Here is a 72,089-nt window from a genome sequence, read left to right as displayed (position 1 = left end):
TTAATTTTAATCCCACATTCTAGAAACGCTAGAGCAATCCCACAATCTTTGTTATATAATAACTTTCATTATTTATATTTCTAACATCAAGTCTCTTGGGTTTTGTGAAAAAATTTGAAGCATTTTGCGAAGGAGTTGCATTGTCATTGATAACACATTCAGTGGGAGTTTTTGGATTAAATTTATTTTTTTAATTGTTTAACTAATATATATATATATATATATATATATATATATATAGGAAGATTGCATCAAAGAAGGTCTCTATGAATGTTTCTAGAACAATGACAACAATTACATCATTTAAAGTTGCAGTTGGACGCTCTATGAATACTGTTGAAAATAACTGAACTAATAAACATCGTAAAAATCAAGCAACTGGCCCGTCAAATACATTCAATATTATTTATGAATGGAAGAATTCACGAGAAATCAATAAAGCAAATTTTACATGGCATGTTAAAGATATTGAAAGCGATGATAGTACACATATCTATCTATATTGTGGTATGATTAACTTTGGTGAACCATATGAGGTAATGGGCGAAGTATGAGACATATGTTTGGTTTTGAATGCAGACATTGTTTATGTTTTGCAAAATTGTACAAGACACGTAAAAATGTTAAATATCGTCTCTCAATGGTCAAATATAACACATATGAAGACCCTACACATTTGTGTGAAGAAATCGCAGCCAACATTTCAAATAACATTGTAAATATGCCTATTTATATTTATGTGTTATGCATTATTGTAAGGATCATTAAATTTTTTATAAATTATTGATCATTGAAATATTGTATTTTGTTTGAGAAGATTTTGCTGAGAGTCTTCAACCATGTTGGAGGATATTTATTATCTAGAGCCAAATGTTATGAAGGTGATCAATAGTTTCTATACAGAAACAAAAGAAGAAAGGATAATGAAGCAAAGAGCAATAACTCATGGCACTTCAATAGTACATTCAAGGGATCACCATAGAATCCCTAAGGTAAGTCAATCTAGTAAACCTAAATATGTTTCTTTTGAAGATGTGGAAACTGAAGCTAAAACTTAAAAATATGTTACCATTAGTGAGGAGGAGATTAAAATTGTTGTTCAAAACGAAAAATAAATAAAACACCAAAAAAAATGGCAATGAATGTCTTTCTTTCAGTTGATGATGAGGAGATTGCTTATCTAGAAGAAGATATGCCAACTGGTAAGAAGAAGAAATCAAAATTCGGTCAATTTGTAAAAATCATGGGCAACAGTGAAGATCAAAGTGAAATATCTAAAGGCAGCAGAGAAATCATAACACCAAGTGCTGATTTAGAGGATGGAATTATTAAAACAAAACAACATTTCATTCGAGATCACTTGATGAAGAATAAATTAATTAATGGTGGTAAAACATTTCAGTGTAATTTCATCCAATTCTGTAGGTCAAATGAAGGACAATCTCAATATCAAATTAGAAATGCACATTACCTTCCATAATTTGAAAACATTGTTTAGGTACAATCCATATGCACATGTGGTGGATTATGTGGTTTTTGTTGATCCAAATCAAGTTCCCAACAAAGAGGAATTTTATAGGACACGGTGTTTCGAATAAAAATATTATGTAATTGGGGGGAACCATTCCGCAGAGGCCAAAAGAAAATTAATCGAGGAATATCCCAATAACTCTTTTTGAAATAATGAAATGCATCATTTATGTTGATTTAACATAAACATAAGCAAAGTTATTGGCAGGGGATCGTAATGCAGATAATGAGTATAGAATGTCTATGACTTTCATCCAAAGAGTCAGATTTATTCATAATGAATTTGTAGAAAATTGTGGTGGGGATAAGACAAAAGTCAGTATAAGCTTTCCGAATGAATGTTGTATGGAAATAGGTTATTAAATTGAAAATAAAATCAATTCAAAAGGTGTAAAAAAAAATCAAATGTATTCAGAGGCATGGATAACATTTTCCAATTGACATTTAGAACTATGGAGATATGGGAATTGATTGATGAGATTTTCGACATGTAGCAGAATATTGCCATAAAAAAATCATAAGGTTAAAAATTTTAAACCCATAATATGTACCAATAGTAAGACAAGTCTTCAAATGAAGCAAATTCCAAATTAGTATGACTATCACACCTTAAAGAACATTGCGAGTGAAGGATGAAAAACTAGTCAAATCAATACTATGTCATGTGAAGTTAGGGGAATTGGCATTGCACAAAATGTGCTCAGAATTTCAAAAGTAAGTTTGTTGAATTATTTTTACATTTTCTTGGATTATAATTTTTTTTAAATATAACATATTCTTCTTGTTATTATTTTTTATACACATCATTATATTAACATTTTTTACTTTATTTATTCAGTCATAAGATTTATATGAAAATATAAGAACATATGGTTAAAATGTTGAATGAAGAGAGTTGAGATGATGTTGTACGCAACTACCGAGAATCAAGTTCTATAACAACACTTAAATATTTTTATCTAACATTCAAAAAAGTATATTGATTTTTACATTCATTATATATATATATATATATATATATATATATATTATTTTATTAGATGTCGAAGAAGGATGCAAATGGAGTACCAAATACTTTCAAAAACTTTATTAAAAAAATTAAACTCGGAAGGTTGAGAAAGCAACGTCCTACGAATGTTGAACTTGATCCTACTCTTACTCATTTCATTTGGAATGGTCTCGACACTATCCAATATCAAATAATACAAGGTGATTGTGAAGACATTGTAAAACTCATACCTAAAAGGGATTATGCCCTAGTTATTGCAGACATTCCTCATGGTTTCAGTTTCCCAAATATTGGATATGATAGTGAGTCTTATAGTTATCAAGCTTTTAATAAAATGGTTATGAACTTTCAAGAAGTCGCAACATCACCACTTTGGAGATTTGTGATATTTCATTTAGATACACTTTATTAACAAGCTTCAAGGGAAAAGAAAACTCAAGGATGCAGCATACATGGTAAGACATTGAAATTATATGTTTGATTAATGTTTTAAAAAATATTTATGTACAAGATAATTGAAATTTACTATGTTATGTTACAGGCAAAAGTCAAATTTATTTCTTCCGGAGATCAGCGAATTATAAATGATTGTGAGTTCATCCATGTTCAATGTTGGGCAATAGATGATATCTATAAACTTGTTCTTTTGAATCGAGTAGATGGGAAGATTCATAACCAAGTACTGGTTTATGATGTTGTCGTAAGAAAGCTAACATGTGAGCATAAAGAAGCAAAAGGGGAGATAATTAACATTTATCAAAAACCCAAGTATTGATTAACTATCTTATAGATTTATGTTCAAATGAAGGAGATTGGGTTTTGGATTATTTTCATATTCAGGTAAGTTTTTATGTGTTTATACTAATTTACTTATTTCTTTTGTGCTTAATTATTAGGTACAACACAACATGTTGCCTACAAAAAGGAAGAAATTGCATTGACATTGAAAAGACCCACTACAATGCAATTTTATTCAACAAAGAGTTAATGCTCTTCAATTTTTCCAAGATGCAATGCAAGAAGTTGATTTGAGTAAAGGAGATTTTAATGAATCATGTGTGGCAAAAAAGGAAAAAGAACTTCAACCACGGTTATATGGAATGATTGGAAAATGACACTTTGGGAAATACGCAAACATGAAAGATCCATTAGAAGAGGAAAATGATGAAATTGAAGCAAAAAATATTGTGGAAGAAGAAAATAATGAAGCTCTAAAAGATGGTGAACATGGATTATATGATATTGTTGACGAACTTTAAGTCATGCTTGCAAATCAAGCTCAATTTTGAGAATTATTCATTAGTTTTACTTGTAATGTTTTGACTTTGAGATTTTATGAGAAGAATGAGTATTTGATTATTGTTGTCATATGTTTAATATTTATATTACCTAATTTTCACTTTGATTTTTATATTAATTTTTAACATAAAATCCATAAATAAATTTTAAAAAAATGGATATATTTTTAAGTTTTTTTTTAGAATTTTCCCATAAAAATCATTTATTTGACATGTCATTTTTAACAAAAATTCTCAAAATGTGTATTTTTTCATTATATTTATATTGAAAATGTGTATTTTTTTGTCAAATGTTTAAAATTATTGTTATTTTAGTGACAATTATTTGATGTGCATTGAAATATTAATTAACATTACATAAACATACAGAAAATACTAACTTTAAAATATTGACCCTTTTTTTAACTATATGAAAAAATGAGGATTTCATTACAAAAAAATTGAAAAGAAAAATAAAAAAACATGAATACATAAATACACTTAAAAACAAATATCTTAGGGAAGAAGAAGACGTTAGAAAATTTGAAGCTTCAAAAATAAACCATTTAAAAAAAAAGTGTTGATGTTGCATCAACACTTTTTAAAATCAACATGAAAATCACTCATATTTAAAAAAATTGTTCATACTTGATACATAAGCAGACCCAAACCATTTATTTGGGATTTCTACAAGAGAGGAAGCTTGAAATATAGAAGCCAACCTATCGGATGCACAGTTATTCATTCTTACAATGGTTAAAGGCTATTTTGTTGATATTGCTCAATTCCTTAGTTCTAGAGTTGCTCCAACGAAGTATAGTGTCACGGAGAAGCAGATGGTTGTCAAGTATGTGGATTATCAATTGGTTGTGGGTTACCTCTACAAGTTAGGGGTTGACAGAATCTTATGAAAGTGTGTCTTACAACATGAGTGTACTATGATCTAGACATACGCGCATGAGGGTGTTGTCGGAGGGCACTATGTGGGTCGGGCTATTGCACAAAATATTTTGCGAGCTAACTTATCGTGGCCAACGTTGCAGGTTGATACTAAGGAATTTTGCAGGAGTTGTGATGTTTGCTAGAGAGTCGGGAAGCCTTCAAGAAGAGATGGGATTCCTTTGGCCCCACATATTACACTCCAACCTTTCCATAAGTGGGCAGTGTATTTCGTGGGTCCTCTTAACCCACCAGCTAAGAAGTCTAGTATGCCTTACATCATTACTGCTACAAACTATTTGACTAAGCAGTAGAGTGAAATATTGTTGTATAGTTTATGTTTGAGCATGTTGTCACTCGATTTGGTTGTCCTAAATTTTGATGGGTAACCAAGGAATGCATTTTCTCAACATGGCTATTTAAACCTTAACACAAGAATTTGAAATTTATCACCAGAAGAGTATGCACTCTCACCCTGAGGCCAATGGTACAATGGAAGTCTTCAATAAAATTTTGGAAAATGCACTTACCAAAGTATGCAATGCAAACAAAGATGATTGGGATCGTCGGATTCCAATGGTACTTTGGGCATATCAAACAACTTGCAAGCACTTAACAGAACATACACCTCTTAGGTTGGTATATGGACAAGAAGCGGTGATGTCAATGGAGTTTCTAGTACCTAGTTTTCACACAATTTCCTTTACACAAATCACAGAATTAGGTGATTCGGAATGCAAGCTTGAAGAGTTGATGCAATTGGAAGAGGTTCGATTGCTCGTCAAATTTCATCAAAATGTGGAGAAGGCCTAGGACAAAGCTTGGTATGATCGATGCATTAAGAAGAAAACATTCCAACTAGGGGACCTAGTGTTGATGCATGATAGTAAGTTCCTGAAGCACCCTAGAAACCTTCAGATGCATTGGTTAGGCCCCTATAAAAAAAAGAACTTTGACCAATGTAGGTGTAGTGCAGCTTAAGGCGTTGAATGGTGAATCGTGGGAAGGCTATGAAAATAAGAGTCACTAAAACTATATAGGGACACTCAACCTTTCACACGTCAATAAATGGAATTATTTTCAATAGTCCACTTGTACATAAATTGGAAATAGCGGTGTTAATTTTTTGTTGTGTTGCACAATAGGTCACTTTGCTTATTGTTGTTGAATTTTGTTGTAGAATGTATACATATTGAGCAAGGACTTTTTGTTACACAAGATGGATAGGTATGGTGTAGAAATATCACAACAAGAAGCGGTGTATAGTCTTAAAGGCATGCGCCATGCGAGATGCCACATGTTGAAACTCAAAACACTTAGGTATGTGATAGTAAAGTGCAATGATTGGGCTTGGTGACAGTTCCATTATGGTCGTTGACAATGTACAACGAGTGATCTTGAACATTGTATCACTAGGATGGCCATGTACGTGTGCCCGTAGAAAACACATCAGCATTTCCGCCCTTTGAATAGTGAAGTGACAGTTTGCACCCACTGCATCCTCCCCTGGTGCCATAATGTTTTGCGATAAATCGATTTTGAGATCTAACAATTTGCATCATGTTTTTGTGAGGTGAATTATCTATAACCATGTTATCGCAGCATGTTGCATCAATGTGAAATGTTTATATAAGGTGAAGGAATGGAGTTATTCATTCATTATGATAATGAGGATGAAGCAGAGTGTTAGTAAGAGGAGAGACAAAGTTGTGGGGCGATGTAATGTTAAGCATCGCTAGCATTTTAGGTAGAGTAAAGCTAAGTTATTGTATAAGGAGGTATGTAGAGCTAGGTTAAGTCAAACAAGTTATCACGACGTTGCCTATGGTGTAATCTGCAAAAAGAAAATGAATGGTAGTGTCAGAGTGGTCGCTTGAGAAGGGACCACTACATCCAAAAGGAATCGGCTTTGCATGCGTTGTGGGGTGGCATGCATAGTTTTGCATAGAAAGAGGGGCCTTAGTCCCAGTATATATTCCTACCATTGACAGTAGCAACAATAGTCAACAACCGGAGATGCAACGAGGAAGAGATCAATTCACTGAGGAAAGGGGCTCCACAAAACAATGGAAATAATAGAAAGGATGAGTGGCTCAAGACGACCCACGAGTGTGTGTTGAGGGTCTATTGGAGGAAAGTTTTGGAACAATTTTGGTTGTGTGTGCAAGCAGAGGAGGTAAAAAGAACGTACACATCCTGTTGATGTAGCAGAGTGCGTAATGACCAGTATGTAGTAAACTACACAGTCGGCAATGGCATGGAAGCCAAGGAACAACTAGGCAAGTTGTCTAATTTGAAGTTTAATTGCACTCATTTTGGGCTAGTTCAGTTTTAGTAAACAATAGTTTAATTACCCACATATATTATTTTTACCAAAGTATAAGCCATGGTAATTTTTCGCATGTAATTTTGTACAAGCCAACAAAGCTGACAGGATTGGGGGGTTTCGTTCCACTCTATCTGGTTATGTTTCTATTCTATTATTTTGTCTCCAAGTTGGTCAATTAGTTAGCTAATAAGCAACTTGATTGGTTGGTGACTGGTATTGGTCGAAATTTGTAGCTCTATAACGTTGAATTAGGCTAATGAATTGAGAGGAACCCTATAGCAAGAACGGATGTAATATATTTGGCTAGTTTTGTATGTTTGTGTTCTACGGTTGCACGCTGATTTCTTTTGTGTTGTGCTTATTTGTGGTAATATGGTTTGAATGAATAAGATATTTTGCTCAGGGTGATTGGTGAACCTATTTTATTTTTAATTTTTGTTGTTGATAATGGCTCATATATGCTACTAGTAATTGTGAATGGTGTTTATATGTAAACTTGGGTTGAACTTTGTAGGAGGATGGCCATAATAGATTCCCATTCCCCTTCAAGCTGCAAAACCCTAGTTCTCGCAACCCCCCTTAGGTGATAAGGAACAACTAGGCAAGTTGTCTAATTTGAAGTTTAATTGCACTCATTTTGGGCTAGTTCAGTTTTAGTAAACAATAGTTTAATTACCCACATATATTATTTTTACCAAAGTATAAGCCATGGTAATTTTTCGCATGTAATTTTGTACAAGCCAACAAAGCTGACAGGATTGGGGGGTTTCGTTCCACTCTATCTGGTTATGTTTCTATTCTATTATTTTGTCTCCAAGTTGGTCAATTAGTTAGCTAATAAGCAACTTGATTGGTTGGTGACTGGTATTGGTCGAAATTTGTAGCTCTATAACGTTGAATTAGGCTAATGAATTGAGAGGAACCCTATAGCAAGAACGGATGTAATATATTTGGCTAGTTTTGTATGTTTGTGTTCTACGGTTGCACGCTGATTTCTTTTGTGTTGTGCTTATTTGTGGTAATATGGTTTGAATGAATAAGATATTTTGCTCAGGGTGATTGGTGAACCTATTTTATTTTTAATTTTTGTTGTTGATAATGGCTCATATATGCTACTAGTAATTGTGAATGGTGTTTATATGTAAACTTGGGTTGAACTTTGTAGGAGGATGGCCATAATAGATTCCCATTCCCCTTCAAGCTGCAAAACCCTAGTTCTCGCAACCCCCCTTAGGTGCCTCAAGTGAGATCTCCCTTCTTCCACAAGCATTATCGCAAGGGCCAATACCTAGCAAGGATATTGTTTGTCGTGATGCATGCAACCTGAATCCAAAATGAAATAATGCCATCAAATGTGATAGGTTTTCCCACTATATATATATATATATAGGTTTATTTTGGAATTGTATATTTAAAATTACTTTAATTATCAATTTATTAGGTGGATGATAGGAATTTAATCTCCATGATATATTTTAAAATATTTTTATTAATAATCACAAAGCTGGTTCATATTTATTTTTAAAAAATATGTTCTTTTTACACTTTAAACTATGAGTATAGAGGTAAGATGGCTTCTCCACTGCATATAGCTAGTACATCTCTTTGGAAGAGCAAGCAGATGTGGCTGTAACGTTCCACTGTTGGGACTAGCAGGTTTACATGGATGTATTGTATGATAGTGACATACACTTATTTATATAATAAGAGCCAACACATTTTTATGCATATGTTATTGTAGTTGGACTGCTCCAGTTGCTTTAATGATATATGCTGCTTAAATTATGTACTTGTGTATGAACTGATTCATATGCAATTATATGAATCTTGTTGTTAATGTGTTGCATATGTTGTTAATGTTGTCACCATCCGTTTCGATTGCTCTGTCGGACATCAAACAGATCTTTCACTTGAACCTTGCCATAACAACTGTCACACTCATCTCGAACAGATCCCCAGGTGCACTGCTGCCCAATGGACCAGTCTATTGGCACTCCATTATGGAGAACGACGAAATCCAGAGGAAAATTTAGGAGTTGCTGCAGAAAGGTCACATCCGACTGAGTTCATCGCCCTATGGGAACCTGATCATGTTGGTACAGAAGAAGAATGGGACTTGGAGACTCTGTATTGACTATCGGGCACTCAACAAGATCACTGTCTGAAATAGGTACCTGATCCCATGGATTGATGACCTTAAGGACCAAATGAAGGGGGGAAAATATTTCAGCAAGATCGAATTGAAGTCAGGATATTACCAGGTACCAATCGAACCCTCCGATGTGTGGAAGAATGCCTTCAAAGCCAAGGATGGCCTTTTCAAATGGTTGGTTATGCCTTTCGGGTTGACGAATGTTCTTGTAACTTTCATGAGGCTGATGGATGACATCTTGCGGCCATTCACCAACTCATTTGTAGTAGTATACTTGGATGAAAACTTGATCTTCAGCTAGGGTTGGGAAGAGCACCTCCACCACATCCGACAGGTTCCCCAAACGCTATGGCAACACAAGCTATGTGCTAATTTGGAGAAATGCACTTTTGGCATGACCCAAGTTCAGTATCTAGGATACATTATTGATGAAACAGGGGTGCATGTGGATCCAGCTAAGATCCAAGTCATTTGGGATTGACTAGTTCCAACCACTCTGACAAAGCTCCGCAGCTTTCTGGGTCTTGCCAATTTTTACCGCAGGTTCATGTTGGGATTATCTCATATCACTTGGCCCTTGAGTCAAGTCACCAAGAGAGGAGTGAAAGCAAAATTCTTTTGGTCTGAATCTCAACAAAAGGCATTCACAGAGTTGAAACATCGCCTCTTCTTTGTACTAGTGCTCACATTACCAGACTTGCAACAACCATTTGAGATCGAGGCATATGCCTCTAAGTATGCTATTAGGCCAGTCCTTACTCAACATGGGCATCCAGTGGCATATCGTAGTGAGAAATTTTCAGACACAGTTTGAAAGTATCCCACTTATGATAAAGGGATGTATTCCATTTTGCAGGCCTACCGACAATGGAAGCATTACATTTTGGGGAAGGAAACGGTCATGCACACAGACCACTGGACCCTGGAGTTCATGCAGATGCAAGAGAAGTTGCAAAATGATCACCATTAGAAGTGGTCCACATACCTGCAATAGTTCCATTTGAATATCAAGTATAAGAAGGGAAACACCAATAATGTTGTAGATTGCCTCATTCGACTACCGATCATGGCATTAACCACCGCGCTCAACTCTTGTGGGCATGAGACTTCTGATTGGCCACTTCTCTACAAAAGCGACCCGGAATTTGGCCACACATACCAGACGCTCTTGGAGGGTTAACATGTTCTAGATTTTCACCTCCAGGATGCCTTGTTATGCCACCTGGGTCACCTTTGTGTTCCGTCAAGCGAGCGTGCCAAGATGATTTGAGAAGATCACTACAGTCAGACTGCTATGCATTTCGGGGTTGAGAAAACAGTGGGAGTACTGCAGAAGTATTTCTATTGGCCGAATCTTTCATAGGATGTCGAGAAGTACATCAGATCCTGCACTGCCTGCGCCATTGCCAAACCGACCATCAAGAAGCAAGGCCTCTATATTCCGCTTCCTACCCCTAGTCGACCTTGGGAATCCATCTCCATGGATTACATGTCGGGCCTTCCCTCTACTAAGCATGGAAACGACTGCGTTTTTGTGGTTGTCGATAGAAAAGATGAAAAATAATAACTATAAAGGGAAGGGAAAAAAATATTTAAACTAACACAACACGAGTTAAAGAGAGAAAACAAACGTTAATAATTATTTAGAAGAATAATTATTGTTAATAATTATTTAGAAGAATAATTATTATAAACGGAAGAGAGAAAAAATAATGATCAAACCAATAGTTAAAAGAGAAAGAAACACATTAATAATTATTTAGAATTGTAAATGGAAAAAGGAAAAATAATATTTACACTAATATAACACAAGTTAAAGATAAAAAAATACAATATAAAATTTATATCACGGTGAGGTTAACATAAAATTGAGAACTAAGGTTTAATATGACACTAGAGGCTAAATAAATAGATAAAGGAACATAAATACACAAAGTTAGAAAAAAAAAAAGAAAAAGGGAAAAAGAACATAAATACTCAAAATTAAAAATGTGTGATTATTGATCGAACCAACTATAGCCCATGGACTAGTTTATTTGATCGAACCAGCTAAGCTAGTGGATCCAGTCGACCGTGTTAGGAATAGCATAACCCCATTTTTCGCCTTAATTGGTCAAGAACCACTAGCGCAGGCAGAAGAAGAGAATAAAAAGATAAAGACAAATTTTAATGGATAAAACCATCACAATGTACGCTATCATTCCATTTTGTGCTATCAAAGTAAGTTTATACATGTATTTACTATTAAAGTAAAATGTTTTTAAATTTTTTAAACACCAATTGAATTATGAAACATTGACGCTATATCTTTTATTGTGAATAAAACAAATGAGATGTTCAATATTTATGACAAAAAAATTCGGTAAAATCACATGGGAGAAAATCATTACGCAATTTGAACCAACTAGTGTGGTTCATCTTCAATATTATTAAGATACTTTGCAATCATAAAGTTTCTAAAACAATTGTCGAAAGCATAATCGTTTGCCTAAAACAACTAAAATTTGCCACAAAAACTCTAAATGTGAAAACACACCTTAAGAAACACTTTTTAGCAAGTTTGGATAGAGCAACCAATTTGACCAAATCTAAAATTGCCCCAAAAAAACTAAAAGATTTAAAAAACACCTACACAATGGAACGGCTAAGCACATTTGGCTAACACAGCGAGTTTGACCCATATAAAATTTGTAAGAAGAATGGAAAATTTAATCAAGAACTTGATAATAACTGAATTTGATGAACACGTTAACAATGTAACATATTGAATGTGATCAAACACATTAACAATGTGACAAATTGAATTTGATAAATCCATTTGACAATGGAACAAGTTCATCTTACCTTTAACGCCTTTAAATAGTCCTAAAAAGCATAAAAGCACAACATCCACTTTCAATATAATTGGACCAAGGAAAGTCTCTTTATTTAGTAATCTTTTGTTAAGAAAGGGTAAACATGAAAGTGAAACACCATATTGCAACTCTTGTATATCATCTTGGTAATTGGCACATGTCTGTCGAAAGCTTTCTTAAAGATCAGAAAAGACATAATAAAAAATGAATGTCCATCAGTTCATAAAAAGGAATTGATTTTGAGTTTGATGGAAATGTTTCATGTCCGCATGAAAATTAACCAAAAATTGCTCAGAACTAACTAGACACCAGGATCCTCAAATGATCAATATCTCTTGGGCCAATCACCTATCATTATACTCACCAAATCTGTGTTCCTAACCCGAGTGTCGGCATTCAACAGTTAGCACAAAGATTATGTTATAGATAACACAAAGAATGTGTACACATCTCTCTCAGTTCCACCAGTTTTTGACATTTGAGCATAATCAAAACATAGAACTTGCTGAATTACCGCATATCCAACCATATGAATTGAAGAAAAATAACTTGGGAATTGTCGACACTGCATCCTTCACTGTTTCAACAAAGGGGAAACAGGTGCAGGTGGAAGTGGCAGTCAATACAGAACTTCACAGCGAAGATGATCAATTTAATCTATTAGAAAAAGAATCAGATATTTTAATGACTAAAATTCAGTTATGACATTTGAGCATAATCAAAACATAGAACTTGCTGAATTATCCAACCATATGAATTGGAGAAAAACAACTTGGGAATTGTCGACACTGCATCCTTCACTGTTTCAACAAAGGGGAAACAGGTGCAAGTTCCACCTGCACCACATGCCTGTTTACCAAGCATCCAAATAAATTAAAAAACAAAAAGCTCAGTGACCATATCAGGAAACGAAAGTTTCATAATATCCTTCTGTGGAAACCCTCATGGCGGCCAAACCCATTTCTGAGGATTTCTACAACCTTCAACTTTGAGTAAGCAGTGATGCTTTGTAATAAGCTCTTCGCCAACATTGGAAGCACTAAATAATATAAATACAAGCACCTAGGAGCAAGTCAATATATGAATTGCTGCAAGAAGCAAGCTTTAAAAAGCTTGTACAAACATCGCACCAGTAGTTCAAGCCAAATATCTGAACATATTAGGATTATCTTTGTCCCTCTCCAAGTATTCCCTTGTAATTAGATCTTCAATTCCCTTCTTGATTGCCTTGAAATCAGGCTGATCAACACAAGTTTGTTTCAATTAGTCAATCAGTAGGAAAATTTATTTTGGAAATAGAGTTATTCATTTAACTCACTTGATGCTATGCTAACTAAACGTATCATCCTATGCAGGACGTACCTTGAACATCCGTTCCAGTTGCTCAACGCACTCCGTCACTAACTGCTGGTGAGATAAAACTTTTCGGCTCTTCATGATTCTTACAATTGATGCATCAATAGCATAACGCCGAGCTTTATCTACATCCTCAATAACTTTTTTCTTCTCATCCACTGGTGGAAAAGGAATCTGCAAGCAAATAGAAAAGGAAAACAAATGTGTGAACCTTGATCAGAATCATTTGTTTTTATTTTTAAATCAGAAAACTGATGCCAATATTTTTATTGCAGTAGAACTCAAACCTTTATTCTCCTCATTTTGTCGGTGAATTTTGCGTTGAATTCAAAATAATCTGTTTGCGCCACAGTTTTTGTGTTTGGTTTTTTATTGAGGATTTTGTATTTTGCGCATGCAAGGGAGTGCAGCAATCTGACAATATCTTCATCGGTTAAATTCAACTGAGACTTGATTTCAGAGTAACTTAGCCTCTCTGACGCATTGAACAGCAAAAGTGCAGATGCCTGAAGGATCATTGCGATGCAGTAAGTTTCAATAGTATCATAACAAAAGGTTGGTGCATTCATAGATGACAAAGTGAAAAGCAACAACAAAATAAAACATTTGAGCTATCAAGTATTATATCTGATCATTCTATAAACCACTTATTTTTATTGCACATTTATCACTAATAAAGCATAAAATCCAAAAGTCAGTACAACCAACAAAGCAAAATTACAAGACCTGGTCAGTTGTCACAATAAGTTCCATTGGCTTAGGATCAAACTTCCCAATAATATTACAGGTTCCCAAAGAATATATCCATGTAAGCTTCCGATGTTTAGTTTTTGTTTGATAAAACTCTTTGAACACCTCAACACATTTAACCTGCATTGCAGTGGTAAAATTCAATAAAAAAATAAAAGCCATTTTACCTACTAAAATACTCTTGTGGCTGCTCAGTAAGTTGCAATAATATGCAGTATATGAAAAACTACATACCATCTCAGCAGGTAGATTAAGATCAAATGACTTGTAACTTGGCCAAAATCCAGTTGTCAAAACTGTCACAGTCAAATCTATTCCGGGATGCGCAAGTGGGTTCTCATTAAGATATTCCTCAAAATTATTTTGATTCTCCCTTCCTAAAGTTAAATCAGTAACCTGAACAGACCGATACAGAATAGACATGAAAACATAAAAATAAAAGCTCCAACTTTTATATGCACAGAACTTAGAAAATGGGAACAGATGAAAATGGGAAGTTTGACTTGGAAAACTAAAATAAAGTAGAAGAGTACAATGAAAGAAACTACAAGTTTATAATATTTCTGAGATAGACTACAGTAAAATAAGCTTGCCTAATACCAGTTACAATTACAATTTTTTTCAAATGGAAGTGAACTACTAGCATACCATTCTCTCCATTTTAGAAGTAAACTGGTATCCACACTGTCGCTTCAATTTTGTCAATATGTTTGTTTCATCATCATTTGCACTTTTAGCAAATAGAAGTCTCTGTGCAAGCTTTTTCCTGCAATATTGAACACGGCCAAGGTGAGTAGCCCAACATATAACAAAGCTCAAAGCTCAAACGTCTTTCAAAATATTATCACATCTATACTTTAAAAAACAATCTACAACATGGAACATGAAATAATTGACAAGATGCTTCCTATTATCACTAAATGGAAATGATGCACTTCTCCGGCCTGGAAATATTACAATGCACTGTAGCCAGCTTACAATACTAAGGAAGATCCCTGTAATTAATTTTTAATTAAAAAATAATATTTTTAAGATTTCAATAATTATTTTTTAATTAAAAAATAATATCTTTAAGATTTCAAACCATTAGAGACAAAATACGCAAAGCTTGCTCATATATACCATGTAAGAGTGAGTATATCAAAATGGCACCAAGTGCAGTAAATATCATCAACAAGATACATAATCAATGTAGTTTAAATGGCCTCTAGAGTTCAAAAGCAATGTTACAACTAAAGCTATTGGACAACTGGCCTACTACAAATCATTGATCAACATGATCATTCATCAAACTTATCACCACTACTACACATGGGATGGTCACCAAGAGCTACATAAACATATCTGGCTCAGAACAGAGTTGCGGGGGAGCGCTCCCCACCCCCCACTCCCGCTCCCAATCCTCTCTCCGGGCAAGAGCGGCTCGAGAGCGAGTCAGGAGCACGCACCCGACAAAAAAAATTCCGCTCCCTGCCAAAATCGGGAGCGTCACTCCCGGAGCAAAAATTACAGCTCGGGAGCGATCGGGAGCATCGCTTTAGGAGCGAAAATTACAGCTTGGGAGCGATCAGGGAGCAATCGCTCCCGAGCTTTAAATTTTCGTTCCCGGAGCACACAATGGGGCAAAAAAAAATTCATTATCACTTGAAAGAGAGCAAGAGCAAAGGAGCGAGGAGAAGAGAGGAGCAAGCGCCAAGGAGCAAGCCTGCAAAGAGGTAAGTAACTTAGTAATTTATTTAGTTTAATTTAGTTAGGTAGTAATTTAGTTAATTTAATTTAGTTTATTAACTATATTTAGTGAAAAATCATAAATATAAATTAAATTAATTTGTAGATTCAAAAGCCTACAAATATCAAACATCATGGACCTGTCTATATTTCTTGGCATTTTCCTCTTCTTGGTCCCTTTTATGGTTATTATGGTGCTTTAGAGTAGGAAACAGAGGGGCCAAAATGAAGAGGAGGATGAAGAAGCTGGAGAAAGTGGATTTGATGAAAACCCCGGTGAGGAGGAGCTAGAGGAGGGTGAACATGACTCAAAAAACTAAACAAGACCAAACCCCATTATGGAAATATGTTAACAGGCCTAAAGCAAGGAGAGGGGGTGGAACCACTAAATTTCATTGCCCCCATTGCAACAATGATTACACAGGTTCATACACCCGTGCCAAAAAACACCTCTGCGGGAAAAGGCCATGGGATGAAGACAAACAAATAGGAATCAAAACTTGTCCACTGGTGTTAGCAGCGGATAAAGCCAAATACATAAGGGAAGAGGAGGAAGGCCAATACAAATCAAAAAAATCAAGGGGTTTCTTTGAACCAAGCTCACAATCACAAGCACAAAGAACTCCTTCAGCATCCTCCCTAGGCAATGGATATGGAGGCACAGGGTCATCAGCTTTAAGGCATAGAACCATATCAGATTTCCTTGATGAGGGGTGTAGGAATGATGTGGATTCAAATGTTTACAGGTTTCTCTATGCATGTGGGATACCATTCAATGTTCTTCGCTCACCTTATTGGCACGAAATGGTTTCTGCCATAAATGAGGCCCCTAAAGGATACAAGAGCCCTGGGTATGACAAGGCAAGAACCATTGGACTTGATCATGAAAAAGCAAAAATATCACATTCTTTGAATAGAATGACAAGTTCTTGGACTAACCATGGGGTGTCCATTGTATCTGATGGATGGACAAATGTAAAAGGCAAGCCATTGATAAGTGTTCTTGCTGTGTCTGTTAGTGGTGCCATCTTTCTAACCGCACATGATTACTCAGACAAGTTCAAGACCGCTATCAACGTTGCAGAAGCATTACTTGAAACAATTGACCGTATTGGGCCATACAATGTCATCCAAGTCATCACTGATAATGCTCCTAATTGTAAGGCAGCGGGAGAAATTATTGAGGATAAATACCCCAACATATTTTGGTCTGGATGTTTGGTTCACACTTTGAACCTTCTGATGCATGATGTTGTCAAGAACAAAAATGCACAATACAAATGGATTGGTGATTTGTACAAGAAAGGCAAACAAATGATAAAATTTATTACAAATCATAGCAATACCCATGGCCTTTTCCGCAATCACTCGAGATTGGAGTTGTTGAAGATTTCGAAGACTAGATTTGGTAGTTATTACCTCACTTCAAGCACCTTTTGAAGGTAAGAGAGTCATTGGCTAGCATGGTATCAAGTCCACATACAGCTACATACATACATAATGTGAAAAGAAACAGACTCAATGAAAACCGAGCAGAAAGCTTGGTTTATGTGCACTACAACTTGAGGTTGTTGAGTCATTACTGTGATCGAGCTTATGAGGATCCCACATATAAAATTTGGGACAATCACCCAAAGGATGACAATTTGGAGGATGGCATTGTACATCTTGAAGAACTGGAAGAGGAACTTATAAGGGATGAAGATGAAGCAGCTGCAGCAACCATGCCACCTCCACCTCCACCATCCAGTAGCAGTGCTCGAGTTCCGAGTCTTGTTCCTTTGCTATCGCCACCTCCATCTACACCCTCACGTGGAGGGCATGCCTTCTAGTTCTGGTCATCGGTTTGTGGGGGAGACTCCTAGAAGACCACCACGACCTGCTTATACTCCTGGAGACTCTCGTGGCAAGGGCCACATGTAGATTTACAGTTTACACGTCTTTTCTAGTTTCTATTAGTTTTCATAACTGTTGAGTTTTGAGTCCTTGACTCTTGACTCTTGACTCTTTCATATCATAATGATATTTTTTGTAAACAATATATGATTGTGAGTCTGTGACAATGAAAATTTGAAGTTTGAAGTTGTTTCATTTCATTTCATTATTCATGTTTCATTTTATAGCATTTCATTTCATGTTAACAGTTAGAAGTTACGAGTTAGAAATATCTAAGATATTACTTCTTGTAATGGTTAAACTTAGCTTACAAGTACAACTTTGGTGATCTATGATGATAAATGTTATATATTGAATTTTCAATTTTGAAAGCTTGAAGTTGAAACTTTAAGATTGAATTTGATGAATCATGATTCACGAGACTCAATATGTTGCAGTTGTAACATGTATTTTACTAACTTGTGGACATGGTTGATGAAGATTATAGCTTCTAGATGACTGATGTGATATGGTTCAATGATCAATCTATGTTTTTTATATCTAATTCACCATTCTACATGTTTTTGTTGACATATATGTATCAAAAAATAAAAAATATAAAAAATATATATATTTTTAAAAAAATCGCTCCGGGATTCGCTCCCAAACCGGGAGCTTCTGAAAATGTCGCTCCCGCTCCCGTTTTCGCTCCCGCTCCCTGCTTTCGCTCCCGCTCCCAAGTAACATTGGCTCAGAATCTAAGGACTCCTCAAACTCCTTTGCAGCCCCAGTAGCAGTAGCAGCAACCACCTTAAAAAACCCTGGTTTCCTTAGAAACCACCTAAAAAAACTCCCCACATGTTCCCTTCCTCATCACATGCACGTTTTGATTAACCCGTTCCCAAACCGGATTTATGTGCCGGTTTATTACCTTGACTTTGCTAACCACACCGGTTACTGGTTCAGACTGGCCGAGTTTTAAAACTATGAGTAAGACAGTAAAAAGCAAGTATGGCGGTATTAACTATTGATGCCTGTTCACCTTGATCATTTTTTGAATTGCTTGCAGAGAGATATTGTTTGGCATGGTAATTTACTACCACAGTTCAAGTACTTGAAGGTTCCAACTATGACTTTCCAGTAGAGTTGTTTGTGCTAAGGGCACTGAATCGAGCCTTGAGCTGAACTAACGTATAACTGTAATACCTTACCATAAAAGCCCTAAATAACGTGATGAATTAATCTTCAAGCATTTGAAACATGTTTTATTGTTATTGTTTCTATGTGTACTATTAGCTGCATGCAGTTTAAAACAATAAGAAAACAGATTTCATAGTAGAAAGCAACATGGAAACTTAGAATTAAAAGAAATTTTCGTAAGCTTGTAGCAAATCGAAGAAATTTTACCTGTAAAATTCTGCAAAGAAATCTTCATCACTAACATATGGAAGAAGCTTGACTACCTGTAGCAGTATTTAACCATCAGATCACTAACTCAAATCAAATTGCCACCTGCAAAGTCTGCAACATCCAAATCAAAGTAATGCACACCTCTTCGAGGGTATATTCATCATTTAATTTTTCACTACCACCCTTTTTCAAGTTGTTGTCAAAAAATGTAACCAATAATTCTGCAATCCTTTTTCCTGTAACTTCCTTGTTACAAAATACCCCAAATGCTTCCTTCAGTGCCTGCAAATAGAGTTAACATCCATAGGGAGTGTTTCCCGATGAATTGCATTGCATCAATAAATAAGCTTACAAGAATTAATTTGACAAGCATAACCATAATAAACAATATTTCCTCCAACCTACCTTGTGGAAAAGGGAATGGTCCATAAAACACTCATTGACATATTGCAAGCGCTTGCAACACAATTTAAGAACTTCACCCAGAAACTCCTGAAAAAAAAACATGTTAATGAAACAAATTGCAAGCTCAGGATCTAGCATCTCCACAAAGGCTAATGTCTTTGTGCAATGTTCAGCATATCATGTTTGGTCATCATCTGCCAAATTATAACAATATGCCAAGTAACCCCCAATCAGACATAAAGGTCATAAATTTAGCTTCATCATGTGAGTGTTCAAATGGAAAGAGATTAAGCCTAAAAAGTAGAAGGAATCGCAGATAAATAAAGTTACAAATAAGATTGTACCCTTTCTTCTGCACCAACCTTATTTTCTGCCTGAAGAACAACTCAAAGTAATACAGATATCAGACAAGCTCCTAGATTACCTTTTCATTGTTTGCTGCATCTTGCGCGTGCTTGACTAATGATGTAACCTCATCAGTAACGTACTGCAATGACAAAGCAGTTTGAATGGGGGGGTCAAAAAAAAACCTTTTACCTACAGAAATTCACTGCAAGCTGTGAAAGTAGCTCACTTAGGATATTTTCAATCAATATGCACCAATTGGTGTCAACCTGTTTGAAAACTTGAGCCAAAGGTTCCAAGCCTTTACGTATCCTACAAAACAACCTATACATCCTTGAAAGATCATCTACCTGTACAAAAAGTTAAATCAGGAAATCAGCTTTTTGACTAAGGAATTATTTTGAAAAAACAGGTTCAGAATCCCCAACAACAGAGCAATAATCAAATGAAAATGCCATGGCACCTTTTCATCTCTTAGCAAGGCATGGCACCCTGGAAGCTCCTTCTCTAGAAGTTGACTCTCGTACTTGGAAAGTAGCTCATTTTCTACTTTCTGCAACAAAAGCCAGCAACAGAAAAAACAAATATCTCAGCTGTTCTTTAAATTGTGTGTATGATGAGTTAATCATGATGGTTGAAGTAGTGGACTTTATGTACTTCACCGAGTAAAAGAAACAACGAAAATAATTATTTCAGCAATAAGCTAAATGCAAGAACTTTGGATAATGGAAAGAAATTATTTTTAACACACTCACTTCCAACAACTTTTGTTCACTGCTTGAATGTAAATAATAGGAAGCTCTTTCTTTTACTCGTTTCAGACACTCTTCAGCCTGTAGTTAAAAAGGAGATATACATTAGCTTCTTGAAAGACCCAATATCCATTCGATACCAACACTCTGACACATGTCTACAGCACTAGCACCTATTTCTCCACTGACCTTAATCATATAATCCGTACAAGAATCCTCTAGAATCCATGATGCAGCTTTTCGAGAATAGTAAGAAGCAATGCCATCCAACATCGCTGACTGAAAGTCATTCTCATAAGCATCCATGTTACCCATCCCAATCTCCACGAAGATTCCCAGAACCTTTTTCAGCAAACCTCGATCAATTTGCTCTCCTTCAGGTTCCCTATCAACCTGCCACATAACAAGCACAATCGGTCATATAACATAAGCAATAAAAAAAAAGCAATAGGTCAAATAACTAAAGAAAGTTTTCGACATTTCAAGGCAATACAAAACGTACCAGAGTAATCACAGCATCCCTTACATTATTCTTAATTTCATGGTAAACCTGCAAAACAAGTGAAAAGGTTGATTTTAAAAATAGTTTATCGCCTTTATATTTGCTAAGAGCCAGGATATCCACCCTAATTCCAAGATATCGTCATCTGAAGCTTATTATAATCATTGGAAGAAGAGAAAAATCATAGGAAGAGAGAGAAGGTATAAACAGAGAGAACTCTACACAAAGTATCATCTGATGTTTACCAGATCACGGAAGCACATGACACTAACGTCCTTTAGTGCAGGAAGAGAATGTCTTGGAGTGAAGTAACAATCCAAGTAAGTAAAGAAACGTGCAAGTAACCGATCCATTATTTTGTAATTTCTCCATTGCTTTACAAGTTCTCTCAGCAAAAGCTCATCATGTTTCTCCCACAATGCAGGTAGAACCTGCGGAAAACAACTAATACATTTCAATCATGGACCAAAAGGCACTGGAATATTACCCGTCTTGATTGTTTCAATAAATAGAAAGCTCATAAAGCTTTTCCAACCAAAACGGTTAACGGTTGGGAAAGGGATAGGGAGCTAAAAGTGCAATTTTAAAAAGATTCTAGAAGCTGAGTGTTTTGAAAAAGTGATATATATATATATATATGTGAGGTAAGAGATATGAAAATATATGTGGGGCTAAAAGATATGAAAATATATAGATTTATTTAAGCATTAGTATTAGATGAGTGATGATTATTAAATATCAATTATTTAGTATAGACATAAATCAATGATTTAGTAGTTATCACATTTTTATTAAATAATTAATTATTAATTAAGAGAAAGCAAATATTGTAGGGGCAAATCTTTTTTTGAATATAAAATTTGAAAAAAAAAATTATACCTCAAAAAATTTAGTCTTTTTCAATGTTTAATGGATCCAAAATTAAAATAGTTCTATGTTGGTTATATATATATATATGATCCAAGTCAAAATGTTTACATAACATTACAAGTTACAATATCTCTTCCATTCTTCCATACTAGGTTAAAGAGTATATATGGGCCCAAAAATAAAATTGAAAAGATAGAATTATTTAAAATAAAAATAAAATTAAAAAATCATAACTAATGCTTATAAATATTGTTACCATAGTTAAGATAAATTTGAGGTCACAGAGTCAATTCACCATTGGTAGTTTTAACAACCCATGGTTTTGCCAATAGTATTCTTATGTAATATAGCATATTTAAAAACGTGAAGACTCATTTGTAATTTTCTTTTGATATATATATATTGCTTCTTGTCTCAAACACAATTTTATTTCAGTGATCATTCATATATACTAAATCAGTGTGGATCCATTTTAACTTCAAATCTATCAAGCATAAAACTGGAAATTTATGTACAAGCACATACATACCAGTAAAATAGTTAAAATACTAAGATAAACTAATAGTAAAATAATCAAAATACTAGACGAGTTGTAAGAAAGTTAAAAATTTAAGTTTATCTCAATGACCACACTTAAAACAATTTTGAAGGCATAAATATTAAAGTTGTCTTCTTCAATAGAACATTATCAAATTCAAGGGAGTAATCTTCCTTCTCTTAGTTACGTATGTATAGTAGAGTATTCCTATTAAGGTTCTTTAAGACCAATTTGGTCTGTTAGACACATGTTAAGCCCGTTTTTTAAGCCTTTTTTTATCACAGAGGGAAGCCAACACCCAAAGGTTAAACTCCTTCCCTCACACACATGCATGGCATCAAAGTCATCATTATAGTTTATCTTTGTCAACCTATGAGGAAGTTTTAAGCCTTTTTTTAAGCCTTTTTTTATCACAGAGGGAAGCCAACACCCAAAGGTTAAACTCCTTCCCTCACACACATGCATGGCATCAAAGTCATCATTATAGTTTATCTTTGTCAACCTATGAGGAAGTTTGGTTTTAACTGTTATGTCATATGGTTTGGGTTCAAGTTCGAGTTTGGTAATAATGAAATTCGATTCAAATTCGAATTTGGTGATGAAGTTTGAATAAAGTTTGACAAATATGTCCATATACATATTCCAAATTCTCAAAATATATATTAATTATAAATATAAATAATATATATAATTTTTTTAATGTCAAATATTATAATAATTTTTTTTGTTAAAGTAATGCGAGTCTTAAGATGACTAGCACACTTAACCTATGGTTTGAATAACGGCAATCCAGGGGCATCTAAGCCGTTAAAATCATCCAGTAATCACATCCAATCTGGGCCACACCAACCCTTAGCGTAGCTGGATTTTTGCCCACAAGGTTTTAAACAGATGACCTTTCCAACACGAAATACGTTAACAAAACACCCTAGAAACATCTATTCTAAGTCTCATAGACATCATATATTATAATATTATGAATTATATTAATTCATAATATATATAATATATGATATTGGATCATTTGGTGGAGGAGCTCCGGGCAATGGCGGAGACCCTAACTGAATTGTGGGTGGAATACCATGGCATTTTTGAACCCTGACACCTGATAGTTGATGGCCCTTAGCCCTCAAGGCTCACTGGAACGGCATCGTCATTACCTCCCTCCTTCGCAGTTTACCCGGGTGCACAACTGCTGAGACTCATGTTCCCCCAACAGTCGTTACTCCTTTTACTGTCGATTCCGAGGATATGGACGGGGTAGACATACCGGCAGACCCTCGTCCCCACGAGGTCAATAGGCCTCTCCATCACACCATGTCAAGTCTGGGACCTTTCGCTGCTTCTCAGCGACCTCTGTCATCCTCTACCTCCGCACTGCGCCGACCATCAATATTTGTGCCCCATCCCTCGACTATGCACATCAATGATGTTCCTGGGCTGGACTACCCCCCCTCTATCCCCTGCAACCCTGAACTTGTTGGGCTCTTGTTTGCAAACCTCTCCCTCCTTTGACGCACCTCTCCCCCAGCTACCTCAAGTCTCCGCCCCGCCTGGTTACACGCCCACCTTTGGTACTCCTCTACCTGCAACCAACCCTATACAAACCCTCATCTCCCTGGAGTCCCTTCGAACCCTAGTGGCTCTAACCCTAACCCTAGCACGCCCATCCATTCGGGATGCTTCAGCTCCCCGATCCCTACCCCTAAATCCACCCCATCCACCCCACAGGCAGTTAACCAAGGCATTTGTGGACTTCTCAAAGACTATCTGACAATTGGACGTACAAATAAGCTCAAAAAACGCCGGTGTCTTAGGGCTGGAGACAGAGATATAAATCTTGCTCTGGATGAAGATCTCTCGATGGGAGAAGTGGATGAGACTGCCAAGAAGGTCTTGGTTGGCCGTGTCCGTGGGTAGAACTACACTGTTGAGCAGCTTTAGCTCTATACGGAGGAAATCTGGAGTTCCTTACTAAAAGACCTACCCATCATCCATGTTCGGGTGAGGGGATGGTTTGCCCTATGATTCCACTGGGAGGAATAAACAGATTGGATCCTATCTAGGTTCTAGCACATAGAATTGGCGCCTATGCTATTGAAGCGATGGGATCCACTATTCGATCCTGAGAGGGAACAACTAGGGGCAGGACCAATCTGGGTTTGGATGTCGGACCTTCCACTGCAATATTGGACCCCTATCATCTTCAAGCAAATTGGGAATGCACTAGGCACCTATCTGGATCATGATCAATCTCTTGAATCGACAGGGATCATGTCCATGGCTCGAATTTTGGTACACCTGGACATTAGGGCAAGGCTGGAGGAGAAGATCACTCTGCACTGGCGCCATTTCACGTACAAGCAAAACCTTGACTATGAAGGTGTGCCATTCTGGTGCAGACACTACCACAAGGTCGAACATCTCTACAGATATTGTCCTCTGCTCATGCCTTCAAATCCATCAGCTACTAAGGGTTCGATGCAAAGACAATCTAAAGAACTGATGGTGGACGTGCTACCCTCAGATCTGGATCACCAAAACGAAGATGCTGGGAACACTGTCCAGACTTCCAGTGCCTCCCAAATGCCGCCTCCATCTCCTCCTAAGACTAGATCTCGGTCTGTGGCGGAAGTCGCTCCCTCATCGGGTACTGACTTTCCCCCCTGCTCCTCTACTCTACATTTTAATCATTTTTCTATCTCTATGGATTCATCTGCCCCCTCCTCATGTTTAATTATTGCTCCGATTACATGTACGATTGATCATCTGCTACCAATTTTCTCCATACCCCATCAATTATATCTGGTTGGACGGGTCTCCACTGCCATCTGCACCCACTCCCTTGGGTTCTCATGCCTACAATCTCCACCCCCGAAGGCAAACCATTCTAGATATGTTGGGCCTGGGTATCACAACCTACCTTTCTAACCATAAGCCTACTAGGGGGCGACCATCCAAATTAGCCAAAGCCATTAAAATTGCAGGGGATGATGTTGCCCAGGATCAACAAAACACCATTGATTGGGTGCTTAGAGCAGCAGATACCCTTCCCAAGGTTCCCCGATGAAATGGCTCTCCTTCAATTGCAGGGGCCTGGCCAGCCCCCCTAAAAAATTGGCCCTCAAGAGACTATTGAGTAGTGATCCCTGCGATATTATTTTCCTTCAGGAGACCTTGGGGTCTTCTGATCTGATCGTTAAAACCCTCCTAGGCATCATGCCTGGGTGGCACTTTCAAGCCCTAGATGCGGTAGGGCGGTCTGGGGGACTTGCCCTTGGGATCAACCCTCGAACCATCAAGGTGATTTCCTATTGGGGAGGTCATAGTTTTCGTGGCATGGATCTCTTTTCAGCTACATTGAGCAAACGGATTCGTATAATAAACATACACGCCCCCTATCAAAATAGACTGGATTTCTGGCAGCGATTTCTGAATAACCCGATGATCACTCCCTCAACCATATTGGGGGGTGACCTTAAGTTTTCCATTGGACACGAAGAATCATGGGGTCATCACTTGCAAATTGATCCACTCTTGAATCAGCTGAGCTCTCTGTTGGATCAGCATGGCCTCATTGACGTGCCTATGAATAAGAAAATGCCCACTTGGCATAATAGAAGGACTGGTGAGGCTGCCGTGGGAGTGTTGAAAATAGCAACAAGAAATGCTTAAAATAGCACTGCTATAAATAGCATTTCGGGATACCGTCCTATTTTACTTAGTCCCTGAACTAAAATAGAGAAGTAAATTTCGAATTTGATCTTAGCAGCTGTTTGAAAAATAATTAATTAATTCATCTTGAGTTAATTAGTTGGAGAAAATCAAACATGAAGTGTATGTGAAGACATGCAACAGTTTCTCCATTGATTGAGGATTTTATCCCTTAGTTAAGGAGATGAGGACGAGTTGTGCTTTGAGTTGTAATTAGTTAGCTCAATTATCTAAGTTAAGTCCAGTTAGATTAGTTCAAATAGTTTGTTGAACTAATTGTGAGTTTAGTTAATTAATGCATGCATGCATGTAACTGTTGCACTTCAAATAACTGAATATTCTCCAATAATTAACTCATGCATGTCAGTTCAGTCAGAGACCCAGTTGAGATCAGGTGATGGGGTAGTGTACTATCAGTTGCAGGAATATTCCTTGGTGGATATCTCTTGCATGCACAAGGAATTCATTCCTTAGAAATTGCGCAGTTACTTCTTCAGTTTAGTGAGTGTGAATGAGGCCAATTCACACAGGTGGCATCACTGGACCCCAATGAAAATTGCGCAAGAAAATAGGAGGCTTGGAGCACTGGAGGAAGACATATGTTATGTCTATTCAGTCTGTGAGTTGTATTTTTCTATTGTAGAGAGAGCAGGATAGCTTGTGAGCTGATTCTTTTTGTAATCTGAACATATTTTCACTTGTATGATATTACAGAGATCGGGGTTTTAGGCTGAGGCTTTTCCCAAAGGATTCTTCTGTGTTCATGTGTGATTGCTTTCTCATTCTCAGTTATATGTGTTCTTATTGATCTTGCTCATACTTGATTAAGCTTCCGCAAAGTTTGTTGTAGAAGTAGATCTTGTATTTTGCTTTAGTATATTACATAATCTGTTGGTGGGAAATTTTACATGGTATCATAGCAAAGGTGCTCAAAGGAGAGAACTGTATACAAGAAGGGAGAAGTTCGATGTTTGAGGTTCCTGAATATAGAAATCGAGTTCTTATCACATCTCATTTTCACCAATGGTGTTCAACAGAGTATGCCTTTGATGGCAGCTCAAATTATATAGCCTAGAAGGATCGCATGGAAGCAGTATTAGAGGATAATGGTCTAAAGGACTTCACTGATCAAAAAATCCCCAAGCCCACAGCGACTAATGCTACTGAATTGGTGGAATGGAAGAAATGTGTAGCTAGAGCAGGGAGAATTCTTCTTGAGGGAGTTTGAGACCACATAGTCTCGAGTCTCCATGGGAAGGAGACAGCGTTTTCGATGTGCAAAACATTGAAAGATCTATATCAAAACAGCAGCGAGCGCTGAAAGACAAGCTTCGGAAAATCAAGTGTGAAAAGGGCGACACGATCTCTACATATCTAACAAGCTCACCACCTGCAGCGATAAGCTTGGAAGTGTAGGGATTATGACAACCGATGATAGCATGGTGAGGCTTGCACTCCTCGGTCTTCCTAAGAGTTGCCATAGCTACCAAGACTCGGTTAATGGAAGAAAAAAAACTGCCAGATTGGGGTCGGATCTGATGCAGTAGGAGATAAGAAGCACTAGAGATCGATCCTCATCGAAGCAAGATGATGAGGAAAATCTAGCCTTAGCGAGTAAGGAGAGGAAGGGGAAAGGGAAGGCGTCCCAATCCAAATCCAAACCTTCCCATGGTGGGAAGAAGTTTGACAAATCAAAAGTGCAATGCTTTCATTGTCATCAAGTGGGCCATTATGCTACAAATTGTCCACAAAAGATATCCAAGAAGGGATCCTTGAAGGGATCTGATGGTGAGGCACTGACCTCACAATTTTAGTTGGATTTCTCTCTTATCACATGCATGGTTTCATCCATGGTGGGATGTGTTTGGTACCTAGACAGTGGAGCTTCATTCCACATGTCAGGTGACAAGAATCTTTTCAGTACCTTGGAGGAGAAGGATCTCCAGATGCGGATCGACATGGGCGATGATGGAAAGTACCATGTTTCAGGGGAAGGAATGGTTGTGTTTCAAAGGGAGCATGGATCTCCTCTCACCTTGATTGATGTAAAGTATGTACCAGGTCTAAAGAAGAATCTTGTGTCCATTGCAATGCTAGAAGGTAAATGCTATGATGTAGTCTTTAGTAAAGGAAAACTATTTTTGAGGCATATCGGCACTGGACAGACCAATCTCTACAAGCTGGAGGTAGACGACTGTGCTGCAATGAGTTCCAAAGCTGAGATGGTGCAGAGCCAAGATGTTGGCGAGCTATGGCATAGAATATTGGGGCACTTGCACCCTGGAGCCCTGAAGATCATGCAGCAGATTTCTACCGGACTTCCCAAGGGACAACTGGAGCAAACGGATACATGCAAAGGTTGTACCTTGGGTAAGTATGCGAAAACTTCCTTTCTGGATCGAGACAATAGAGCTAGAGCAATCCTAGAGTGAGTTCACTCAAATGTTTGTGGACCATTCTCTACAGCCTCCACTGCTAAACAAAGGTAATATGTTATTTTTATTGATGATTTTTCTCGTAGATGTTGGATCTACTTTATGCAAAAGAAGGATCTGACTTTCTTGAGGTCTTGTGAGTTTAAAGCCTTTGCAGAGAAAGAATCTGGAAAGAAAATAAAAGCCTTGCGTAGCGACAATGGTGGAGAGTATGTCTCCCAGCAGTTTAAGGACTTCTGGGCAGCAGAAGGAATTAAACGGGAGTTGACAACACCCCATAACCACAGCAGAATGGGGTTGTCGAAAGGAAGAACAGATCGATTGTGGGAGCAGCTCGAGCGATGTTGCATGACCAAAGCCTACCACTGCATTTGTGGGCTGAGACATCCAATACAGCAGTATACATGCAGAACAGAAGCTCGCACTGTATACTTGGAATGAAGACACCTATGGATGCCTTTTTGGGAAGCGACCAGATATGAGTCACTTCCGAATCTTTGAATCATCGGTTTACTGCCATGTGACCAAAGATGCTCGGAAGAAGCTAGATCCAATAGCTAAGTTGGGAATACTTGTGGGGTACGCGGATACACCCCACAACTATCAGGTGTACCTGCCTACCAGTCAGAGAACAGAGGTACGCAGGGATCTAAAGTTCGACGAGCAGAAAGCCATGCGAGTATCACTTGAGAGGGAGCTCAAGTTGCATGCAGATGAGGAACTTTCAATTCCTAAGGAGGAGGAGCCTCAGATTGATGCGGAGCAGCCGCATGCAGAGGATCCGAGAGTGGAGACATTCATTCATGTTGAGTCTTCCAAAGATGAGCGGAAATGCTCAAGGGAAGCTGACAAGTTGATGCTGGATGTGCAGGAGAATGTGGGACAGCCATCTTCTCAGCGCAGACAGAGGAGGTCGCTCGAGCGGTACACTGGTTACATAGCCCTGGTTGGGGAGTGTGTAGATTCCGAGCCTTCTTCATTCGAAGAGGCAGTGCAACAACCAGTGTGGGTTGATGCAATGGTGGAGTACGACTCCATCGTGCAGAACTGTGTTTGGGATGTTGTCCCAAGACCTCAGGACAATTCAATGGTAAGTTCCAGATGGCTTTACAAAGTAAAGCAAGCAGTTGATGGCAGCGTTGAGAAACATAAGGCAAGGTTTGTTGCCCGTGGTTTCTCACAGGCCGAGGGGATCGACTACAATGAGACCTTTGCTCCTGTAGCAAGGTATTCATCTATCATATCGATGTTGGCACTATTAGCTCAGATGGGTTGGAAGATCCATCATATGGACACGAAGACAACATTCCACAATGGGATGATTGAGGAGGAGGTGTACATTGAGCAGCCAGAAGGTTTCAAGACCTTCAATCATAAGTCGCATGTGTGTCGACTCAAGAGAGCTCTGTATGGGCTAAAGCAAGCACCCTGTGCTTGGGACACCAAGATTGGCAGCTATTTCACCGGGTTGGGCTTCACCAAGAGTGAAGCAGATGCGAACCTTTACCACATCATGGTAGAAGGAAGCCATTGATCATTGTTTGTTATGTCAATGATTTGATTTTGACATGTGATGATCTGATCCAGTCTTGCAAGGAGGACCTTGCAAGAGAGTTCGAAATGAAAGACATGGGTCTTATGCACTACTTTCTAGGCATGGAAGTGTGGCAAAGAGATAGAGAAGTTTGTGTGTCTCAAGACAAGTATGCCAATGAGATCCTCAAGCAGTTCCATATGGAGAAGTGCAAACCCATGCAGACTCCTCTAGCTGGGAAATGGAGGAAGGAGGATGCTACTTCAGGTGAGGTTGTAGCTGCTACTATTTATCGGAAGTTGGTGAGTTCACTTCTGTATCTGGTGAACACACGACCCGACTTATGCTTTGCGGTGAACCAGCTGAGTCAAGCTATGGTTCAGCCTACCAAGCTATTTTGGAAGGCAGCGAAGCATGTGCTGAGATACCTCAGAAGCACATCTCAGTATGGTTTGTGGTACAGACAAACTGAGGGAGTGAAGCTTCAAGGCTTCACAGATGCAGATTGGGCAGGGAGTCCATCAGACCAAAAGAGCACTTCTGGAGGAATCTTCAACCTTGCTTCAGCTGCAGTTTCCTGGTACAGCAGGAAACAAAGATCGGTTGCACATAGCTCAACAGAGGCTGAATACATGGCTGCTAGTCAGGCTGAGGCCATTTGGATGTGGAAGATTCTAGTGAGATTGTTTGGTCAGAAGATGGATCCTACAGTGATCTACTGCGATAATCAGAGTTGTATCAAACTCTCTGAGAATCGAGTTTTTCATGACAGGTCCAAGCAGAAAGATATCTAGTATCACCATCTTTGAGACTGTGTGGTCAAGAGGATCATGTTGTTGTTGTATGTTTCGACCGAGGAATAGGATGCAGATATTTTGACGAAGGCATTGTCAAAATGCAAGTATGAGTTCCATAGAGACAAGATTGGGGTTACTGATAATCCTTTTCTTGTTGAGAGGGAGTGTTGAAAATAGCAACAATAAATGCTAAAAATAGCACTGCTATAAATAACATTTCAAGATACCTTCCTATTTTAGTTAGTCCGTGAACTAAAATAGAGAAGTAAAATTCGAATTTGATCTTAGCAACTGTTTGAAAAATAATTAATTAATTCATCTTGAGTTAATTAGTTGGAGAAAATCAAACATGAAGTCTATGTGAAGACATGCAACAGTTTCTCCATTGATTGAGGTATTTATCCCTTAGTTAAGGAGATGAGGATAAGTTGTACTTTGAGTTGTAATTAGTTAGCTCAGTTATCTAACTTAAGTCCAGTTAGATTAGTTCAACTAGTTTGTTGAACTAATTGTGAGTTCAGTTAGTTAATGTATGCATGCATGTAACTGCTGCACTTCAAATAACTGAATATTCTCTCATAAATAACTCGTGCATGTCAATTCAGTCAGAGACCCAGTTGAGATCAGGTGATGGGGCAGTGTACTATCAGTTGCAAGAATATTCCTTGGTGGATATCTCTTGCATGCAGAAAGTATTCATTCCTTAGAGATTGCACAGTTACTTCTTCAGTTTAGTGAGTGTGAATGAGGCCAATTCACACAGGTGGCATCACTGGACCCCAAAGAAAACTGCGCAAGGAAATAGGAGGCTTGGAGGGCTGGAGGAAGACATATGTTGTGTCTATTCAGCCTGTGAGATGTATTGTTCTATTCGTGTCAGGTTCAATGTTTCCAGTCCGTTTGTTCTTCACCCAGATGTTCTTTGTCGGCTGCGTCCTAGTCTGAAAGTCCTTTTGGCACTTCGCCTTTCCACTGAAAGATCTCTGACAGCTCGCTATCTCCCTAAATAATCTTTAGGAATAGTTGCGATAACAAATTTGAAGCCTCTACTAATTTTAGCGGAGGATTATCTCTAACTCAAAGTTCTTTACGAATTGCGGAGTGCAAAGCGAAAATAACATACGAGAGCCAAGAGAAGATTGCGAGGGTTGTGAAATTGATCCCAATCTCGCTCCCTTGAGAACTCAGCGATTTTCTTCCGTGAACTTCCAAAGACTAATAAACAGGCATCCGTGGTGCAATGGTAGTGCGTCTGACTCCAGATCAGAAGGTTGAGAGTTCGATTCACGTCAGGTTCAATGTTTCCAGTTCATTTATTCTTCGCCCAAATGTTCTTTGTCGGCTGCGTCCCAGTCCGGAAGTCCTTTTGGCACTTCGCCTTTCCACTGAAAGATCTCTAACAGCTCGCCTACCTCCCCTACCTGCGACAAAGGAACAAGGTAGGCAACATAACACTTAAAGATTTGCAGAAGAAAATGGTTGAGTTCTCAAGGGAGCGAGATTGGGATCAATTTCACAACCCCTGCAACCTTCTCTTGGCTCTCGTATGTTATTTTCGCTTTGCACCCCGCAATTCGTAAAGAATTTTGAGTTAGAGATAATCCTCCGCTAAAATTAGCAAAGGCTTCAAATTTGTTATCGCAACTATTCCTAAATATTATTTAGGGAGCTAGGCGAGCTGTCAGAGATCTTTCAGCGGAAAGGCGAAGTGTCAAAAGGACTTTCAGGCTGGGACACAGCCGACAAAGAAAATCTGGGTGAAGAATAAACGAACTGGCAACATTGAACCCAACGTGAATCAAACAGGCAACCTTCTAATCTGGAGTCAGACGCGCTACCATTGCGCCATGGATCCCTGTTTATTAGTCTTTGGAAATTCACGGAATCGCACTGGGCGGAGCTCGCGGCGAAGCTTGCGGAGGGTGGCGGAGTTGGGGAGGAGGAATTACCGGCGGCCGGAGCTGGAGGTTTTTCCGAGCAGCGACGGAAACCGGGCAATTCCTCCGCCTAGGTAGACTACTCCAATATAATAACATCTAAATGAAATTTTAAATTAAATATATATAATAATTAGCTATAAAATATATTTATTAATGTTTATTGAGTGTAGAACATAGTTTTAAAAAACGGCCATTTCAATACCGAAACGGCAGAGTTGATCCGAGTTGGAGGCTTCTGGATTGACTCGGCCTATGAAACGGCTCGGTTGGCCGAGTCATGGCTCACTCGGCCAACTCGGCCGTTTCCGTATTGACTCGGCCGAGTCATAACAGCGACCCGTAACCACATAAAAAACAACGATTTCTTATTTTTTTAATGATTTTTTTGGGCAAAAGCTGATTGGTTTGGACTCCAAGCTGTTGTGTGAATAAGTTAAATGTCATTTGGGGTCCATTTCCCCCTCCCAAACCCTATTTAACACACTCAAGTGCTCTCATTCTCTCACAGCAATCTTGTGCATTTGAGTGAGAGTCTTCTTTGAGAGTTAGTGAGCAGTTCTTGAGCTTGTTTTTGGAGCAGCAGTGATGAGGCTTGGAGGAGCATTGTAGCTAGAGTGAGGAGCTTCTTGGGCGGCCATTTGGAGCAGCGTTGAGGAGTTGATTCTTGGAGCAAGCTTGAGGAGGCAGTTTGTGCCTGGAGGTATTTTTTTTCACCTCTATAAATCTGTTTTTGCTTAGTAAATTTTAGGTGCATATTTAGAAAGCTTAGAGAGTGTTTTTTATCCAAGAAATGAACATTGAATCAATGTTTTTTTTTCATTTTCAGATTGTTTGCTTTCATTTCCTAGTCAAGAAATGGCACCTAGAGCAAGAGATCCTGCTTGGGCATATGTTGAAATGGTTGATAGTCAAATGCAATGCAAATTTTGCCATAGGAAAATTAAGGAAGGTCCTGGGGGCATTAATAGACTGAAACAACACTTGGCAGGGATTAGAGGCCAAATTACCCCATGTACCTCACCAGAAATTGGGGAGATTAGGAAGAATTTGTTGGTCAGCTTTGAGAAATTTAAAGAAGATAAGGCTAGGCAAAAAGACATACAGGCTGAAATTGGGAGGAAGAGGGAGATACAAAAAATGATGGCTACCAACCCCCATTATGATTTTGAGGGTTCTTCCTCTATCCCTCAAACTGATACATCCAACCCTTTCCGATATGTTCCTCCCTCTTTTGTTTCTGTTCAAGATAAGGGAAAGGGTAGAATGACAAAGGGTGATGTGACTATCAAAAGTTATTTCACTCCCTCCTCGCCATCAGATGCACATGGTCCTGAAGTTAGTAAAAATCAAATGCAGCCCACTTTAGATGACCACTGGAAGAAAGAATTGAGGGAGATTGCTTGTGAGTACATAGCTAGATGGTGGTATGATGATGATATCCCCTTTAATGTTGCTCGTTCACAATATTATGAGCCTATGTTTGATGCCATACATGCTGCTGGAAAAGGCTTCAAAGGCCCTACTATGCATGAGCTAAGGGGGTATCGTTTGCAAAGAGAAATTGAATCCATTAATGAGTATTTGAAAGAGTTCAAGGACTCATGGGCAAAAACAGGATGTACCATCATGTCAGATGGATGGACTGATCAAAGAAACCGTACCATCATAAACTTTCTTGTCTTCTACCCACGGGGAACCATGTTTTTAAAATCAGTTGATGCATTTGATAAGGTAAAAGATGGGCAATTGTTGTTTCAGCTATTAGATCAGGTTGTTGAGGAGGTGGGGGTGGCTAATGTTGTTCAAGTCATCACAGATAATGCCTCTAACTATGTTCTTGCTGGTAAAATGTTAGAGGAAAAACACAAGACCATCTTTTGGACCCCATGTGTTGCACATTGCATAGACCTCATGCTTGAGGATATTGGAGAAATAGACTAGGTCAAAAACACTATAGATCATGCCAAAAGCATCACAAAATTTATCTACAATCATACATTGATTTTGCGCCTCATGAGGAAACACACTGGGGGCAAGGATATTATTAGGCCTGCCATCACTAGATTTGCTACACATTTTTTGACATTGCAATCTATGCTTTCCCAACATAGAAACTTGCAAAAGATGTTTTCTAGTGATGAATGGAATCAAAGCAATTGGTCTAAGAAACCGAAAGGCAAAGAACTGAAAAGGAAAGTCTATGCAGAAACTTTTTGGAGAAAGGCCACAGACATTGTGAAGCTTGCTGAGCCACTAGTTAAGGTGTTGCGGTTGGTGGATGGGGAAAGGTTGGCTATGGGCTTCATTTATGAGGCTATGGATCAAGCAAAGGAGCAAATAAAGACGATATAAAAGGATAGAGTGGCAAAATATGGGCCCATTTGGGCAATCATTGATGAAAGATGGAACAATCAACTCCATCGCCTTATACATGCAGCTGGGTATTTTTTGAACCCATGATATCATTATAAAGCTAAGGAGTCGGAGCTTTGAGGGGGGAGGTCAGAGATGGACTGATTGATTTCATTGATCACATGATCCCATTGGAGTCTGATTAGCTGGAGATACACCAACAGGCCAATACCTTCAACAATGCATATGGTACCTTTGGGAAGAACCTAGCAAAGATTGCAAGAGAAGCATATGAGCCAGGTAAACAAAAATTTCAATTTTCAAATTCTTAATAGTTTTACTTTTTTTTTAAGTTTGTTAAATCATTTATAATTTGAAAGTTAGATATAATTTGTAATTTTGTTGAGCTAACTCATTACACTCCTATGTTTTTTGCAGCACAATGGTGGGAGGCCTTTGGTGGCCATTGTCCTGAATTGCAAAGGTTTGCAATTCGTATTTTGAGTCAAACTTGCAGTGCATCTGGGTGTGAGCGCAATTGGTCTGTCTTTGAGAGGATTCACACAAAGAAGAGAAACCGTTTGGATCAAAAACGGTTAAATGATCTTGTTTATGTCCAATACAACCTCCGGCTCAGACAAAACCATTTGCTGAACAAAAGACCTGATTCAGATCCCATTGTGTTGGAAGACATTGATCCAACATCAGATTGGGTAGTGGAGAGTTGTCCAGCAGAGTTTGATCCTGATGAGGATCTTGATTTAGATTTAGATATTCAGACATCAATTGAACTTGAACAAGTTGTTCTGGTTCAGTTGAATGCAGATCCCAATCCACCAGCCTCAGTCTCACAGCCAGCAAGGACTCCAGTTGTAGGTGCTTCCTCTGCTCAGCCACGACAGAAGCGCATCCACATATCTACTCTATCTCAGCTTGCATCTGCTGCACAGCCTGCTAGTGGTACCACTTCTATAGTTGCAGTTGGAGATGATGATGATGACGAGGAGCCATGGGGCCCCCTGTCTGACTCTGATGATGATGATCCAGAGATTGATCGACATGATCTTGGCTCCTCGGGCAGTAGCTACTAGTACTACCCTGTAGTACTAGTATTGGAGTTTGGTCACCATCACAGTTTACTTTTGTTGTAGAGGCCATTTCTAGCCTCTTTGGTTATGTGTATTTTGTTTTGAGCCTTTGATCATGTATGACAGTTGACTATGTATTGCCATTGGGTACCATTTTGATATAATGGTTGGTTCATGAGCCTACTTTGATCATATGTTGTCTTCCATCTATATATTATAATGTTGTGTGTTTGGAAACATGAATGAAAATCTTTAAAATTATGTTTAAAATCTTTAAAATTATGTTTTTTTATAAAAAAAAAAAAAAAAATATATATATATATATATATATATATATATATATATGTAATGTATTTTTTACAATGACCGAGTCATTGAAATCGAGTCGGCCGAGGCATTACTGTTTCGGAGTCGGAGTCGGAGTCGATCCTCAACCGAGTCGGTGTCGGAGTTTTAAAACTATGGTGTAGAATAGACCGTGACAAGTATTTTGTTAATGTACTATATGTTGAAAAGATCAGTTGTGGACAAAAGTTACGTTATACAAAAGTTAAAATCATAAAATATAAAATATATGTAATAAACATAAGTTAATTATATATTACTAACAAGTTAGTAATATATGGAGCAAATTTATAAATTGCTCACTAATTTTGAAAATCAACAATGTTTAAATATTGTCAACCATCGTTATTCATGGTCAACCATCGTCCAATGTCACAATGTGACAAAAATTGTCTCAATATGAGAATCAACTAAAATTGTGGTCAACCATCGTGTCTCAATATGAAAATTAGTCATGTTGAATCATGGTAAACCGCGGTTAACCATCGTCAATCACCGCATTGTGACAACTATTGTCTTAATATAAAAATCAATCATGGTCAATATGAAAATCAACCATGGTCAATCATGGTGACAACTGAGTCATTAATTAATGGTGTCAACTTTAATTAACTATTCAAACACTTGTAAATAGTATGTACTTTTTGAATTCTTAATTTTTAATCAACGAATGAATTGAATTAATTTACAATGAGCAGTGAAGTTCAATAAATAATAACACTATATTTACAGAAACAGCAAGTTTCTAACAAGAAACTGCTAATTACAGTCACAGATGAGCATTAAACACTAAAATAGCATTACTCTAATACCCTCCCTTAATGCTCAATCTATTTACAACACCTATAGACCCTCTGAATTTTACAAACTTATCAGGACCAAGAGGCTTGGTGAAGATGTTTGTTGGTTGCTCCATTGTGGGAACATACAGCGACTGAATGGATCTGTCTTCAACAAGCTGTCGAATGTAGTGACAATGGGTTTCCACATGCTTTGTTCGTTCATGGAAGACTGGATTCTTGGCGAGTTTGAGCACTCACTGATTATCACAGAACAAGGGAGTAGGACCTACCTGGGAAACATGCATATCCGCAAGCATACGTCGAAGCCAAACTGCCTCAAAAGATGCCTTAACTGCTCTCCAATACTCTATTTCTGTCGAGGAGAGAGCCACTACCTGCTGCTTCTTACTAGTCCATGTGACAGCGCCGGATCCCAGACTAAACACATACCCAAATGTAGATTTACAGTCATCAACCCCTAAACAGTAATGCAAAAGTCCCAAATCTGTCATATCAAAAGTGTTTCACAAATTCTGTTTGATTCCATGGATCAAATGTGTTGAACTGCCAGTAATGATAAGATAATCCACATAGACAACCACAAACAAAATATCATCACCAGTATGTTTGATACAGGTTTGCATCAAATGGACTCCGCTGAAAGCCATGATCTGTTAGGTACTTGTCAATTTTCATGTACCAAGCCCGAGGGGCTTGTTTCAGACCATAGAGTGCTTTGACTAATCTACAGACTTTCTGTTCTTGATCGGCAACCTTTAACCCTAGATGCAGCGTCATGTAGACTTCTTACTGCAAGTCACCATTCAAAAAAGCACTCTTTACGTCCATTCGATGGACTTTCCAATTGAACTGAGCTACTAAGGCAAGGACAAGCCGTATGGTACTCATCTTGGTTGAAGGAGCAAAGGTCTCCTCATAGTCTATGCCTTCCTTCTGTGAGAACCCTCGAGCAACAAGGCAGGCCTTATACTTGTCTAGGGTTCAGTCAACTTTGTATTTCACTTTATACACCCACTTGCAGCTAATGGGATTTTTCCCTGTAGAAAGATCAGAAAGGTTCCAAGTGTGATTCTTCTGAAGACTCTGGAATTCAGCTTCCATAGCATGTTCCCACTCAGGTGTACCCTTAGCCTCTGAATAGGTTTGAGGCTCAAAAATACTATGTAAGTTAGCCATAAGAACAAAATTTATTGTAGCCTGTTGTTTGCTCTTATTTCTGGAAGTTCTACCTTCAATGAGCTCATTATCCCGGAGATCACCAATAGTTTTAACCCAACATTTAGGCCGGAGAGTAGAGGAACTAATATCAGGAGGTGGTGGAGGAGGCTCAAGAACAATAGGAGTAGCAAGAGGAGGGTTATTTTCCAAAGGAAGCTCAAGTACTGCATCATCAAATACTGATGTTGCCTCATCCCTCCCATCAAGTGGACCTAACAGAAGAAGAACATTGTGAGGTTGATCCTCAAAACACTTCTCAAGAGGAGGAGACTGAAAGAACCCTCTGCCTCCATCAAATACTATGTCCTGACTGAAGCTAAGACGACCAGTGTCTATATCGATCAGCCTCTAGGCCTTGTGGTGATCATTATACCCTGTCATCATGAGTTTCTGGCTTTTGGAATCCAACTTAGAGCACTTAGCAACTGGAATCCAAACATATGCAACCGATCCAAACACTTTGAGGTGATTGATCTTAGGCTTACGGCCAAACCAAACCTCTTCTGGAGTCTTCCCCTCAACAGCCTGAGTAGGTGATCAGTTAAGAAGATAGACAGCAATAAACACTGCTTCAGCCCAAAATTCCTGTGTTGTAACATGGAACAAGCCATTTCAACAATCGTACAGCTGCGACGTTCGACAACACTGTTCTGCTGAAAAGTGTAGAGTGTAGTTAACTGTCGTTTGATGCCGTGGGTATCAAAGAAGTTGGAGAAAGTAGAAGAACAAATCCCCCCCTGTTATCTGTCCCAAGAGTTATGATATTACAACCAGACTCTTTTTCAACTAAGAACTTAAACTTCTGAAAGATACTAAATACATCAAATTTATGTTTTAGAAAGTACACCCACATCTTTCTACTAAAATCATCTAAAATAAGCAAAAAATATTTGCAACCAGTAATAGAAGATGTATTCATAGGACCACAAATATCAGCATGAATTAACAAGAGTACCTTAAGTGTGCGCCAAGATTCTCCATCCTTGAATGAAGACCGATGTTGCTTGCTAGCTTGATAGGCACCACACACTCCCAATTGTTGAGTCTGAATATCAGGTAACCCTGACACAAGTCCCTCCCAAGATAGCTGAGAGAGATACTGAATGTTTAGATGCCCATATCTCTGAGGCCACAGAGTGCTGATGGGAGAAACACGAGCTTCTACAGCCACTTCTGGAGTATCACCAGTGTCAAGAAGCCTGTATAGGCCATGATCTTCTAGGCCAACAGCAAACGTAATACGAGTTTCCCTATCAATAATGGAGCACTTGTGTGCACTGAACACCACATCGAGCTGAGGAGAGTTCCTCATAATCTGGCTGACAAACAGCAAATTGATTTCCATACAAGGAACATAGTACACATTCAGGAAGATGAGTGTGCGCCCACCAGACTAGATCTGAACTGTACCTCTGCCAACCACTATGTACTCCTCACCTCCACCGAATACCATGGAATCACTGAAAGATGAGAAGTCAATAAACCAGTCACACATGTGAGAGAAATGACGTGATGCACCAGAGTCAATGTAAAAGGCAGATTTCGTCTGCTTGGAATGTTCTGCAACATTCGCTATCTAATGAGACCCTCTTGTTTCTTCTGTTCATAAGCAATCCTCTATCGGAATTCTTCCTTCATGTGGCCGAACTTCTGACAGTAATTACACTACAGATTTTTCTTTTTAGCGGGATCAAAAGGCTGAGAAGAACCTTTTTGTTGAAAGGACTAAGAGGATTGATATTTGGCAGCAAAAGCATTTTCTGAGGAGGCTGATGAAGCACCACTACCAAACTACTATTTCCAACAATCCTTCTGTAGAAGTTCGGTGCATAACTCCGGAAACTTCAAATAAACATTAGTGGTGGTAATGTTGAGTGTTTCTATGAAGTGTTCATAAGGTTTCGGTAGACTTTTCAGAGTAATGACTACCATATCTTCTTCCTCCATGGTTCGACCAATGGCTTCGAGCTAATCTCGAATGTCTTTAATCTTGTTAAGATGTTCCTGTAAAGACATATGTTCGTCCATCATGATGGAGAACAACTAATTCTAGAAAGAAAGTTCTACTCTTGTCGGATGTCTCGTGTAATTTCTTCAAATTTTGCCACATTTCAGCAGTTGTCTTGCAAAAGGAATCTGTGGTAGCTAATCATCAGTCACTGAGAGTTTGAGAAGCATAACAGCCTCTCGATTTTGATCATCAAGCTTATCTTGATCTGCACCAGGTGTACCATGACGGAGCTCTTTTCCCAAAACAACCTGGTCAAGATACCTATATTAAAAAATGGTCAACATTCTCTATTTCCAGATATTATAGTTGGTGCCATTAAAGCGTTGACTACCTTCCAACATCAGATTGGTTAGTGAGGCCATCTACACATTTCCCAAGACACAAAAAACACAAAGGAGCCTGACACGGAGTTCAATGCAAATGTCGGCTTATCCAGACAAAATCTGACAAGTGCGTGTAATATGAACCAGAAATTGTTCTCAGAAGCTTTGGCGGGGAAAAATGCCAAATGTGTTGTTTCTTCCACGTAGTGCACGTCCAGTGTCCTTGTCGCTGCACAAAATCAGACACACTGGAAACACTTGTATACGAGAATGCCCCTCTCAGGAAAGATCCGTTGCAATAATCAATCCTCAAAAGGGTGTCGTTGTCACACAAAATACCTCAGTACGACTCCATTGACCATCCGAAAGGATCCGCTACCTCTCCAATGTTGGTATTGTGGAACCGTATCGTTGTTCACAAATTTCCACTGTTGGTGGCACCTAGTAACTTGTCTAACATTCAGGAATATCGTGACAGCACCATGATATTACTTCTTCTTCTTCTTCTTCTTCTTTTTCTTTTTTTAAATCTGGAAAATTGTTTTGAATTTCCTGTCTATGACTTTGGAAATGTAGTGCCACTTTTTCTCACCAAAATAGAAGAATGAAAACTACGTTGCGCAAGAAGTCCCGCAAAAAAAAAAATCCGGCGTACGCACACTGAATCAATTCAACGCAGCCACGATCGATCAATTGCAGGCACCATCATTTCGCTTTAATTAAAGATTTGAGAGGTCACACTCTAATTTGCATGAAAAACTGTCATTTCGATACTAAATGTCTGTCCCAGAGCTTCAAGACCACTTTTACAAGACCTCCAAGCAGTCGACCCTTCCACCCCTCATTGCACTAGATCACCAGCATCGACAGGCAACAACAAAGAACAACTACGAGACATTGGATGGGTTCCATCTAATTTTAAGAATAATGGCCACATGCTTGTATGGGGGCACATGCCACACCACTCCCCTGTAGAAAATTTTGGTTATGTTGTAGCCAACCCAGTTTCAAGTTTTAGAATGGTTTAATGCCCAAAACCCATCACAAACATATGACTGATATAAAATTAATGTTGCATTTAACTTGAAATTCAAGCTTCTACCAACACAGTTCGAGGAGTTTGTAGTGAAATAGGTGGCAAAAATACCCAACATGTTTCTGCTCAGTTTAGCAACTAATCAAGCCACAATCAGTGGCACAGAAAACAAAGTTAAGCCAGTCTAAGTTTATGACAAAGAGAGGGCTCGTTTCTCAATGTAACCTAGCATTGACTTCAACAAAATAATAAGGGAGCTAAGTTTAATTTTCTCTTTGTGTATCATTTTCCTTAAAAGCAATCTAAGAAGTCCTTGAAGACTAGTTCCCCCTTGTGGGTTTTTCCAGGGTCTTAGACCAAAAATAAGTGTCTAAATTTTATGTGTGTTTGTTTGCAATAATTTCTCGTATCAATTGTGAAAATGAAAAGAAGTAGAGTAGTCTTTGTTTCAAGTTAAAGCTACTAAGGATTAGAAATCTCCATTATTTTCGACTAAACTCAGTCTATACACCACCTAGAATTTTAGGCTTAAACGCGGCCTAAAGACCTTGTAGACTCAACCTAAACCCAACCTAAAAACCACTCAGAAAATTTGTCTGGAAACCAATGCAAAAACTGCATGGAACAACTACCCGAAAATTTTGGGACTTGTGCCTAAAATATCGGGATTTGTGCATGGGTATCAGCTAAAAATTTCAAGCTCCTTCCCCTGTTGTTCGGGCTCCTCCTTGGGCTACAATCTTGCCTCCTTATCTCCTTGCTCTCATTTCCCTCTTCTTAATGGCTCATGAGAATGAATGAGAGTAATGTCTTCATTTTCCCTTTTTGTCTTCTTTTAGTGAAGAGAACCTTAACCCTTAGATCTAATGGTTGAGATTAAATCTCAGCTCATTAGATCAAGGGTGAAGATCATTGCCTCTCTTGAGCCCCTCCCTCGTGTGGTCCCCCTCAATTAATGAGCCTTCTAGTACCTTTTAGTGTTTTGTACCATGTGCACTTTTCTCCAATGTTCCACCAAGACTCCGGGACGGGGAGACGCACAAGGGGGACGTGTGGGAGAACCCTCAAATTTTAGGGAAATTTAGGGGGTACGGGGGGACGTCGAGGTATATAATTTTTTTTCCTCTTTAAAATATATATATATATATATATATATATATATCAAATTCATATTTAATAATGAAAGCATAAATACAATAATACATACATAATTGAATTAAATAATGAAATACATTGATCCATACTCATCATCCTTACTAATACATACATGATTCATCAATACACCATGAGATTCAATAATGAAATATTCTGATCCATATTCATCATTCATTATTCACCATTCTAGAATCTACATTGGTTTAAAAATTAAATTCATCATTCACATTCTAGATTCTAAATTCTAAATTGATTTAAAATTAAAATTCATTATTCATTAGTTACCATTCTAGAATATACATTGATTTAAAATTAAATTCATCATTCATCATTCTAGATTCTAAATTGATTTAAAATTAAAATTCATCATTCATCATTCTAGAATCTAATTAGCACTAAGCAAAATAGATTATAATAGACACTGAAATCTGAAGACTTGAATAGTAAATTGATATAACTAAAACTCAAAAATAGTGGAGTGATAAGTCTAAAAGTCACTCTAAAGTACATAGAGGGCTTGGTGCTCTTGATTAAGTACTAATTCCATACCCTTGTACATGACAAAATGCAATGGAAACATTGCAATCCATCGAATCATGAATTCCTGGAAAACTGGTAAGTCTATTGGATTTTGGGTGAGATCTAAAATTCTACTGTCTCCATATGAAATATAATGAGGTCGAAACCACTCTCAAACATCTTGAGCCATTTCATGGTAATGTTAAAAATTTAAGTAAAAGGATGAAAATGAAAGATAAAGGAGAATGTCACTTTTAACATTGAGAATTCATTTTTGTTATGCCACTACCCTTAACAACAATGCTAACAGTGAAACAGCAGCAATGGCATGGTACACCGATGTTACATTGGGACAACATGGTACAACAATGTTACATTGGGACAATAGCATAGTACAACAATGTTACAAGAGACAACAACAATAGTATGTTGTTGCAAACACAACGAGATGGCATGGTAAGCATGGTGCCGCAAACACAATGGGACAGCATGGTAAGCATAGTGCTGCAAGCACATTGGTATAGCAGTATAGTAAGCAAGGTGCACCAAGCACATGGTGGCAAGCATGGTGCAACAATCGCATGGGACAATAGTGACAAACACAGAGCAGCAATGGCACATGATGCAGTACAGTGATGATTGGTGAAGCATGATGAGATGCAACATAGTGATGATGGGTGCAGCACAGTGAGGTGCACTGTGCAGCATGATGATGAGAAGCAGCACAATGACAGGTGCAACATGGTGATGGAGTCACCTCGAAAAATCAGTTGAAGTAGCATGTCTTCAACTAAGTTCAGCGACCTCATGTATCATCTACTTAGAGATGATCTATACTCTTACTTAGATAAGTCAAAGTGTTGACTTCTGTTGTGTATGTACTATCTCTCTCTCTCTCTCTGTGTTGAACTATCGAAGAACATATAAGAAGAACTGATCAAGGGTTTCCCCACATTAGGGTTTGTCCCTGGCTAACGCCACATTTTGTGTCCTCTTGTCTTGGCTTGTCTTCTGTGATCTATGTTTATGTTCTATCTACAATTTACTTTAATGTTGATGTGATTGCTAATCTGGAAAAGATATTGAGCTAACTGTGAAAATTGAAATAAATTGCTCTAAGCATAGAACATACCTAAAATTAACAATGGTGCAGCAATGATGATGATCTCAACAGTGACAGAGAAGAGGATTGATGTCTTGGTCTTGGAGTGGCAGAATAGGTCAAGGGTTATGGTCTTGGTATTCGTCAATTGGAATTTTTATAAGAAGAATTTTGTGTGGGTTTTCCTCTCCAAGAGGGAGAGGTTTTGGCACTGGCAAAAAGCTGAATACTTTGTGTTCTTGTCTTTTTTTGTTTTGATAGCAATTTGATGAAGCAAACTCACACTAACAACAAAATGAAGATCAAGCTAAGATAAAATTGCAAAAGGACTTCACAAATTGTTATCATGCTAAGAAGAATCACTTTAATTTATGTTTGCCCTAGATTCTTCAACACGGTATTAAATTTCCATGAGCAAGAAAGTTACCTCGATCAACAATTTGTGGTCTCTATGCCAAATAGAGAAAGACAAGTTGAAAGGACTCAAACATCTGCAGAAAGGAAAGGGAAGGTTGACAAGACAGAATAGTACTATGGAAGATTATGGAGAGGAGCTCATATCGTCGAAAGGGTGAACGAAGCTAAAGAAAAGGGTCAAGGGAATAGCAAACCTCTATTATGAATGAGACAGTATCTCTCAAAAAGGGTCCTATCATGAGTCCTTGTAGATATGACCATGATAATAAGATGCATCGTGGCATCATGAAAGCATTAGAATCAAGAGCTCGTGATATCACCTGAGAAACATGAAGGACATAGCTCTTGGAAATCTCAATGGACATTAAAGGAAAGGAAGAAGTCATCTAGATCAAAGGAAACATTTTCCAGATGGGATATGCAAGATCTTGTAGATTCTCTGATAGAAACCTCAGCAGAGGATCCCCTCATCTAGGAAGGCAGCAAGTGTTTCATCAAGAAATCCAATTTATGGAATTCATGAGATGAAGGACTGATGACATGAGAAATGAAACCGATCAAGGGATTGAAGATCTTTTGAAGGAAGTAGCTGGAAGAAGCAAAGGTAAATTGAGATATGTATGCTTGTATTTGTATTTTATATTGTCATGTCATGATATATGGTTGCAGGTAACATGGATCAAGCATGATCAAATGGAAAATGATCTCATCCTCTGAAAGGATGCAGAAAGGCATAAGTCGCACTATATGAAAACAACATAATGTCCACATATGAAGTATGGGGTGATTGACCACAGTTAAAGAAACTTTGATTGAAAGCTCCTGGGAATGGAAGGTGTGAGGATGGAAGAGATCGTGAAATATGCAACCATGATGAAGGCAATCAACATCCAAAGGATCAGGAAGATTTGACCAAGAAATCTCCCGGAAAGATGTGAAGACTCTAATGGAAGTCTAAAAAGATGAAGACCCTTGACAACAGATATCATTGGGAGATGTGTCAACATGCATGCATGATGTTGATACCTACAAGAGGATGTCACTGGAAAATGCCATCACCAAAAAGGTAATATGTGATTTGTTTTCGGTTTCTGACCTCTTGGAGAAAGTCTAGGTATGTGTGAAGGGCCATGGTAAGGTGAGTTGTGAAGGATGTCACAACTATGTACCTTGTGATCCATAGCAATCAGTGTTGAAGGAAAGTGAAGATAGATGGCCCTATGAAGGAAGCCCCAGATGTAAAGCCAAGGAGGATACTTTCCGGGAAAGAAGGAATGACATAATGGAGGAAAGTGATGGATGGTTGAACCCTACATGTGAAGAAATTGATGACATCGAAGTCTTGGATCGTCAGTCAACTGGAAGACCCTATAAAGTACTGATGATAGAGTCCCTAGGTAAGAGGGAGCTCTGGGAGGTTTCTATGAGTAAAGGAACTCGAGTATGTTTCGAAGTGAAGAAAAACTTGGAACTCATCCATGGTTAAGAGGGAGAGTAAGACACGACATTCTTGTCTTCAGTTTGGAAGAAAGAATGGAGGCTTATATAATCATCTGGCATCCGACACTCTTTGAGGATGTGGTAGGGCATCCAAGAGAAGAGTGGGCAAGAGGACCAATATTCTTAAGGGCTGGGAACCCAAGATAAGAATTGTCCTAGTAGGGCATACTCAGAGAACACATGGGTGGGTATGACCCTAAGAGAGACAATGATGATGCATGTCTATCAGTCATTGGTCTCACCAACATTGTGTGCTCTGATCTAAGTGAGAGATAGAGCTATTAGTCAAAGCCTTGCTATTTGAAATCAATGTTGGTTGAAATGATGCTATAACAGATGGATTGCAAATCCGGTTCTTCTTATCAGAAAATTCTTCAGATTGAGAATGAACAAGTACCATTATGAATACATCCCTCGTTAAGAGAGAGTGTTGAAGAAAGTGTAACTAGGTTCGGTCTTCATAATGACATGATCTTTGTAAATGATGTAATAAAAGACAATAAATTCATTTTGCATGCCTTGTTGCATGGGTTTCATGAGCAAGAAGTGTCACTAGGTCAAAAGACTTTTTCTTGATGTCTTTAGGATTTACTAATATGTCAAAGAGTCAAGTCATGTATGAAGAAGCTCTTCATGAGGTTATGTAAAATGTATTCAAGCCAAAGTAGCCCTCCAAGACCAAGAACAGTCCTCCATTGGCAAGCTCAAGAAGTCTGCAAGGTCGATAAGAAACTCATAATGTCAACTTCACTATTGAAATTAAATATATAAATGACAGTCACGTCGGCTCAACAATAGGGACATGTCGGTTCATTTGACAAGTTGGCTTATTTGCAAGGAGAAACCACTATAAATACCCATCTAGGGTATCTGCAAATCTCAAGGTACAAAATTCACAATTTCTCCTCTCTGAAACTTTGTATGGTATAGGAGCAGGTCCGCATCACAGGAAGGCAAATTGTTCAAGGGTTGACTGCACCTCAGATGGGTATAAGGTGCAAGTAGACTAGATCTCAGATATCTAAAAAGGCTCGGTGATGATCACAGTGATGAAGAGGATAGTCCTCTTCTCCTCGGTGGTGCACATCTCAACGAAAGCGAGCATAATGATTATCTTTGGATGGAAAAAGGGATCTCTGAATCCTACAGTAGCCCTAACAGTCTCGGCATAATTGTGATAAATTTAGGAATATATCACAGTAAGATTCAGACCTGTCTCCTTTCAGCTTCAACATAGATCTATGTATCGCGGTGATCTCACTATTTCGGCACAGTAAGTCACAGTCACAATCCCACAGTCTCGGCATGAGAAGAAGGAGCAATAATGACAATGATTATTACAGTCTCGGCATAATGAAAGGTACAGTGATGACAATAACAAGGATTATCAGTCTCGACATAATATGAAAAGGTGACAAGGATCATCACAGTCTCGGAATACACTCTCAACATGGTCACAGTCAATGTGATGAGGATCTCAACTACAGTATAGTGATGGAGGTATGATGAAACAGTCATCATGGTGATTGTCATAATGAAGCTCTCGGTGTGTCGATGAAAGCATAAAACAAAGATCATAATGAAGATCTCAATAGACCTTGTTGACATGGTGAAGAAGCAGCAGTGAAGATCTCAGTGATGCAGTAGTGATGGCTTCAATGGTGCAGCAATGATGATGATCTCAGCAGTGACAGAGAAGAGGATTGATGTCTTGGTCTTGGAGTGGCAAAATGGGTCAAGGGTCATGGTCTTCGTATTCGTCAATTGGAATTTTTATAAGAAGAATTTTGTGCGGTTTTTCCTCTCCAAGAGGGAGAGGTTTTGGCCCTGGCAAAAAGCCAAATACTTTGTGTTCTTGTCTTTTTTTGTTTTGATAGCAGTTTGATGAAGCAAACTCACACTAATAATAAAATGAAGATCAAGCTAAGATAAAATTGCAAAAGAACTTCACAAATTGTATCAGGCTAAGAAGAATCACTTTAATTTTTTGTTTGCCCTAGATTATCCAACACTAACAAACCCTAGAAGTATGAAGAACATGCTTTTACTTAGAAGACCATAAGTGAGAAGATGAAACTCGTGCTTTAAAATAATAACTTTTCTTTCTTCTTTTGTTTGTTAAATAAGATATACTTATTGAAATGGGTACAACAACAATTATGAAGACCGAAACTAGTTACATTTCCAGCACTAGGGATTGGATATATCCATTGTTTTCGACCTAAACTCAGCTTATACAACACCCAAAATTTAGGCTTAAACTCGGTTTAAAGACCCAGCAAACTCGACCTTAAAACCACTTAGAGAATCTACCTAGAAACCACTGCAAAAACTGCCTGGAACAACTACAAAAATTTTCAAGATTTGTGCTTAGAATCTCGAGATTTGTGCCTGGGTATCAGCTAAAAATTTTAGGTTGCTCCTCCTATTGTTCAAACTCCTCATTGGGATGCAATATTGCCTCCTTTCTCTCCTTGCTCTCTAAGCTCTCTTCTCAATGGCTCAAAACAATGAATGGGAGTAATGTCTTCCTTTTCCCTTTTTGTCTTCCTTGAGTGAGGAGAACCCTAACCCTTAGATCCAATGGTTGAGATTAAATCTCAACTCATTAGATCAAGAGTGGAAATCATTCCCCCTCTTGACTCCCTCCTTCATGTGGTCATCCTCAATTAATAAAACTCCTATTACTTTTTAATGTTTTGTACCATGTGCATTTTTTCTATCATAAAGTCACTTTTAAAACATAAAGGTCACTTTTGTAATATAAAGTGTACTTAGTATTTTTCTTATAATCACTTTTAAAACACGTGACTTTTATTATTTTTGTAAAATATACATCTCCCATAAAAATTAACTTAGCTCCATGACATTAATTAAACTCATAATGCAACCACACAAAAGAATTAATGTGTTACCCTAAACCCAAAAGATAAATACCCAAAAAAATACCCTTATTTTTAATATCCTCGCCTTTTAGCTTATAATCATGAGTCGTGTCAACCTTATAATAAAATTGATATGAAGAAATCTTGAGCACCAATTAAAAAAATTTATAATAGGGATTGATATCTCCAAACGCAAGGCACGATTAACATAGGGAAGTTCCCCATGGTCGAAAGCATCGCTAACTCTTCTAGTGGTTCAGACTAAGACTAGTCCCCTTTTACAATGGGTCCCTTCATTGGTGAATATTTCAAATTTGACCCCTTAAAAGCTTCTTGTATTGTTTTTCAACCTACAATTTTAGGAGGGCACTATGCATTTCTTGTTTTGCTATTTCTATAGTTGTATTATGGAGCTGAAGAAAATCATCTTTCTTTGTTCATCTCCATCAAAAGTTTTGGGAAGTTTGTGCTATAATATACAACGTCACAATTGTTTAAAGTGAGTATTTGCAATTGGGATGTTCAAGTTACAAAGGGTGAACCAAATATTAAACCGATCATTGCTTTTCACCAAAGTGGATGTATATTTTAATTATGGTTTAAATTATACCATTATTTTGTAGATTTTGGGTGGGTATGTATATAGAAAAAGAAATATATTGATGTAAATAATTATTTTATATATAATATATTTTAAAAGAAATATTTGGACCTGGAGTATCTCTTAAAAAAATTTTATTTGGCTAAGAGTTTGTTTTCCTAAGATATAAGGAAACAGGTTAAAAGCGTAATATTCTAGATATCGTCTTTTTAGGATGTAAGGAAACAGGCTAACAACCCAATCTATAGGCATCTGTTCACGAGTGAAAGTCTGCCCCCTTTGGTATGGTTTTCCTTCAATAACAATGATGAGTCAATCAAATTTAACAAATAACAGCCCATTAATTGTCCCCACTATTGGTTTGATAACTTAATTATGATAAATATTCACACTATTTTAGAAAAAACAAATAATAATAATAATATCATTACACTATTTGACATCATCAAATAAATTTTATTACATATTTTTAAGTTCCATGTTTTTTTTTCCGGGAAGCATGATAGCTTGTCAGATTTCAATAGGAATTTTAAATTCTAAGTATGGTTAAAATGATTTAAATATAACATAAAACGTAGAAGGACTTTGGATCAAACTAAAAAATACAATCATCCATAACCAGCGAATTTAAAGCCATCATGTAAGAAAACCGGAAATAACTCACAACTGAAGTGATGTACTCTTCAAAAGACTCCCTGTATCTGTCATAGAGTTGGCGAGACCAATCGTGCGGACGCTTTTGCGTGCACATCTTGAAAACAGTCCTGTGATTAAAAGTAAAGGAAGGCATACATTTTTTATATTTGTAGTTAAATTGGATAGAAATTGATTTTTAAAGACGTGGTCCAACCGTTAAGTGAAAAAATTTAGCCTCCATAAATTTTGTGATCCAATCTTAAACAGAACTATGTAATCTTGTGAATTGCTCCGGTAAAAAAATTCAGTTAAAAAAATGCTAATAACAATAACAATGAGAGGAATACTTTAATAAAACCCATAAGAATTCATACTTCCAAGTGGACCGGAGCTTTAACCATTGAAAAGATTTATTGGGGAATGGAGGATACGAGTAAATTATTGCGTATTCCTCGCCACTGCAAGGTACTTGGTAGTCCTTGCTATTAAATTCCTCTTCGGGAATTTCTTGCAAACTGTCCTTGACCTTCGTAATTCCCTTCTGCAAAATTTCCCATCCTGTCTCCAGCTCTATAATCTCCCGCTGGCTCATCGTTATTTTCTATATCTCAAAACCTCGACCTCGCTCCAAACAGGACACTCTGCCGGCAAGAAAAACCCTCGATTAAAAGTGCTTTTAACTCAGATAACAAACAGCCACGACAGACTCCAGCGATAGAAAAATACCGAACGAAACCCTAGGTTAAAAATACCAAAAAGTAGCCTTTACCCGCGTAAAAGAGTTAATGATCGGATCAATAGCTTAAAAGAGTTTCAACAATTTCCAGCAAAGGCAAAACCAGAACCACGGCCTAACAGATATCGAGATAAAAATGGCAGAATCGGAGAAATTTTGCCAGACGCCGAGGAATTCGTATCTTGATGGCCCCCTTATAAGGGTGAAAATTTAATTTTGATTAAGATGAATGAATACGAAATTTACCTTATGCCGCGTAGCAATGCGTAGTACAATACCAGCAGTTCGTGGCCTGCGAGGGTCTCGTACTAGGGCCGTGCCTTCATCCAATACCAGTCTGCAGCTGCGAGGCATCGATCCCCCTGGGCGAGCGCGTTCAAAATATTCCATATTTAAACGCGTTTGAGTAGCGAGTCGACATGGGTGACCCTTAGTCATCTGGGTCAAAAGGTGGTGAGGAAACAAAAGAAAAAACAGTTATTAGTTGGTCATGTGAAAAAATATTTTAGTTCAGTTTTTAAAATGGGGATGGTTTTCCGATAGTTTTTTTTTTTTTTTTTTGTCAAATCCATAAAAAAAATTTCAAAAAATTACAATGTTGAAGTGTTTGAATAGTTTTTTTCACGATTTAGCAAGATGAAGGGCACCCAAAATCTTGAAGTTTGACCATTGTAACCTAAAATTTGCCCGAATTTCTATTATTTTCAAACCTAATTTGTTTTAGGTCTTGTTACAATATTTTTTAAAAATAAATAATATGTTTTGGAGTTTTGAAAATTTATTGGATTTTTAATATATTGTTATAATATATTTTTAAAAATAAATAATTGTTAGAAATGGATTTAGCACGATGAAGGGCACCCAAAATCTTGAAGTTTGACCATTGTAACCTAAAATTTGCCCGAATTTCTATTATTTTCAAACCTAATTTGTTTTACGTCTTGTTACAATATTTTTTAAAAATAAATAATATGTTTAGTGGAGTTTTAAAAATTTATTGGATTTTTAATATATTGTTATAATATATTTTTCAAAATAAATAATTGTTAGAAATGGATTTAGCACGATGAAGGGCACCTAAAATCTTGAAGTTTGACCATTGTAACCTAAAATTTGCCTGAATTTTATTATTTTCAAACCTAATTTGTTTTAGGTCTTGTTACAATATTTTTTAAAAATAAATAATATGTTTAGTGGAATTTTAAAGATTTATTGGATTTTTAATATATTGTTATAATATATTTTTAAAAATAAATAATTGTTAGAAATGGATTTACACGATGAAGGGCACCCAAAATCTTAAAGTTTGACCATTGTAATCTAAAATTTGCCCAAATTTCTATTATTTTCAAACCTAATTTGTTTTACGTCTTGTTACAATATTTTTTAAAAATAAATAATATGTTTAATGGGGTTTTAAAAATTTATTGGATTTTTAATATATTGTTATAATATATTTTTAAAAATAAATAATTGTTAGAAATGGATTTAGCACTATGAAGGGTACCCAAAATCTTGAAGTTTGACCATTGTAACCAACAATTTGCCCGAATTTCTATTATTTTCAAACCTAATTTGTTTTAGGTCTTGTTACAATAGTTTTTAAAAATAAATAATATGTTTAGTGGAGTTTTAAAAATTTATTGGATTTTTAATATATTGATATAATATATTTTTAAAAATAAATAATTGTTAGAAATGGATTTAGCACGATGAAGGGCACCCAAAATCTTGAAGTTTGACCATTGTAACCTAAAATTTGCCCGAATTTCTATTATTTTCAAACCTAATTTGTTTTACCTTCTTGTTACAATATTTTTTAAAAATAGATAATATGTTTAGTGGAGTTTTAAAAATTTATTGGATTTTTAATATATTGTTATAATATATTTTTAAAAATAAATAATTGTTAAAATATTATAAAGAAAATAAATGAAATTTTTTATTTTATGTTTTTAATTGATTTTTAAAATCAATGTTTGGATCAACGTGTTTCTAATAATAACAATGATATTAATAATTACAACTTGGGGTGGCTCAATTGCCTCAATTGCCAATGGTCATGGAAATGAAGTGTCACCGAACCGGATGTCTTGGGTTCAAATCTTGTGTTATCCCCTGATCGGGGTGAGAAGTTGGACATGATGAAAATGTAGTCCTACCATGCTTACAAACAAACAAAAAATTACAATGATCTTTATAATTCAAATAATAACAATACTACACATAGTAATAATAATATTATTCTTAATAATAATAATGATAATTATAATTATGATAGTTATAATTATGATAAGAATTAGTATTGTTATTATTATCCAATTTTAAGGTCACAGCCAAGCCAGACACCAAATTGGTTTATGAGACCCGCTTGTTTGTGGGACAAGGGACCCACCTCCACACGACAATCTGAGTGTTAAGTCTATGAAAGCATATATACTCTACCCCCTTCGGTTTTGAACCTATGACCTCTTGGGAGGAAACACATGCTCTTAACCATTAGGCCCACTCAAACTGTATAATTCATCCTGCCCCTCTTTTAATAAAAGGGTGGTCAATCTCTCTAAATTTTCTTTTGATTCCTCTGTGTATCGCCTTCTAAAAAAAGGGTTAAACTTTGCCCTTGCCCTAGAAAGATCCTAGTTGAGGAGATTATTTGCTTCATTGAATTTGGCATCAAGGATTTGCCTCATCACATTAAAGATGGCATTAGGCAAGATTGTTTTGTTGTTCTTAGGAAAGTTAGACCTCCTAAGAGCAATATTAGTAAAACAGAATTTGAAGCCCTTAAAGCTTTGAACAATAACCTCGATATTGTTGTCCTTAAAGTAGACGAAGGAGGGGCGATTGTAATCTTAGCTAAAGATGACTACAAAAGGAAAATGATGGATCATGTGTGCAACAGTGGGAGCTATAGAACGTTAAGTAAGAACCCTTTAAAAAAAGGTTTCAAAAGTTGTTGCCTTCGTTATTAGACCTAATAATTTTGTCAACTACATAAGCCACAAACTTATTGAGAGTAACCCTCTCACTTTGAGAAGATATGGGCTTCTTAAGATTCACAAGGAGGGGGCTCCCCTTAGATCCATTGTCAATACTATAGGTGGGCGTACGTATATTCTAACTAGATATTTATCTCGGAAGTTTAAGCTTTTGGTTAGTCGTATTGATTCTTTTGTTAAGGACTATTTCTCTTTCGTGAGTCAGTTAAAAGAGGTTAAATTTGAGCATGGTGATATTATGGTTAGTTTTGACGTTGTTTCACTTTACACCAACATCCCTATTAATGAGGTTGTTGAGGTAATCCATCGCATCATTGACCCTAATATAGCCAAGCTTGTGGAGATTTGCCTTACCTCTACCTTTCTTCAAATTTGAGGGTGAATTCTATGAACAAATTTGTGGGCTTGTTATGGGTTCTCCCCTCTATCCTGTTGTTGCTAACATGTTCATGGAGGATTTTGAATCTAAAGCTTTAGTTTCTCGTCAATTTCAACCAAACATGTGGAAAAGGTTTGTTGATGACACCTTTATCCTTTGGCCCAATGGTCGTGATAAATTGTATCTATTTTTTCAGCATCTCAACAATCAATCAAGAACCATAAAATTTACCATGGAACCTGAAGTTGACAGTTGCTTTCCCTTCCTTAATGTGCTTGTCTCGAAAAAAGATGATGGTTCTTTCTCTCACCAGGTTTTTCGTAAGAAAGCTCGCACTGAGCAATATTTACATGTTAATTCCCATCAATATCCAACCCAGAAGCTAGGTGTTCTCAACAAATTAGCCATTCGGGCTTTAAAGGTTTCTGATGAAAACCATCTTCTTAATGTTTTTGAAAAGAATAAACCATCTCCTTAATGTTTTTGAAAAGAATGGCTATGAAAGATACCAAGGTATCAAAGCCTTTTTAAAAGCTAGTAGAGGTCATAGCACTAAAAAAGAGGTCGTTAAAGTGGCCTCTAGTGTCCAGCTTCCCTTTATCCAAGGGACTATAGACAATATTGCTCAGATTTTTATGAGGCACAAGGTTTCTTCCACCTTTATATCAACTACCTTTTCATGCAAGTTATGCCATGAATATGAGTGTTTTTCTTGTAATTGCAAAAATTTCAAGGAACAATATAAACAAACTAAAGAGAAAGATCAATGGGAGCAATCAAAACATCAAATAAGCCCATCCCGTTAAAATGCAACAACAAAAGGTCAAGAAACAATTAGTGGGGATGCTAAAGCTCCCCCATCTCCAAAAAAGATGCTCTCCCTAAAGGGGTCCAAGCCTCCTCTAGCAAAAGTAAAGGTCAAATCTTGTTTGGTAACAAGTATGAAGCTCTAGAGAAAATGGGGGCAGAAGGAGAAATTGAAGATGATACTCGCCACTCACCAACATATCCCAAAGGAATACCCTCGAGAAAGGAAATTTGAGGATAGGTTGTTGTTAGAAACATCCTAGCTTTAGATCGAAAGGAAGAAGAACTAGATTTGGAAGAGGAGGAAGTATTTATTTCCCCTAAAATTCCTAGATCAAATCAAGGAACTTTCTCAGCAGGCTCTATAGATGAAAGATACGAAGAAGAACGAGAGAAATAACATGGCCAAAGTAGAGCCTCCAAAAAGGTTTTAAGGAAAGAAAATAGAGATATAACGAAGGAATAGGTTGATAAAGACAGAGAATTGTGAATACAACAAAGAATAGACATTGTCTTTTCCAAAGGGACAAGGACAACTTGAAAATGAAGCGGTCTCCCCCCAATTCAAGGGGGAACAAAATATCATAGTAAATGATGAAAACAATTTCTTGGAATTGTAAGGGATTAGGCTCACGTAAAAAAAAAACGAACAAAAAAAGAAAATATTTTAAAAGTAAAAAGTCAGATAAAAAGGGGAAAACCCCTAATTCTCCCTCTCAAGGAGACAAAAATGGGGGGGCAAGAAGTCCTTCAAAAATGTAGATCTTTATAGAGAGATTGGGGGGGCCAGGAAATTAGTTTCATGAGGTGCCTCAAGGGGTCTTTGACCCTTCAATCATACTTATCCTACCATCTTCTTTCTATAGCTAACTATCCCCATTGGCCTGCAATTCGCTTGTTGCATATTCCTAGCAGCCAAAAGATATGCTCTAATTTGAATATTTACATGCCTATAATTTCCCATGAAACAATTTCTTGCTAGTCTTCTCTTCTTGATTTAGAGGATAAGAGCTCATTATGAGCTGCATTTTTAGGGGTGTTTTCAACACCACCCTCAACCCTTGTGGGATGATCCCTTTAGAGAATCGATGGAAGATTTTATCATTGCTCATAAATTAATCAATATCAAGCCAACAATTAGAAAATATGCTTGGAGAAATAAACAGTGGGCCCAACAGTGGTGGCAGTAGCGTGAAGGGTGATTCTTTGCCTCGAAGAATAATCAGAGTTTAGGTATGCTTGGGGTTTGGGTACATCAACTAATAACATAGCTGAACTTTTGGCTCTTTAGAAAGGTATGAAGCTCGCTATAAGGAAGGGCATAAGGAGAATGACGATATTAGGGGATTCGGTGATTGTCATAAGGAAAATATTCAAATCTAAGTTTGAAAGAGTCCCCCCGAATTCCACAATTGTGAATAAGATTTCACCACAATTAGAGAAATTCGAGGAGATTTTTCTCTTCCACATATTTAGGAATCTAAGCATGGAAGTAGACAAACTTGCCAATAAAGGGGCAACGCTTAGGCAAGGTATATTAGAACTAAATCAAGGCCAAAAGATTTTTTCTCCACTTACATGAAACACATCCTTATGTTTTCACTCAAATTAGCTAGCCAATTTTGCCATTACTTGAAACACAGGAGAGGCATTGAATTTGATGTCTTGTCATCTATGTTATAACCGTCTATGTGTTTCTCACTCTTGGCACTGGAAATGGACGAGCTACGGCGCACGTGGGTGGCAAGTACAACACATCTCATTTATTGGGTTCATGTTATTGTCGACTAGACATATGGTTGGGCTATTTGATTTGCTTTAAATGGGATTTGATATGGAATTCCTTGTCGCCAATCCGACCACAATTCTACATTACTTTGGTTTTTAATGCCTTGCACTGCTCTCTAGGACCAATAATTAATTTCATGGCAAATTACATTTCTTTTGCAGGATCTTGGATCCAAGTAGATCTATAATTAATGTCTTTCCTCGGATGTCACCTCCACATATTCTATGATCTGTTGTTATATATTTAGGGGCTCTCTGGGAATATCTTTTCTTTTTCTTCTACCCTGCGGCTTTCATTGTGGTTGTGTAACTTAAGTATGGGAAGTTTGGATGTGGAGACCTTTAAGGATGATTTTGTTGAGAATGAGTTGGAGCATTAAAAGTAATCAACAGAAAATATATTTAAAATATTAATAGACATGGTGGAAATATCAAACAAAAGATTGGAGTTGGTGGAGAAGGAGAAGGAACACAGTTTTCATCTGTTGGAGAAACATTGTGAATGGTTGCAATTGAGAATGGACAAAAAACTTGCAAGTATGGAGGTGGAATTGCTAATTTTAAAACTGCAAGCCAATGGGGAACCATGACAGTAGGTGATCCTAGATTCAAGGTGGGCAACTTAGAGTTAGGAGTCAGCAAGTAGGAAACCGAGGCTAGTGGAGTTAAAATAATAGGAGAAGGCATGTCTGGTAAGACTGAAGGTAATATGATACCTACAACAGAAGTTGTGCCCTCCATGGGTTTTTAAATTTTCAAGTGTTTTTATGTATTGCAAATATGCACTTTTTGGGGGATAGTTTTGCAGAGTTTAAGAGACATACCAATATAAACTTGTATTCTAGAAAGCATGCGGAGGTAATAAAATCATGTTATGGCTATATTGGAACATCGAAGCCTCTGAAATTATTGAAGCATGTAAATGGTTTTAGCCATGTAACCAGATATTTTAATACAAATTTTACCCATTATGTTAAAAAAAAAATTGTGGGCTTGAAACACATTGCTACTTGCCTAGATAGATTCTTAGTCAATAATGCTTTCCTTGATCATGCAATCTCATTCTCCTCTCATATGCTTCCATGTTGGGGGGGGGGGGAGGTCATCATTCTATTTCTTTTTCCATGTGCCCAAATGGGATTATGGCCCCCTTACCTTCCAGTTCAATCCTCAATGGCTTCAATAATTCAATAATAGGGGGTTATGGAAGTGATCTCCATAACCTAGAGTAAATGGATTAATGTTTCTCTAATATTAATTTGGGAATGTAAAATTAAAGATCTAAATGTAACTCTAAGGCTCTAGGTTAAAAACCATGACTATGACTAGGACAAGGCAACTAGTCTTCATCAATCTCAATTAGAAGATATTTAGAAGAAAATGGAAACTAATAGCATTTCATTAGAAAATTTGAAAGTGGAAAAAAAGAGTTTGACTATAGAAAATCCATGAAATTATACAGCTGCAGAAATGAACAATCTAAAAACTACTTTCTTTTCATATAGACACATAATTTCTCTACTAAAAATAATAAAGCCACAAAAAATTCTAGAGAAACCAACTGGGAAAACCCTTTGCTTGTTTGAGAATATTATTGAAAAAAATAAAGCAATAGATCTCTTACAAAAACACTTTGCTTCAATAGAGAATACAATGATATATCAACCTTGAACTAGGCTTGAAACAACCTACAAGAATGTTAATCCTTTCCTCCTAAATTTGTGCGCATTAGGAGCCTGGATTGCTCGTGCAAACTATCCCCCTATTAAATAGGGAACTTCTTATTTCTATGTGCACTTCCTTAAGGAATTGCTTTATTCCCCAACAATTCACACAAACTCTTCTTGTATGTCCTTTCTCTTGCAAGCTCCACACATAAACTTGTGAAACCTTCTCACAAACTCGTGAGCTCTATTTTCTTGTCCCACCAACTCATGCTCATAAGACAATGATCAAATATGTGCCTTCATCCTCCTTTTAAACCAATTCGAATGGCTAAAGTTAGCAAGTTCTAATTTTATGAAATTGATTTTATGATTGATTGAGTTAACTACTCATGCAACTCATTCTATCCCAGTTCTAGAACTTGAGATTCAAACATTAGTTCTTTTCTTGAATTAACTCACACTAGAAGACAACTAACTTGACCTTCCTCTTCAACGCACTAATTAACTGCTTCATAACTCGTCCCAACTTTTAGGAATGAATCCTAAATTATATATACTTGTCCTAACTTATAAGGAACTCAAGTATGTTAAAGAAGGAACTCGTTGGGACTTATTTGATTAAGGCACAAGTCGAATAATCCTTTCTCGCTACTATTTTCAACATTGACCTCTATCATAAAGCTTTAAAGGAAAAAGAAGAGATCAAACATCTAAAATCAAGGAGTATTTTTCTATAGGCAGGAGATAGGAACATAAAATTCTTCCATAATAAGGATAAAATGATGCAACAAAGGAATAATATTAAATCCATCACAGTGAATGGGGAAAACATCTCAAAATATCCCAAAATCAAGGAAGTTGCAACTCAATATTTTAAGTCCTTATATAAAGACTCTCGGATTTTTGACAAAGAACCAGGTCAATATATATTGGATCGCACTCCTCACCAAGTAACTCTCGAAGATGATGAAGAAATACTTTGGCCTATTGTTACGAACTTAAAATTCATAACAATTAATTAAAATATAAAAACATTAAAATATTATTGAAAGAAATACATTATTAGTTGTAATCAATTAATTAACATATAATTAGCTAAATGAAGAGACATTAGTCCCCAAAGGACATGTCTCTATGATTAGGCATGGCCAATCAACTCCTATTTAAGGAGCACCACCTCAGCCTTGTAAACATCATTCAAAACTTTATCAATTAATAATAAATATATCACATTCATAAATCTGATGTATTATTACAGTCTACAAAAATTTAGAATTTAATTTCTAACAGTGGTATGAGAGCCAACATTAGATTGGTGACACCTATGAGGTTCTGCTAGCCATTAGGCCCTACGGGCCTTCCATCCGTAGCCTGCGTTCGCTGTGCAAGTCTACTACAAGGTCGAACAGGCCGAGTGAAGAAATTGTCGTGCGACAGGTGACAACTCCGTGGCTATGGGGCTCCGTGGCATAGAGGAATAACAGTGTGCGGCGTCCGATCTGTTCTGTACTATTTGGGCGTGCGTGTTCTGCACCAGCTGTGGATTTTCCAAGATGTGACTAGGTCGAGTCGTGGCGTGTACTCCCGACAATATTCCCTATGCCTTCTCTGCTGTGTTACGTAAATTTTAGCTAGTGGAAACGATTAACTAGAGCCACGATAATTAATAAGTGCATCGGCCTGACAGTCGTCAATCGACACAACCTGAACCAAACTCAAACGGTGTGAGTGTCCACCTGATGTCGTTTCATTCGGGGTTCGGTGGGTGCTATAAAAATAAAATTGTTGGGGCCTTCATTTAATTTTGAAAAGGTTTTGATCAATTTTGGCTAACCGAAGGATGAGAAGGAAGTGGGTGGCAGTAACAGTCAGCTTGCAGAAGAGTCAGCGGGAAAGCAAGGCAGGAATAGGCAGTTGCACAGGAGTTGCGGCAAGGTGGCAGCGGAAGATAAAGGCATCCGAGAGGGTAGGAAAGCGCAAGAGCAACTGAGCAAGAACTATCAGTCCAAGCAGTAGAAAGGAATATAAAAGGGGAGGGCCAGAAAAGAAGAGGGTTGGTTGGCTAGTGAATGCGATAGTTGGCAAGGTTGTTGGAGCTAGCGATAGATATCCGGTTGCAGCAGATGGGTAGCAAAATGTAGGAGTCCAGGCGAACTTGGTCCTATGTGGGCTGATGTCAAACCCAAGGATCTGATCTGGGTATTCCTTGTAGTATCTTAAGGCGAATGTCGAAGTTCTGTTGTAATGTTATATTGTTAAGTTAATAGAAAGAAAGCTAGACTGGTTGCGAATCACAATATATATGGATCCCCCAATGTGATGAGTTTCTAAAAAATTTAAATGTCCCATCAAATGCATGTATATAGTAGTTCTTAAGTAATCATTGTTATGTTGCTATCTCTGTTTTGGTTGTAATGAATACATGTTTGTTATTGGATGATGTCTGGTTGGTGTTACCTTGATCCCATGTTGAACCTTTCTCCCTTTCTGGTCGCGGCATGCCTCCGGTGAGACTCCTTACCCTCTAGGTAAGGTGAAAATGTCGGCGTTGTCCTAGACTACACTGGACCATTGTTGGCCCTTTGTGCCCGAACCCAGGGTCTTTTCTCCCTGATGACTCTTTCGTGCCAACAAATGGTTCTGTTGCCAGGACCTAAAGTTACAAGAACTGGTTTGGAACATGGTGTCAAGGATATTCAAGAGAGAGATCAGAGATTGGTGGAATCATAAAGTATACCAGTTTGTAGCAGAGCAAGCTACCCGTAGAAATCAACCGATTTGCAAGGTAAGTGAGGGGATTTTATATGTTGATGGTACTAATGATCAGTATGAAATTTTTTGGTGCAAGTTTCCAGAATACTTGTACAATTGGTTAAGAAGGTTGAAGGGGCAGAACCAGTCAGGGGGATCAACGACAATTCGCCACTGCTAGGCTCCGTCGGATATTGCACTGCTTCAACAATTGGACAATGATCTTACTAGAGCAGTCGATTTTTGGGTAAAGACTACGGTGGAGGGATATATAGTCGAGTATGTCGCAGAGAGTTATCAGTATTTCTCAAAGGCGGAAGTTGTACTTGGCTCTGGGTTAAGAGGAAGGTTGATGAAGGAAGTGCCGATGTGGATTAAGATGTTTATGATAGAAGAAGGATTAATGCCCTCTCCCATCGCGAGGATGGTAGCGTAAACCCCAGTGTCGGGGGAAGAACGTAGAGGGGGGAATGTTACTAGTTGAGGACTAGAGATGTGGCTGAAGGGATGGATGTAGAAGAATTGAAGAAAGCTAGAGATGTCAAAGAACAGAGGAGAGCATTGATAGTGGAGAAGTGGCAAACGAGAGTGATTAAGACTCCGGGGAAGAGGAGGATGGACCCCCACCAATTAGGAGCGGTGATGGGAAAACCTCGAGTTGAGGAGAGAGGAGAGGAAGATGCTGGGCATAATACGAGTGGTGATGGAAGACGTAGGAGTTAGAAGAATGAAGAGGGGCCTTCCCTATAGGTTACGGAAGGTGGATCACAAGAGAAGAGGCCAAGTGGGTATGGAAAGAAAAGAGAAGAAGACCTAGGCGACACAATAACGAGATTATTTAATGAAGGAGAAAAATCCATTAACAGTCAGTAGCAGTACCCCCGAGACACTGGTGGTGTTTCCCCCGATCTTCCCTTAGTAACTTATTACAATCCGAAGGAATTTGTTATTAATTTATCCAAAGCGGTACGGGTATATAGTGCGCAAGAGAAATACAAAGCCAATTTTAATATTGGAAGAAACAAAGGAGATAGTAGTATCAGTAACTTAGGATTGCAGGGATCCCAGCAGCCTGGGAACAAAGGATTTGTGCTACTAGCTTACACCTAAGTCAGTATGGCGGGGTCTTTCACCAGATATCCAGAATTCGAAGGAAGGGGAAACGCGGATGTAGAGCAATAATGGTATCTCTGTGAAGCTAATTGGAGAGCACGTCAGACTCCAAACATTGTCAGTACAGTTGAATTCCAAACCACGATGAGGAAGAAGGCTCTGCGCTAGTTTATAAAAATGGGCGGAGCAGAATCAGAACTCCATGATAGATGATATCAAGAGGGGATTTGTGCAAGAATTCAACGTACCATAGACGGGCCAGTAGGGGCTTTTAGTGCAGTGGGAAATTAAGAAAAAGGAGGGTGAGATAGCCTAGGAGCTCATGCAAAGGTTTAAGGATGCCATCGCAGAGTTTTTTTACACCCTGGACCCAAATCACCAACAGGACTGGTTTATCAAGGCACTCTTGCCCCTAACCAAAACACCACTGACATAACATAAAATTGGAACCCTCCAAGATGCATTGGAACAAGCATCCCAAATAGAGGCCATGGCTGGGTATCCTCATGAATATAGGGGAGGGACGAGCTTGCAAAACCCATCGATCATGGGTCTCGAGAATCAGATCGCAATGTTAACGGAGAAGCTGAAGGATCTTTAGCCGATACGACCATCCAAACCCAATATATGGTGCATCCACTGCATGGTGGAAGGGCACGTTGCGATAGAGTGCCCCTGGTTGCGAGGGATTAATCATCCAGGGGGGAGTTGCAGCAATAGGAGCGCAAGGAACTTTTCTAGGAAGGAATAACCCAGACTTTTGCGAGATCTGTAGAGCATACGGACACCTTCCACTGATGTGCTTGATACTATAGAAATATTCCAACGTCCCCAATAACAACTACCATGAGTTCTGCGCATCTACAACGCATCACATTGATCAATGCAAAGCATTGAATGCTCTAGCGGAATGGTTACACAGATCTATGTTCAAAATTAATGAATCAAATCGGGGAGGACGCAGAGGAAACACGTGAGGAGGGAGAACTGGAGGGAGGGGACCTGTGAGGTGTTACAACTATGACCAGGAAGGCATGTTGCCAGGCAATGCCCACTCTCGAGGAGACCTTGGTGCTCACAGTGCAAGATTAATACCCATGCCACAGAGGATTGTTCGAAACTCATTGCAAAGTGGGAAGAAAGGACCAGGCAGAGGGGGGCTAACCTGGTTAATGTTGAACCGTGGGCCGATGACAATCTTACCGCAACCAATATTAATATAGTCACTCGAGGAGGAAAGAGGACCACGGACCCACCCTTGATTGTTAAAGCAGCATCTCCATAGAAAGTTTATCAGCACGGACGACAAAAGCAGTATTATCATGAGGCTGCTAAACTGTTAGAGATGACCAAGAAGAGAGACAACCAGAAGTGGCAGGATCATGTGCTTGAGCGTGGACAAACAATTAAAGAATGGCTTAAATTGCTCTTGAAGATTGTTGACGATGAAGGCATGTTGAAGGAGTTGTAGAAAATTCTGAAGGCTGTGATAGCCATAGAAGAAGGGGAAGTGGAGAGATCACTCGCAGATTTGCGAGAAAAAGAGCTCCAAAAGAGTGAAAATGAACAAGAGAAGTGGCAAGGAGTTTTGAATCAATGCGTAGGTTGTAGGGTTCCAGATAAGGGACACAATGTTAGACTTAGGGTCGGAAGTAAACATCCTACCTAGGAAAACATGGGAGGCAATGGGGAAGCCACAACTAAAATACTCGCCAATTCAACTAAGGATGGAAAATCAATACTGTATACTACTTGTTGGGAGGTTGGAGAACGTGGAAGTCGATGTGGCGGGGGTGAAAATGCATACTAAATTCGAAGTGATTGAGATCATAGGGGACAAGGACCCATACCCAACGCTACTTGGGATTGATTGAGCTTATGAAAACTATGTTGTCATAGACCTAAGAAAAGAACTGATAATTTTCGAAGCAGAAGGATTAAGGGTGATCCAACCCTTGGACCCATACGAAGGACCTAGGTTCATAGAGCCGGTGGATGACAGGGATGAACCACAAATGCTAGACCAACTTTACACACTCACAATGGGGAAGAGGGAAGATTATATAAACCCAACGAGAGGAGGCTCTGTTAGCTAGAGAAGTATCCAAAGCTCAGAGACTGGCTTGGAAGTTGCATGGGATGCATGACAGCAAGGCGGGTATGAACTAAACACCAGACATTGTGCAATGGTAACCCGAGTAAATTGGATAGGGATGGAGGTGGGATATACCAGGAAATTACGGAGGATGAAAATATTCCCTTTCTTGATACCACCCTCATGGAAACACGGACAATATGGTGGAAGACGTACCGCAATGCACTAAGAGACTGGATGAGCATCAAGCAAGCCATGAAGGAAAAATTTTCCCAAGAGGAAGATTGGCCACAAGATAAAGCAAAGTACCAGGGGGATTCAAGTCCCGAGAAGCACATCGAAGATTGCATAACAAATTGGAAAAGCCAGGGAATGTTGAAGGGTCGATGGGTACATGCATTTATACATACCCTCGGAACAATCCCCCGAGCTTGTTATGTACAAGAGGAGCTCCATTGGCGGACAACAGATTGGGATGTTTTCAAAATACAATTTGTTAGCAACTTTTCATTTAGAGGTAACGAGGCACACATGAAAGAGGCACTCCAAGCGATAAAGCGGGTTATGTTCACCCCAGAGCCGTTAGTTGAAGGAGGGCCCTATGAAAATTTTTTTCCATGTTTGTACAACATAGAGTCGCCAGGATATGCGACCTGCGACAAGGTGGACACAGAGCCAGAGGAAGATGGGTTGGATGGACTGAGGCACCTAACCTTCGGGGAAACAGAAGGAGAGCGCAACATCCGAGAAAGCCCCTTAATAAGAGGTGCACACCTTCTACCAATGAAACCAAGGAAGCAAAATGTTAGGATGGAGGATAAGCCTAAAATATCATATGTGGAAGACTACTGGGACGAACAGACCACAAAAGAGATTTTTGACATACTACAGGAATATTGGGACCTATTCCTAGCCTCAATAATAGAGCTAAAGGGGATAAAAGGAAATATTGGGGAAATGAAGATTGTTTTGAGACTGGGTGCCCGGCTAGTAAAGCATAGACTGTACAGGTTAAACCCAAGGGTGAAGGAGAAAGTTAAGAAGGAGATCGACAAAATGCTAGAAGCAAGAATTATATTTTCAGTAGATGAAGTTGAGTGGATAAGCCTAATAGTCATATAGAACAAGAAGGACGCAACTGAGATCAGAGTATGTGTTGATTACAAAAGCCTTAACAACGCATGTGTTCATGACCCGTTCCTAACGCCTTTCAGTGAGGAAGTCCTAGACAATGTGGCAGGGAATGAAGCATATACGTTCACAGATGGATTTTTGGGGTATTACCAAGTTCGAATAGTTGAGGAGGATAAAATAAAAACAACATTCACTATTGAGTGGGGGCCATATGCATACAATGTAATGCCATTCAGACTAAAGAATGCACCAACGACTTTCTCAAGGATAGTCATAACATCATTCTGAGACTACATTCACAAGTTTCTAGAGGTGTACATGGATGACTAGACAATGTATAGTCTATTAAAACAACACACCAGCTTATTAAGAGTAATGTTTGAAAGGTGCAGGCAACTGCAGATTTCTTTAAACCTCAAGAAAGGTATCTTCGCAGTCTCGGTTGGAACACTACTAGGCCATATCGTCTGCAAGGATGGAGTATGTGTAGACCTAGTGAAGGTTGCGGCAATTGTCCACATGGAACCACCGTGCAACATAAACCAACTAAGATCATCTCTAGGTCATAAAGGGTACTATTGGCGATTCATTAGGAACTACGCATCAATCAAAACCCCACTGGAAAAACTACTGAAAAGAACAGAGGAATTCGTTTGGACTGAGGATTGTCAGACGACTCCGAATAAGTTAAAGGAAAGACTGGTAAGTGTGCCTATACTCGTATATCTCGACTGGAACAAAATGTTCCATGTGCACATCGACACATTGGGTATAGCACTGGGAGCGGTCTTAGTGCAACCTGGGGAAAAGAATATGGACCACCCGGTGTACTATGCTAGCAGAAAGTTGTCGACTGCGGAGAGAAATTATACAACAACCAAGAGAGAAGCCCTGGCAATGGTTTATTCTCTCCAAAATTTCAGGCATTATTTATTGGGCGCACCATTTAGATTCTTTACAGACCATTCCATGCTCATATACTTAGTAAACAAGCCAGTACCAGAAGGAAGAATACGTCGATGGTTGTTGTTGTTCTGGGAATTCACTTTCGAGGTAGTCATAAAACCCGACAAACTGAATGTGGGACCAAACCAACTCTTGCAACTGGAGATAGGGAGAATGAAGGAGCAGTGGATGATTGATTACCCGATGCCGACTTATTCAGAATAGAGGCAATCCCAAATCACCTAGAAGAGATCGCCACATTATTAACAACAGGCCATTGCCCATAAGGATATATAGCAGCATAGAGACAACACTTGGTAGTAAGGCCCGCAGACTACTAGTTGATCGCAGGACACCTGTACAAGATGGGTTTAGATCAAATAATTAGGCATTGCATCATCCAGCACAAAAAGAAATGATGTGTTATGGGAATGCCATGCGGGGATTGTAGGAGTCCATGTGGGAGGTAAAGCCACCGCAAGAAAGATACTACACGCAATACTCTAGTGGCCAACTATTCATAAAGATTCTAAATGATCCGGATTTAAACAAGAACGCAATAGATTACAGAGATAACCATAAATACAGAGATGTGATAACCATAAATACAGAGATGCAGCGGAAATAATACTTCATTTCATTAATGGAAAATACTGAAATATGCTTACAAACAGAAATGGAAAGAAACCAGCTAGGGCGATGGTAGCTTATCTCTGAGAAGAGATGTGGCGGCTACATGCCTCTGAACTGTTCCGAACTGTGTTACAATGAGGCTCGAAGGCCTCTTTATTGTTGAGAAACAATGGAAAACCCTTCACGTCCCGAAACCTAACCCTAGAAGATGAAACGCCAAATTGTGGGCCCCGTTTGGGTAAATTGGTACATCAATTTCTCGGGGTCGTAACTTTGGCATACGATCTCCGTTTGACGCGTACGATAGCTCGTTAGAAAGATCTATCCGAGTACTACCACTTTGGGAGGCAACACGGGTCCATGGACCCGTGTTGTCCCAGATTCCCAAAAAAACGTCGTTTAGGGCCTCAAAACGGCTCCAGAAGTTCAGGTTCCGAAAAACTGCTAAAAATAGTAAACTGTGCTACAATTTAGGAAACTAAAAAAGCTGAAAGAGACAGTTGTGGGGGTCCAAATGGGATAGGTGGGTGGCCACCAACATCCACCTGGATCACTAAAGAATTTGCTAAGAGATGCAATGTCTATCAAAGGGTCGGAAAACCTTCGCGACGGGATGAGTTGCCTCTATATCATGTCCGCACAGTTCAAATCTTTGATAAATGGGCAATGGATTTCATTGGACCAATTACACCACCGGCGAGGCACTCGCGAGCGAGATACATAATAATAGCAACAGAATACCTCACCCAGTGGGCAAAAGCGGCAGCTATCAAAGACTGTACAACAGAAACAAATTCAAGGTTCATTTTCGAGAACATAGTCTTAAGGTTTTGATGCCCAAGAAGCCTAATAAGCGATCAAGGAAAGCACTTTCTAAATGAAACCATTGATACTCTATTGAGAACCTTCATGATTCAGCATAACAAGAGTACCCCTATCACCCTCAAGCCAACGATGCAGTGGAAGCATTCAACAAAATCCTAGAGAAAGGGCTAACAAAGGTCGTGTCAGCCAATAGGGACAGCTAGGATGAAAGAATACCCGTAAGTCTATGGGCATACAAGACAACATTAAGGAGACTTCATAAGGAAACTTCGTTTCAGCTAGTATACGGAATGGAAGTTGTGGTTTCAACAGAATTTATATTACCAAGTATGTTCATATATGAAGCCACAGGAATGACAGACAACATAGCCTTGCGCGACAGACTGGGTTAGCTGTTGGAACTTGACAAAACCTGCTTCTTAGTCGAGTTTCATCAATCAGTAGAGAAGATAAGGCAAAAAGTGTGGCATGATAGGCATATCAGGAAGAAGCCTTTTGAAATAGGGGAACAGGTACTCCTATATGACAGCAAGTTCCAAAAGACCATTTATAGTCATGGAAATCAAAGATTCAGGAGCAGTAAGGCTTACGCAACTGGATGGAGTCTTGCTACATGGATGGGTGAATGGCGCATGCCTGAAGCCTTTCCGCAAAAGCAAAAAAATAAAAATAAAAAAATGCAGCAGCAACTTCAACACGCCGCAACCCATTTGTGGTCGGGGGGGTAAGAGTTAGTAGTCACACATATAATCCCATTCTTCAAGGTACACGGGGGCATGCACTTTTCCCAAACTTTATGATCACACACTGTACCCATCCTTTCTGCCGTAGCGATAATCATTTCCATATTAAGTAACTAATAAGGCAACTGTCAAAGTAGGGGCCGAAAAATCCTTTCCCATTAAGTTCAAAATTAGTTAATAAATAACCCTATCACAGCAAAATAAATACGCCATGCATCCCACTCTATACTTTCCTAGTCCACGTCATGGTTTCACATCCAAGTCGGCTGATGACGACGAGGTATAGCTAGAACACATGGGAAAGTTTTCGGAGTAATTAGTTGTTAAAGTCCAGTCAGTCAGGAAACGTCGTGTCAAGTCCGACTACTAAATTTGCAGGATAATGAAGAGCATTCTAGAACTTCAATCATAGATAGCAGAAGAATTATAAGGCCACTTTGAAGAACAATTGCAAAGACAGAGGAGCAACAAACCTCAGGTGCAGATTGTGTATCACAGACGAAAGAAGATGGCGAAAGGAATTGTATCCATCCCACAGGATACATAGGATGGAAGAATTGCAGTTGCGGCAAGTTGGTAGCAGAAGATAAAGGCAACCGAGTGGGCAGGAAGGCGCAAGAGCAGTCGAGTAGGAACTGTTAGTCCAAATGCAGAAAGGAATATAAAAGGGGAGGTCCAGAAAAGAAGAGGGTCAGTTGGTTGGTGAATGCGATAGTTGGCAAGGCTGTTGGAGCTAGCGACAGATATCCAGTTGCGGTAGATGGGTATCAGAATGCAGGAGTCCAGGCGAACTTGGTCCTATGCCGGCTATAGTCGAACCCAAGGATCTAATCCGGGCATTCCTCGTAGTTTCTTAAGGCGAATGTCAAAGTTTTGTTGTAATGTTATATTGTTAAGTTAATAGAAAGAAAGCTAGACTCGTTTCGAATCACGACATGTATGGATCCCCCAATGTGATGAGTTTCTAAAAAATTTAAATGTCCCATCAAATGCATGTATCCAGTAGTTCTTATGTAATTGTTGTTATGATGTTATCTCTGTTTTGGTTATAATGAATACATGTTTGTTATTGGATGATGTCCGATTGGTGTTACCTTGATCCCATGTTGAACATTTCTCCCTTTCAGGTCGCAGCATGCCTCAGGTGAGACTCCTTACCCTCTGTGTAAGGTGAAAATGTCGGTGTTGTCCTAGACTACACCGGGCCATTGTTGGCCCTTTGCGCCCAAACCCAGGGTCTTTTCTCCTTGATGACTCTTTCGTGCCAACAAAAACCAGATACGGTGTTTCAATGACAGGTGAGTACCAAAGACCTGCGTCATATCTGCGATAGTCGAACCATTAGCTGCAGCTCTTCCCGTGGTCACGACTACGTTTTTGTCCGTGGGTATAACGTGGTGTTTTGTCCGTTGGGTAACGTTGAATAGTGTGGTAATATAATATACATATATTATAACATTAGATAGTGGTTATTGTATATATATTTAAAAAATGGGTCTTCAAGAAAAAAAAAAGAAAAAAAAATGGCGGCCAACAACAACAATGATGATATGAAAAAGATTCAAGAGGACATCAGTAAGATGAATAAATGCCTGGATAACATCAAGAAGTCAGTTAGTAAGCAGGACCAGATGACCAACGATATCTCTTACTTAAAAATCTTAATGAGTCGGCGCTTCAGAGAGACCGATCCACCTTCAGCTAGACAGAGTCCCAAGACTCCGGAAGGGGAGATTTCTCTGGAGCATGATTTCCTGAGGCGTGAGAAGCAACAAATACCCCAAATTCACTTTGAAGGAAGCCAATATTATACTCAATCTTCCGGAAGGAACCATCTTAAAATAAAAAAGGAGTTACCTAAGTATGATGGTAAGAACTTTAAATGCGTCATCGTATGGGTAAATAAGATGGATGCAATTTTTCTAGCAAACTCTCCGCTCGGTGAACAAGACAGAGTCATGACTACATCCAACTACTTAGAAGCAGAAGCGTACGATTGTTTTTTGTGGTGGTCGTCTAAATGCACAGGTTTCTCGTTTAATTGGAAAAACTTTCAAAACACTTTGTTAAAAAGGTTTCATAACAAGGAGGAGGATGATTTCTACAAGAGATTTGTTCACTTGAAGCAAAAAGGATCAGTGAGTGAATACACTCACGAATGGGAAGTATTACCAGTAAGGCAGAGAGGGTTTTCAGATGAGAAGCTGCTAAAAATGTATCGTTGTGTCCTTAAAAATTACATTCGCGAAGAATTAAAATTGCATAAACCCAAAACCATTGAGGAGGCCAGACACACAACCATAATTATTGAATGGAAATATAAACTTCACAAAGAACCATATGCCAGTAACGACATGACTAACAACTATTCCAAGGGGAAGGCACATAAACCCTCGTTAGAAAATACTAGTAAGTACGTTCCACCACCATTGCGAAAT

General features: G+C 38.2%; 1 protein-coding gene across 3 annotated transcripts; it reads right to left on the bottom strand.

Annotated features, from left to right (window-relative positions):
• Nucleotides 1-13,215: 13,215 nt before the first annotated feature.
• Nucleotides 13,216-52,184, bottom strand: LOC149200331 (cullin-1-like). Of its 3 annotated transcripts, XM_089402657.1 has the most exons (19): nucleotides 52,016-52,184; nucleotides 51,465-51,674; nucleotides 51,062-51,161; nucleotides 21,460-21,645; nucleotides 21,215-21,262; nucleotides 20,902-21,105; nucleotides 20,716-20,793; nucleotides 20,424-20,513; nucleotides 20,230-20,310; nucleotides 20,040-20,102; nucleotides 19,616-19,702; nucleotides 19,352-19,492; nucleotides 19,208-19,263; nucleotides 14,846-14,963; nucleotides 14,432-14,593; nucleotides 14,174-14,317; nucleotides 13,735-13,953; nucleotides 13,454-13,621; nucleotides 13,216-13,330 (listed from the first exon to the last, which is right to left on the bottom strand). In XM_089402657.1, the coding sequence occupies exons 2-19, from the start codon at nucleotides 51,623-51,625 to the stop codon at nucleotides 13,229-13,231; spliced, it is 2,208 nt and encodes a 735-aa protein (XP_089258783.1). In that variant the 5' UTR covers nucleotides 51,626-51,674; nucleotides 52,016-52,184; the 3' UTR covers nucleotides 13,216-13,228. The 3 variants fall into 3 exon arrangements, with proteins under 3 accessions (XP_089258783.1, XP_089258784.1, XP_089258785.1); XM_089402658.1 differs by lacking the exon at nucleotides 19,352-19,492 and having other exon boundaries at nucleotides 52,016-52,182; XM_089402659.1 differs by lacking the exon at nucleotides 21,460-21,645 and having other exon boundaries at nucleotides 52,016-52,181.
• Nucleotides 52,185-72,089: the final 19,905 nt, after the last annotated feature.

The sequence above is a fragment of the Pinus tabuliformis genome, chromosome 2_1 (genome assembly GCF_031772625.1).
Source record: "Pinus tabuliformis cultivar Carrire ecotype Pingquan chromosome 2_1, CPIR1, whole genome shotgun sequence".
NCBI lineage: Eukaryota > Viridiplantae > Streptophyta > Pinopsida > Pinales > Pinaceae > Pinus > Pinus tabuliformis.
Note: the sequence above shows the minus strand (reverse complement) of the source record. Positions and strands in the feature narration are given on the sequence as shown.

What these genes read in the sequence shown, in the direction of transcription:
- LOC149200331 (XM_089402657.1), bottom strand. Translation starts at nt 51,625, where the DNA reads ATGAGCCAGCGGGAGATTATAGAGCTGGAGACAGGATGGGAAATTTTG. An exon ending in GAATACGCAATAATTTACTC is followed by an intron (nt 51,162 to 51,464) that starts GTATCCTCCATT and finishes TTTTAATCACAG; the next exon opens with GACTGTTTTCAAGATGTGCA. An exon ending in TGGCTCAAGTTTTCAAACAG is followed by an intron (nt 20,103 to 20,229) that starts GTTGACACCAAT and finishes TTGTCATTGCAG; the next exon opens with TACGTTACTGATGAGGTTAC.